Source organism: Trichosurus vulpecula, chromosome 9 (genome assembly GCF_011100635.1).
Source record: "Trichosurus vulpecula isolate mTriVul1 chromosome 9, mTriVul1.pri, whole genome shotgun sequence".
In the NCBI taxonomy this organism is placed as follows: domain Eukaryota; kingdom Metazoa; phylum Chordata; class Mammalia; order Diprotodontia; family Phalangeridae; genus Trichosurus; species Trichosurus vulpecula.
Window position 1 is genome coordinate 4,009,506 of NC_050581.1, and position 72,089 is coordinate 4,081,594.

At 38.8% G+C, this 72,089-nt stretch overlaps 1 protein-coding gene across 2 annotated transcripts; it reads right to left on the reverse strand.

Annotated features, from left to right (window-relative positions):
- Positions 1–4,961: 4,961 nt before the first annotated feature.
- Positions 4,962–42,120, reverse strand: RBBP6 (RB binding protein 6, ubiquitin ligase). 2 transcript variants are annotated; one of them, XM_036738486.1, is made up of 17 exons: positions 41,368–42,120; positions 34,151–34,250; positions 31,642–31,678; positions 27,309–27,353; positions 25,070–25,158; positions 24,814–24,910; positions 22,246–22,385; positions 18,765–18,937; positions 16,161–16,264; positions 15,705–16,045; positions 13,869–13,965; positions 13,669–13,747; positions 13,528–13,582; positions 11,913–12,275; positions 11,531–11,632; positions 8,908–10,662; positions 4,962–6,963 (listed from the first exon to the last, which is right to left on the reverse strand). In XM_036738486.1, the coding sequence occupies exons 1-17, from the start codon at positions 41,531–41,533 to the stop codon at positions 5,379–5,381; spliced, it is 5,328 nt and encodes a 1,775-aa protein (XP_036594381.1). In that variant the 5' UTR covers positions 41,534–42,120; the 3' UTR covers positions 4,962–5,378. The 2 variants fall into 2 exon arrangements, with proteins under 2 accessions (XP_036594381.1, XP_036594382.1); XM_036738487.1 differs by lacking the exon at positions 11,531–11,632.
- Between the last annotated feature and the right edge of the window lie 29,969 nt (positions 42,121–72,089).

Here is a 72,089-nt window from a genome sequence, read left to right on the forward strand (position 1 = left end):
TATCTCAGAAATCAGCAAACACTACAAATCACAGCTTGATTGTTTTGCTGATTGTCTAAACTTAAGAAAGTGAGGAAGAAAATGTTAGCAGTGCAGATTAAATTTAAAAGCATGTTGAGTACATTTTTGCCCCGAGAGCCAGTTGTTAAAAATTTACCAGCATATCACTGCTTCAATTCTTGATTTCACTCCTCTTACACTTCATTCTTATCAAACGTCCAGGACCAATTAAAGGAACAGTCATCCAAGCCAGCAAAGAAAACACTCGGCTTTTTTTTTTTTTTTTTTGGTGGATGCAGGGCCAGTCGAGAGGTTCTCCTCAAAAGCCAGCTGAGGATTTTTGGGCTTTGAGAGCTGAGTGAAAGGGCACGTGTTTTATAACTCTGGGGTTACCTGAAAGCTAGGTGTGGCTTTAAAGCCCAAACGCCTTCTAGCTCTGCCTCATTGTAAGGGAGCGGTAACTCTTCCTTGAAGAACTCGGCAGATGGGGGAGTGACTCCAGTGGCAATGAAGCAATGGGAGTCCTGATGGGAGGGGATGGCCACACCTGAGCAGGTGTTTGGAACTTTGGACCTCACTTTGCCTCATTCAAGGTAGTACTGTGAGTCTTGGGGAATGCGCAGACCCGAGGGGTAGGGTTTGAAACTAGCGAAGCCCAACTTTGCCCCCTATAGGGTACATAAGACAATGATAAAAATTACAGAGGCGGTAGAACTATTCAAGTATTACCTTGCTTCTAGTTTTTTTTTTTTCCTGCCAAGAATGATTTGAACTGGAAAGGTCAGACAAAAAATAGTCAAAGGGCAGCGAAACCCAAGATAAGTACAGAGATACAAAAGAGCAGCACCCAGATGCTTTTGATGAGTTCAACTCCCAAGGCCCAGATGAACTGCATCCCAGGGTATTGAAAGAACAGACAGATATAAGTGCTGGGCCCGTCAGTAATTTCTGGAAGAATTAAAGAAAAAGAGAGTTGACACAGAATTGACAAGGGGGCAAATGATGTCCTAATTTTCAACAAGGCTTGCAAACTACAAGCTAATGAGCTCCTTTGTTCCCTTGAAAGGTTGTAGACAATGTATTACTAAACTGGTAGTTAATGAACATCTAAAGAGGGACAGGTCGTGTTAAGCCAGGGGGGGGAACCTGCAGCCTCAAGGCCACATGTGGCCTTCTAGGTCCTCACGTGTGGCCCTTTGACTGAATCCAAACTTTACCGAACAAATCCCCTTAATAAAAGGACTTGTTCTGTAAAACTAGGCCTCAGTCAGAAGGCTGCACCCGAGGACCTAGAAGGCCACATGTGGTCTCAGGGTCACGGGTTCCCCACTCCTGTGCTAGCTTCGTTTTCTTTAACACGGTAATTAGATTGAAGAGGAGGGAAATGCTGTGTGAACAGCACATATACATACACCTAGATTTTAACAAAGCTTTTGACACAAAGGTGTCTCATGCTATTTTTGCAGTTAAGATGTGAGATAAGGGCTGGAAAACAGCACCATTAAATGGATTCAGGACTGACTGAATTCAGAACTAGTTATGGAAGGCAGCACGGTACAGGGAAGAGAATCTTCTGTTTGGAGTCGGAGGACTTGAGTTCAAATCCCTGTACCATCACTAGTAAGTACTACCCATGTAACTCTGGGCAATTCATGTAACCTCTTCGGGCTGGTTATTTCCTAACCTGCAAAACTAGGAGTCTGAACTAAGCAACCTTTATGATCCATTCTAGGTCTGAACCTATGATCCTATAAATTGCCAGATCCAAAGAGCGGTAATTATTTGTGTGTCAACTTGGAAGTTTTAGTGGAGAACACTACTGTGATCTGCGCTTGTTCTTTGCTATTTGTTGAATATTTTATAGAGGGGGTTGTCACTCAGGTACAATTTGAACTAATGAGATCTTGAGGTGTCTCACAACCCCAAGATTCCGTGGGAGACGCACGGTGGGAAGATCTTTCAGAGGCTACTGAAGCATCCTGGGTATGACTGCTTTGACCGAAGCAGTGAGGAATGGAAAAGAGGTTGTTAAGACAGAACAGGGCCTAGCAACTGATTGGTTTCATGAGAAAAGAGAGAGGGGAGTCAGAGGATTCTGAATCCAAAATGGGTGACTAAGAAAACAGTATTACTACTTAGGTCAAAAAGAGGTGCAGGTTTAAGAGGGAAAGATAAATCTTACATAATGTGCATATATATGTATATATTGACATTAAATGGGACATCCAGCTTTCAATACTAGGTAGGCAATCACTGGGTGCTGTTGACCTCAGGTTTTGGAAGGCAGCTGTGACTATCCAAATCTGAAAAGGTCTGAGTTTGAATATGGCGACAGACTCCATCTATTGTCCAAGGATTACCCTTGCTAAGTTTGGAGAGGTTTATTACCAAAAGTTTGTCCCACAAGTGAGGAAATTTGGAGCATAGCAAGGGAAGCAATCCATGAGATACATCTAAGATTTGGAAGGGCTCTGAGGAGAGAGTGCCCATGGGTCTTACGTATACTTGCAGTTTCATGACTGAGGGGAAAAATGTTAAAATATATCAGTTAAGGCATTAGTCGTATCTCTAATTGTTTAGTAAATTTACACATAACGTGTACATGAATTTAAATGTATATGTGTGTGTATATACATAAGGCTAGAAAGATATACATATACACATTTGAGTATGTAAATTTATACACACAAGCTGAAAATCGTACCTTGACACTACAGTACCTACAGGTAGAATTTGTTGAGTAGTTCCTACTCCTCTACATTGCAATTTGTATTTTCAATATTTCAAAAAGTCTGTTATTTCAATGGTGTGGGGACTCCCAGTAATGCATTGCAAACTTTCTATACCCTTGAATTTGGTTAAGTTGCTATGGCCGACCGAAATTCCTCAGATTGCAGGTAGTCTTTCGGTGGTGAATCAAAGCTAAGATGATTCTTCCTAGAATAGGCCCACAGTTCATAGTCGGGTATTTGTAGGACCTGCCAAAGCTTGTGCTCTGCACACATAGCCTTGGAAAACTCGGGCTCAACTCCATACTACAAGGTACATACTGTAAAATTTAAAAGGGATAGGTTGTTCTGTGAAGTGTCATTTATTAAAGAACCCTCCACATCAGAAGAAATTTTTAGTGTGAGAAAGAACAATTATAGAATGGGGAGAAGGTAGTAACAGGGAAAATGGAAGAGGTCAGATGTTTTGAAACGCCACAGCATGTTCATCTTAAACACTTGTCTGACAAGTTTTCAAATTTGTTTACTGGGGGTTTTTCCCATAGCAACACAGCTCCAATTTTACATTGAAACTTAATGGGAGCAAATAAAATTCTTTATTAGTTTAACTTACTGGAATGTCTACTTTAATAACTTAAATACCTTAGTAAACCAAGATTTACAGTCCTTTATTCTCGTTTATTTCCTATTTTGATGTTCCAATACACAGAGATAACTGAGTCCCTGAAGGATACTATGCTTGTACAGTTCTAACAGGCCCTAGATTAAGCTTTAAGGTCCCTACTATAGACTAAATGTACTACTTGAGGACCAACATCGTTAAGCATAGAAAGGCACGCTATTAGTAAACTGGTTACTAGGTGACAGATTTTTGGAAACCTGTTTCCAGTACAAAGTACTTCATAAAATTGACTGAAAAAAGCTTCCATTGCAAATAGACCTAAGAGCCACCCAAAATCCCAGGACTCTTTTTAGGGAACTCATTTTCAAGCTGGCTGTTAACCATGTATAACCTCTTTGTATCTACCAGGATTCAGAGAACAAGTGGCAGCTTTGCTCCCTCCTGAACCCCTAGGATCAAGTTCAAATTTCTTAATTCCTCATCCTAATTTCACCTCTTTTCCCTTTTACTCCAAATTTACTCTGCTTATTGTACTGCTGTTCCCACCTGGAATATTTTTCCCCCAAATTCTTTTTGAATCCTGTTTGAACTTGTTAAATTTTGTTTGTTCCAGTCCACATTGTTTTCAATTTCTTTTACTGCTAATATAGCTCTTACACGCTATCATGTATCTTTTCCACCGTTCTACCACAATGAAAAGTTAACTCTGGGTTCTTAGAGGATATGCCAGAGGCATGCACTCTGGCAGGTTGGAAAGATTACAGGTCAAGTAATGACTGTTCATTATGGAGGATGAGACTAGCTAATTACAGAGGGGCTCATTGCCAGGTAATTGGTTACAGAAATTCATGAAAACTACATTAGGGCATGGAAGAGCAGCAGTCTGCTGGCAAAGGAGTGCCCACACCAAAGAAATCATGGACCTTTTGAAATACTTAAATTGTGTGCAACCAAGGAATAAGTCAAACGACTTTTAAATAGTGTTGCCATATTACTAGTATTAGACGATTAGATGGTTAAATCTCTAGGGTTTCATTTCATATGAAGATGCAATTCAATTTAAATAGAAAGTGCATTTAACCTTTATCCATGGTACCTCATTAAAACAATTTTATTTTTAATGATTATCTGGGTAAAGGTCTGATTTCTTCACATCAAACTTATTAAAAGGAAAAACTTGTGAATATGGCCAGGTCAACGATGAAACATATTACTGTATGTAGGACATATTATATATTATAGTATATATATTATTAAAAATTTTAATTGAATAAAGCAGTTAAATTATCCTTATGATATAAAGAGTTGAAAAGCTATATAGCTGAATATGGCAGATGCTCTGAACTCGAGTCAAACAGTGTACACATTTTTTGCTTCAGAACTTTATTGTTCCCCCTAAAAGATGGAATAAAGATTAGATTACTTTGTTGAGTGATAAGGTTTTTTTTTGTTTTCCCATTTGCAATTTACTACTAAAAGGAACAATATATACACACAATATCCTTGGGTAATGTTAACCTTGAAATTGATGAAAAGAATCTATATCAGAGACTCAAGAGTACTTTGGGGGATTTTTTTTTGTGCTTCAGGCAAAATATAACACAATTGAAAAGTTTACTGAAAACTTTTATTGTAATCAAAAAGTGACATAACAGGGCTGTAATGAATTCTGCAAATCATTCTGCTGATATTTTAGAACGGATACCAGCTTTTTCTGCCAGGCAATTAAAAAAATTCAAATGTGAAAATTTCACAGTACAGTAAACTCCACCCAAACTAATTAATGGTGGTTAAAAATAAGATGCCCCAGGCAAAACCTCTCATGTTACATGGTCACAACTCACAATTCTGTACAAAAAGTTCGTGTTATAAAGCTCTGATGTAAAAATCAAATAATCAAGCAGCAATATTTTAAGTGCAGCACAGGGTCTTCCATGTCATTATTTACAAAGCTTGAATCTGTTTACATTATAACAAAATTTAATACAGATGACTTAGTAATTAAGTCAATTTTTTAATCTGTCATTTTATACTGTGACAGATTTAACTTTTTGGTCATCCTTTTCCTTTTCCTTCTCCTTTTCTTTATCTTTGCTTTTCTTGGATTTTTTCTTCTTATGCTTGTGTTTTTGACTCTTTTCCAATTCTAATTCAGTGCCTGTGTGTTTCTTATGTTTCTTATGTTTTTTATGTTTCTTGTGCTTCTTTTTTTCCTTTTTCTTTTTCTTCTTCTTGCTGTCCTGACTTTCCGCTGAGCTAGCGCTGCTGCTGTGGCTTCGTGTCTGGCTTCCAGAAGGGCTATGACTGCGACTTCGGCTGACACTAGGACTACTTTGACTCTGACTTCTTACACCTGTTTGGCCAACTACTGTTGCATCCAGGCTCTCTTTAGGTTTCTCTACCACCTTATCTTTCAATTCCTTAGGATTTTTCCCCAGAGTTTCTTCCTCTTTTGCAGACACATTACTCTCACTGTCACTTTCATTATAGTCTGGCACAAAAGCGGCCTCATCAGTTTCTCTCGTTAAATCAGAAGAAAGTCGAGAAGAGTGGCTTAACTGGGGCTTAGGTTTGACAACAGTCTTATCACTCTGTCCGGTAACATGCTCTTTTTCAATCTGTGTATCTGGTGAGATATGTCTACAAAATAATTTATTTCCACTTAACTCTTTCTCTTTATTGTTCTTGGTTTCTGATACATGCTTCTCTCGCTCTTTAACAGGATTTTTGTCTATAGATTTATTGTCATCATTTGAACGTTTGGAATCATGAGCAGCTTTGTGATCATATGGTCTTCTGTCCTTTGAAGGACTAGAGTTGCTTCTTTTTGATTCTCCTACTCCCTTTTTAGGCAAATCTGTCCTTTCATCTTTCAGTTTATTTTTCTGACCCAACGAAGATTCTAATTTAGTTCGAGAAGGAGAATCTTTTCTTCTTGTTAAGTCACTCCTCTCATCTCTCCGTTTGGAGCCAGAGTGATCTCTGTTATCATGGTCTACCTTTTTGTCTCTATTAGGGGTGAAGTCTTTACTTGAGGAGCCACGCCCAGAATCGTGCTTATCTGAAGTTCTACTGTCTTTGGAGGATTGAGAAAGACTTTTAAAGTTTCCTTGTTCATTTATACGATCTACACCACTATCTTTTTCTGTCTGAATGCTGCTTTTCCTTTTTTCGGAGTTTTCCTTATCTGACACGGAATGATCCCGATCTTTGGTTTTTCCTTTTTCACTGGATGAACAAGTTTTTGAACTTTTGGCCTCGTGCTGTACACCTTCATGGCTTACTTCTTTTGTGGGCCTCTGAATTTTCTCTGATGGCTCGATTTCTTTTTCAATATGCTTAACAGGATTTGATGGCTTGGTGCTAACATTTTTAATAACACTAGCAGGCTTTCCCACAGTTGACAGGGCTTGTGTAGATTTCATGTCTTCCTCTTCAGACTCAAAGTCATCTTTGTCCCACTTGGACTGAGGAACCTGAATCATAATAATGACATCTTCAGCAGGAGCAGTGTTATCATTGTTATATTCTTCCATGGTCTTAATGACAGTTCGCTTTGTGTCTGGTTTTTCTTCAGATTTCCTTACAGGGCTGCCTCCAGTTGAACTTGTACTAAAGAAAATTGAAACATTAATTGGTACCTAAAATTTAAATGCTTTCCTAGACCAGTAAAATTTCATTTAAAGATGACCAATGAAATATTAATTTTTACTTAAAGACATTTTGAAAACGTCTCAAATATTGGCCTTTTAAGGAATATATGGATAAGGGATATATGGAAATTAAATGTTAATTGAGGATTAAATGATCCTGGTTTAATGATCAACTCCTGAAGTACAGAGAAAGAATTTTTCTTTCTCAGTAGAGTGTTGCTTCACTGCTTTCTCTTGTTCTGAGGTGGACTAGGCTATACCCGTACAGTTTTTATGACTGGTAAAGTGAATAACAATACTGCATTTGTCTTTATAGAGGGCGACTACGGGCAGACAGGCCTCAGCAATGGTACAGGATACCCAATCTTGCCCTGACCAATAAAGCTTTCACAGTAACACTGATACTCAATAAAATCCTATGATGACATTACACAATACTGTTGTGATAGTTACCTTTATAACAATCCCTAAGGAACTAAACTGCTTCAATCTAAAAGCTGATCCATCTAAAATCTTGCTTTCTTAGGTATCAAAGAATGATAGTAGGCAAAATATTTCTTTACTCCATTAAATTGAAAAACCTCGAATATTAGACGACTGGTGATTTCTATGCATGTCATCACAGAACACTGGTTTGACGGTCTACTCCAAGCTGTCTGACATAAGCTCAGTGGCAGGCACACTGCAGCACCTAAGTTCTTGATGGCTTTCTTCTACTTTTTGCATCATATAAATCCATTCTTTTATTCTGTTTTAACTGAAAATCTGGATTCTATAAAACCTTGAGTGCAAGGTAGAGGGTGGTTAAGAATGGACAACATGCAGCAAACCAAGTACTGTTAAGCAGAGCAGTGTGGCGTCACTGTTCTGAGTTATCTTACTGTTCATTTAGTTTAACTTAATTTCATCAATTAAAACTAAATGGGGAAAATCTAATCAATTAATGAATTATTATCAAAGCCTGAATTGCAGAATGTAGAAAGAAATAATTTTATTACACTAAGTAACTCAAACTGTTGCCTATAAGTAACACTTAAAGCAGTGGTTCTCAAACTTTTTGGTCTCTGGATCCATTTATAGTCTTAAAAATTATTAGACAGCCACCTCCTTCCCCCTCAAAAAAGGTTTTATGTGGGTTTAGCTATCAATATTTACCATACATTTGAAATTATAACATCTTAGTACACTAATTGTAAAAACCGTTTCGACCTTATCAATTCTTCCTGCAAGGGTTTCAGGAACTCCCAAGGTTCCCCAGATCACACTGATAACCACTGAGTAAAAGGAACTATTTCAATGAAAAGCATGATTTAACATGAATTTTAAAACTGACAAAGATAAAGATTTCTAAAAACAAATGCTTAGAAATCTCTTCGTTTCATTGGGAATGTAGCCCAACCTACCTAGCTCCTAAATTCTTAATGTCCCTGATTAATAGTCATCTGGTTTCTGGCTTAAGTACCTCCAACATTAGGGAAATAACTACTTCCTGAAATAGCTCATTCTGCTTTTGACCAGATCTGATAACAAGCTTTACACTGAAGCTGGGCTGGCCTCCCTGTAGATTTCATTCCTTGGTCTTGGTTCTGTTCTCCAGGATGAACAGAAAGATCTCTTTTCCATACATCATCACTTACATGCTATATGGAATCAAGAAGGTATTAAGGTGCTCATCAGCAAAACATTTGTATTTCCAAATGGATACGTGGACTTTATGGGAACATACCCCTCAGTTTATATTTGTCCTAAAATGTTATTTCAATTTTCTTAGCAAATCTGTTTCCCCAGAGACAGTACAAAAGTGAACCAGACCCAAATTATTACCACCAATTCTCTATTAGTAGAATTCTTATAAATGAAATTGAATTATCTTACATATTTGCAGTGAAGAAAAAAAAATTACCTGGTATAATCCACAAGAGTTGAGCTAGATCCTTCAGTAGCTGTCACTTTTCTTCTTACTTTGCCTTTAACTTTTTCTTGCTTAATTTTACTGGATGTTGGCTCCAATTTTTCAGTGAGTTCTTTTGCGTTGGGCGGATTTTCTCCACTTCCAATTTTTTTCCCCGTTTCTCTGTTGAGCTTTATCTTTTTGGCCGGAGCAGTTAATACAGCTTTGTCTTTTTCTGGGGTCCTATCTGTTTTCTCAACATCTGGCTCAATTTTGCGCTTTGGTGATGGCTTCATCATTTCAGCAACTTCTGGCTTAGAGTTTTTCAATGACAAAATTTCATGTTCTTTATCTACACCCTTTTCTTCAGCTTTTCTTTTTCTTTTTTCTGGCTTGGCATCAGCTGGCTTACTTTTCTCATTAGTCTTTTTCGACTTTTCCTCCTTGTTAGCTAGCTTTTCTTGTTTGGCATCTTTTGAATATTCCTTTTTAACTTTTTCCTCCTTGGTGGATTTAGTTTCTTGATGTTCTTTTGTCATCTTGGGATGAGCTTTTCTGGGTGTACTAATGGTCTTTTCATCTTTCTGGGAGGAGGACTTAGTACTCTCTGTCTTTGGCACCTCCTCTTTGGCTTTTTTGGATGGTGGTTCAAATCTTGGAGACTTTTCACGTTCTACATCTATTTTTTCCTGGGATGCTTTAACAGGTTTTGCAGTACTCTCTTTTTTGGAAGCAGCAGTTCCTTCATTTTTACGTTTAGTCTTGTCACCTTTTGCTTTTGGTTTGTCCTTTTCTTTCTTTTCCTTTTCTGACACAGGTTTAAAAGTGATTGACTCTGCCTCCATAGGTTCATCTCTAACAGGGGTGGCATCATCTCTACTGGGGAGAATGAACAAGGAGTCTGTTTTAATATCTTCTCCACCTACAGGTTCTCTTTGTTTTCTAGAACTCTCTAATAATTCTGTGTTAGGAAAGCCTTCGTTTTCTTCCCCCTTTCTTCTCTTTCGATGTTTCTTATGTTTGTTTCCCTTTCCATCTCCTGGTGGATTTTCACTCTCCTTCTCTTTTGACTTGGCATTATCCTTCATGGTGTGACTGTCTCTTGCTGAAAGCTTTTCTGGATAATTGCCACCTATGTTGCGACTTCGATGACCTTGTACACTAGAATAATCTTCCCTGCGACCTCGAGCAAAGGGAGAATTCTCTCTTCTGTTGCCCAATGGTCCAAATCTCTCTGGAGAAAAGTTCTCCCTATTTGCTGGAGGTCTAGGCTGTGCTCCAGCAGCATAACCTTTGTAATATTTTTCATACCATTCTCTGTAATTTCTTTCCCATTCTCTGTAACGTTCTTTTTCAAATGGGTCTCTAAAGTCAACATTCCTACCATAGTAAGCTTTTATATCATAAGGTGGTGGAACCTCTCTGTATCTGTTAAAGTATTCACGTTCTGTTTCTCCTTGAGGTATATTTCGTTTATTAGGAGACTGTCCCCTAAAAACTGGGGGAGACCTTGATCGTGAATGGTATCGCCGATATGGTGGTGACCTTGACCTTGAGCGGTGATATCCATGAGACCTGGATCTTGAACGATAATTTCGACTTTTCCCTCTGCCTCTTCTGGGATATGGAGGCGATCGTGAATAAGAACGAGAGTGTGAACGGCTAAAGGATCGAGAATAGGAACGTGAACGTGAGGAACCAGATCTTGACTTAGAATAGGTATAAGAACTTCTTGAATAAGAGGAGCCGCTATATGGGGATTTAGACCTGAAAACAAAACAAAACCCAGGACTGAGGAATGCAAATCAAATGTAGCTTTTTCAACTTCTAGGGCCTCTCTCTTTTCAGTTCCCTGCTTTTTCTATGACTGTCATATTTTAGTTTATCTAAGGAGATAGAGACCCCTACTGGCATGTGGATGATAAGCACACAAGGACAGTCCATAGAAAATCTGTTCAATCAAGGCAAATTCCAACCAAATGGAATGTAGTGCACTAAGCAGTAACATGCACATAAGACTGATCACTCTATTCAGCTTTATCTTCCATTTGTTACGTTGAACATTTGTGACAATATTTTGTCCAATAATATTGCAGAAAGAATAAAGTACCAACATATCAAACAACTAGCGCTAGCTTTTAAAAACAATCAAGTCACAATCAGTTATGAATTTTAAAGATAAAATTCCTTTAAATAAACTTTTAGGGGAATGCTAACTCTACTTTGCTATTAATAAAACAATCTGAAGTATACTGTAGCTTCATATTTACTCAGGTTAATGTTCCAGCAAAAAGCCATAACTGTATGTTGAAATACTGCTCAAAGATTCAACTTTTTCACCATATATGCTCAACTTCTAGGCAGGGAACAACTCTATGGAAGAGTAATTTACTTCCCATAATCCCTTATTCTAAAAAATATGATTTACAATGATAAATTTAAATGAATCAACAGATGACAAGAAATGTTAGTTTTCCATTTCTATCAATCTAGACTGAATTACAAAGACAAAAATACAATCTTGTATTCAGATCTTTCCTTGAATATCCAGTCCCATTATTATTTTTTAAATCTCCTATCTTGTGTCCTGCTAGATTACTTTTTATTCTATCATGAAGGCTTACAAAACACTAACCTTGAAAATGAGCGCCTACGCTCCTTTTGAATCTTTTTGTATTCCATCAATTCCTTAGCAAAATCATTTGTAAACTCATCTAGTTTGGACTTTTTCTTTTCCCTAGTAAAATAAAGTTAAAGAGTAAACGTTAACAAAAAATTGTGTAAGAACTAACAAGACAAATATAATTAGATCATGAAGCAAATGAATGAAATAGTCAAGCTTTCATTTTAAAACAGTAACTAGGAATCCCTATTAAGTTTCTTGGATGCCTTATTTTAAATCTTTATGTGGTTTACCTTTTTTCTAAAGAGCACATGGGAAATGTTTCCACAAGCACCCATTTTAATATATACTTATCACTAAAATAAAAAAATTTAACTGCAAATTAAATACTCACTCCTCTTTTAGTCGTCTTTGCTCTCTGTAGAACTCTTCCCTGGATAAGGGTGGAGCTTGTGTTGTTGGAATAGTATTTGAATGAGCTGTTTGTACTGCTGTTGATACCCAAGGTGTTGATAAATTTGCAGGTGCTGGAGGGAAACCTGGAGGAGGGACGCTGTAGCCAGCAGGTGGTGGTTGCCCAGGCGGAAACTGTGGAGGGAACTGTGGTGGAGGAACACCTGGAGGGAGAGGAAGTGTGTGGGGAGGTGGTGGATACAAAGGAGGTGGTGGTACAGGTACAAAGACAGGCGTTGCTGGTAGTGATGGGCCTTGAGTCCTCTGTGAGCGTTCGCCATGGTGTCGTCCTCGATTTATGCTTCTAAAGAAAAAAAAAACTCTTAAGTCATGATTAATTCATTCACTTTGGGAGCACAATGTAAAATTCCCTATGTTTTTAGGAATTAAAAAAAGAAACCCATTCTTTAGATTTTATTGTATACTTTAGATTCCACCCAATCAGAATTGAACAGATTTCTTTGTTATCAATTTACTCAGTAAAACCAATTTTATTAGTGCAATTAAGACCTGGAAAATATTTAGCCTACTTCGGAAAATAAATGCTTATAAAAGTATGAAAGACAGTTTGTCACATTTATTCAATCAGTAAGCATTTATAATGAAGTGATCTCTGCTCTCAAGGAACTCACAATCTCTAGAGAGAAGACAGTAAGTACACCTATAGACAAAATATACAAAGTAGGTTAAGGTTACAAGGTAGTTTGGGGAGGAAAAGGCATTGTCAGTTAGGAGGATTGGAAATGGCGTCACCTAGAAGGCAGCAAAACTAAGAATTCTAAGAGGTGGATGGGAAAAAGGAATTCTAGGCATGAGGCCAGGGAGAGGTAGTCAATGAGAAGGAACAGAGATAGGACACTGGGTTTCACGTATGAGGAATAGTAAGAAGGACAGTTTGTGCTGCCAGTGACCTTACATATTTTCTAGTCCAATCCCCTCATTTTATAAATGACGCAATTGAGGCCCAGGAAGGAGAACTGACTTGATCAAGGTCATTATACCTCATTAGCAAAAGAGCTGGGACTTGACCAGGTATTTTGGCTCCTGGTTCAATCCTCTTTCTACTGAAGATTCTTATTCAATGAAGCAGCTCTTGACAAAATCTCTTTGCCCACACATCCAATGACAATTTGAAAATAAAACTATGTCCTCATAAGTAATAAAACTATATATTTATCCAATAATTTTACTAACTTAGATGAGGTATTAATACATTCCCAATCAGTGAGGTCTAATTAAACTTAATTTTATCTAAATTAAGCTGGATAGGGGTAGCTAGGTGGCACAGTGAATAGAACACCGACCCTGGAGTCAGGAGGACCTGAGTTCAAATCCGGCTTCAAATACTTGACACATTTACTAGCTGTGTGACTTTGGGCAAGTCATTTAACCCCAACTGCCTTGCCTTCCCCCCTCAAAAAAAACCAAATTAAGCTGGATCAAACTAAACATTTATAATGAACATTCAACAAATAAGTAACTCATTAAGTTTATATGTTCAATTACCTAACTTAAATGTATTTATTTTAAGACAATTTTCTTGAAAATATACTTACGGTTCCCAACCAGGCCTACCACCGGCAGAACGAGCAGCATTTATTCTTACTGGACCTTTGAATAGATACATAACAAAGTATGTGTTAAGTGAGGATAGAAACAGATTTTCAAAAATGGTTTTAAACTGTCATATTACTTACCAGTTGTAGGTATCAACTGTCCATGCAAAAGAGACTGTCCAAGCAAAGAAGGTGTTCCAAGTACAGGCACCTGATAGCCCTTGTGGAAAATCAAGAAAGGGACAGAACAGCAAAAAACAAAATAAAAACCCCAAAATTGTCAAATATTATTGGAAAAATCCCCAAAAACTTTAAAAACTTTATTACTCAAATAAATTTACCTTTTCTTCCATTAGTGCACTAATTGCTATTGACGAAGAAGCTTTAGGATGGTCTGATACCAAGGCTGCAGCAGGTAGAATTTTATTATCGGGATCACTGGAAAACAGAAGATAAATTGTGACAACATAAAGATAATCAGCACCGGTTTAGGTAACAGCTTTCAAAATGGGCAATCTTTTATTTCGCTACATTAACCTATGTTCCTATAAGTGAGTGCACTGGGAAAGTTTCAGAGTTAACTAAATGGTGTAACATTAATTAATTACATTACAGGTGATAATTCAGGTAACTTCTTGTATACTTCCCTGATATGCTGCATACTATGCACAATATAGTTTCTGTCTTCAAAAAGCTCATGATGAACTACTATCAACTTTAAGAAAGAACCATGTTGGATGTAACATTACCGATGTTACTATGTAAAAATCAGCTACGGACTTATATTACAAAATTTTAATTGGTTTTATATGTCCCTGTAAATACTATTTGCTCAGGCAAGGATGCTTCAAATAATATTCTCCCAGAAGTTACGATGTTGAAAAATGTAAAATCAAGATAATAGTCATAAATGTTAAGATTATTTAAGAACAATACAAAATTTACTAGAAAATTAGGATACCCTTCAATCTTAAATCAGCACTTAGCGGAACAGCTACGTAGCAGATAGGGGCCTTTAAAAGAGAGTGACACAGCTATTGTAGAGGACCACCAACATGGAGGAGGAAAAAACAATGGTTTGCAAATCAGAAGACTTGAATTCTAGTCATGACTCTGCCACCAGTTACATGATTTTAGACAAGTTAATTTCTCTTGGTCTCTGTTCATTCACTACAGGTCCTTTATATTTGAAAAAAAAATCTGCTTTTTAGTAGTAGCTGACACAGACATATTTAAGTACAGTATGCTAAATAAAGCTCCTTCATTGTAAAAGCTAGAAGGAAACTTAGAAATCATCTGTGATGGTGGGAAATTAAGGTACCTAGATTGGTTCATTGAAAATTACTGATGTAAACAAAAATATCTGACCTTGGGAAGAGACAAATAGGCATATCTGAGAAATAGAGACTTGGAAATAGAAAGTAAACAATGATTAAAAAATTCATATATGGTAGATAAGTGAGGGAACAGATGACATTGCTCAACAATGGTCGAAAATCTAGACTGGGAAGACTTCCAAGGAGAGATACAAGAAGAAAAAGACTCGTTGCTTGCCCTCTAAGATCTTACTAGAAATCTAGTTAAGCATAGATGCAAATAAATGTGATGGTGAAAAATAGAGAGGGCTGCGTTTCAACTTCATATGAAAAGAGACAGAAGATATCAAGATTAGGATGGATGGAATTTACTGCATTGTGAGAGTCAAAGAGTCAAAGTGAAAGTCAAAATCTCTTAGGGACAGAATACAGACTGAGAACAGAAGAATCAGGTATAGGATACCCCACAGTTAACAGGGGAGGTAAAGAAAAAGAAAAAACCTTTAGACCCTGGAGAGTAATTACAACCCTCTGTTCTGTCTTAAACAGAGAAAAGCACTAGACTAGGAGCCAAGACGTTTTGGTGCTTCCCGATTCCATTGGCACTTAACATTAACATTAACATTATTGTAAGTTCTTTTCACATCTTGCTTTCTCAAGGCTATGCTCCTTGTGGGGCTGGACCAAGTCTCACATTTCCTTTCAAATTCAATTGGCTTTTTAATAGTACCCTTTAATAGTACATACACATACCAAAAATTAATAACAGTGACCAACGTGCAATCAAAAAGGGAAAGCAAAAACAAACGATCACATTAACATTTTTAGCTATTTTCTAATACATTTAACACAAACACTTACCGGAAAGGTCCATCTGGTTTTTCTGAATGCACAGATATAGACACTGTGGCTGTTATATCAGGAACTGGCGCTGGAGTAGAAGGCTGATTTATAGGTACAGCAGATGATAGAGAAGACTGATTGGGAGTCATGGAAGATGATATAGAAGTAGCAGCATGAGTTGATGCAGATGTCACTGGAATCATTAAAGGGTCCTGTTGTCTTGAGATTGGAGGTCTCATTAAGGGTTGCAGGTTCCGCTGAATCAGTGGTCTTGGAGGTGGAATTGGAGGTGGTGGTGGGGGTATCTGTTTTCGAAGCCTTTTAGTATAGCCAGTTTCATTTTTGAAGTTATTAACAGCCTAGGGAAACCAAACAGTTTGTGTTAAAAACACAAAATTTAATAGGCTTTCTTGACAGTCAATGGAAAGATGTCCATTCATATTGAAGAGAATATACAAAACAGGATATATTTACCTGGCGTAAAAATTTGTTGGCAATTAAAGCATCAGGGGATACATCATTCTGATGACAAGTTGGGCATGTATGTTCTTCTGATTCTAGCAATGCTGTTCTTATACCTGTATTTCAAGACAATTTGCGTTATAGAAAGGATAACTAAACTTTGGTTCATGATTATACCACTGACTTTATAAATACACTTATCAAACAACCCCTTTTATAAATTCTATGCTGATCAATTCTGCATCTAAAAACCCTATACCAGGTGGCCAATCTAAATCAGTTTCTCCTTTCAGATTCGCTGCTACAAACTCTTCATTCCAGGAGTTAGGATGCCAAATACTTTAGATGAAGTAGAGGTGATACTAACCCTTATCAAGATGTGTGAATAAACGAATGAATATAGGAAAGAAACAACAGTGCTGATTAGTTTACTGCATCACTCCAGAAGGCCGACCATGGTGATCATTTTTGTGGGGTCACATCTACTTATGGAATCATAATTTAACATGTGGATGGGGTAAAAAATCACAAAACTTCAGAAAAACCAATTCCTCATATAGCTATTAAAATGTTCACTACTGGAGAAAACAGGTCAAAGATGCTGCATAACACTACAGGATTTAGTGCTGGAAGGGACCTTAAGAGGTCCCAACTCCCACATTTTACAAATCAGGAAACTAAGGCCAAAGGAGGTTAAGTCACTTGCCCAAGCTTACACAGATAATAAATGGCAGAACTGGGATTCAAACATATCTTCTGACACCGAATACAAAATTATATTACCCTAGAAAATTACCTTACCTGTCTATATGATAAACAAAAGAAACCCTATCATGAAGAATCCCCAATTCCATACATATTTTTAAAGTAAAGAATAAAACAAGGAAACCATGGTGGTACACAGCATGACTATCAGCTACTAACTAGAAATCATGGCCAAAAAGGAACCTGGGGATCACCTTGCAGAAAGTTTCAAAAGGCCAGTAAGAAGAGGTTAAATGCACTAAAGGGAGGAAACCAGATAGACAACTGGGGGATTCCTTATAGTCACAAGAGAAATCTAGGAATTAAAAATAAGAATAACATTGCTTTCAACTTTTCTAAGGAAAACGTTAATGAGATTCCTACCTGCAAACTGTCTTCTAAAATAACTAAGTCAGAATGGGTTTTGGAACGCACAGGATATTCCAGATCTAATCTAGAAACTAGTTGTTAATTAGTAGAACTAGGTGATATTTACTCAAGACTTTCAAAACAACTCAAGGGTGAAAATGGGAATGATAGGTTAACTGTCGTTGGCTTTTTCTTTGGCCACTACACTAGAAAACTGGCAGACTGCCACGTAACTCTCAAGCTGAAGATTAGGTGAATAACAATACACCACGGAGTCTTTCTTCCATATTAGATAAGGCAAGAGAAAGTGTAATAAAGGATATAATTTCTGAATACTGTTGGGCAAACAGTCTATGGGGGAGCAAAAATCATGTCTTTATTAAGGAAATCTCACCTAATTAATCTGAGTGCTTCAAGCAAGCACACCAGCTTTCTGATTAAAAGGAAATGGTTGTATGCAATTTAGGCCATTTGAAATACTTGTAATAAGGTTCCACAAAGCCTTTTATGAAAAACAAAAACAAAAAACAAAAAAAAAACCACTGAGTCATCCTAAGATTGGGGTACTGTTTTTATTATGGACAAAAAAATTACTTAAGAGACAAGGTATAGGGAATAAAAAGGTAGCTCTGTGGATTAGTGTGAAAACTTGTTGCTGTTTCTCACCTATGATAAACTAATTCAAATCACCTCCTAGGCAGCATTGCTGGGACTAGTTCATACATGGGACTATGGTCTTTGGATAACGAAACTGTAAGAAGAGACTCAGAGAGAGAGACGGGATGAATGGCTGAACAGACAATCCATGTTGTAAACTGTAGGTAGTGGGTATTTTTTCATTATAGTGTGGGGTGAAGGTAGGAAGGAGAAAGGGGACTACTGGACATCTATTGTAACTGGAAAGAGGTATTTTTGGATTAAAAAGAAAATGCTGTTTTAAAAAAACCTAGGTAAAAGAATTACCATCTCTGAAGACTTAGTTCAACTGACAGATGAGGCTTGCCAGCTAATTAAAGGAAAACCAGCATAACATATCACCACCTATCCCCGGCTTCGGCCAATTAGTCAATTTCCTCCAGTTCTAAGAGTGGGCGGGACTAGCTGGGACAAATGATAGGCTTGACCTACGAATATGGCAAGTTATTCACACAGACCAGAATCCCCGCCTCTTGTTACAATTAAGTCACAGAAATATTACGTTCATTTTTAGGCAAAACAGTGATAATTATAACTGCTTCTATCACCACTGCAAAGATACACAAAGAAAACTCTGGAGAAAATGCAAGTCCGAACAAATGTAGTTAATACTCATGAAAGTAGATTTGACTTTGTTGAATATTCATCTACTCAACACTCTTACCTGTGATAAAAGAAAGTATTTACCATTTCCTCATTTTTATTAACATATTAAGCTGCAAAATTTGGGAAACATAAAATGGCACGGGCACGTCCCAATACGGATATTTTGAAATATACACCACTTGTAGGTTTAACTGAACTTACATTCATCACAATAACTGTTTCCACAGCAGGGTATGACGACTGCATCAGTCATTATGTCTTTGCAGATTAGACATAACAGTTCATCTGGGATAGGGTCATCCTCTTCTGATGAAGAGGATGGGTCCTCTGGTAGGAAAGGTGGCTTTTCTTTCTTCCCTATGGCATATGCCTCTCTGAAATAAAAAAATTTAGACCTTTAAAAAGACTTTTGTCAATAAGGTGTAGTGTTACCTAAATCATGCCACATACTCCATTACATAATGGAGAGCAAATGTAATACCAAGCAATGAATTACAGCCACTTGAGTCATTCAGCACAAGAGAAGTTGAGACAAACACCGTATGTTCAAAATGATCAGGGAAGAAATTTCTTTAAGTAGCTCTTTGTAAACTATGCGAAGGTGTTCTGGGGCAGTGATTAATGCTAGGTAAATCAAAATCATACATTTTTTTGGGGGGGGGTAGAACGACGACAATAACTTTAGAGAGTCTCTAATAATTTTCACAAATGAGGAAATTGAAGTCCAGAGACATTAAACTATGCCTAAGTTCATCAAATCTGTTAGTGATAAAACATGGATTAAAACTCTCTGGAAATATAGTCCCATCTATCATACTGCCTTCCTAATTTTTATTAATTTTCTTTGAATTTTTTTCTATAGCCTTTACCATGTTACTAATACCAGTCTTTATCAAGTTAACACAAATAAAATGAAAAACTACAATTAGTATTTATATCACAATACACAAAAAGAGACAGTTTTAAGGGAAATATTTATATCATCACCATGCATATCTAGTCATAGTAAGCAGCAGCAGATTTCAAGACAGGTCTATATTATGATCAGTGTTGAAAAAAATGTATTCATCTATTCATAGTCAGCATCATGGAATCTCATTGCCTTATAACTGACTAAATGATTGGGATTTCGAACATGTGCTACAAAGAGATGAAATGACACTCCACCAGACATTCCTTGACAGTCTCATCTGGGTGTACAATGTGTTTAGTAGAAATGTATTATATTTAAATGTGCTACCAAAATGGAAACCCTTCTGGTAAATTTTAAATGATTACCAAAAAGCCATTAGATTCCAAACATTGATATTCCCTCCCCTGCAACCACCCTTCTTTCCCTTGCACAAATCTAGCAAATTTGTAGAACAGGAATGTCAGGCCTTAAGTTTTTAAAGAAATGCCTTTCCATTTCATTTAAGGAACAGTGTGTAGCTCTCAATGCGGAAAATGAAAGAATCTGAGCTGTACGTATTGGTAGTAGGGTACCTTAGGTGTGTTATTTGTGTTGCAGCTGCTCCATAGACATCACCACGATTCCAGAAATAAGTATCAATTTGCTTATGCCCCATTGTTCCCAATTTGTGAAAGAGGAGTCTCCCACTGCCCAAGAGAGAGAAAAAAAAAGAAAAAAAAAGAAGAGAAGAGGAGGAGAGGATAGAAAAAAGAAAGAAACAGAAGAGTCTGAGTTGCTTACCAGCGGTGTTAGTGGAGAGGGTGAAGGTTTCATTTAAAAATATTTTGGTCTCCCATCTCTCCCCAATATATCTGTTGTGTGTTTGGCACAAAGGGGTTTTGTATTTCAGCATTCAAGAGGGGTTTCAAAAGCAGAGGTTAATTATTAGTTGGGGTTCACAGGCAATGTTAATTTTTCCACCACAACTTATATTCTTTTAACCCATTTAAGTAAAATATAACTGAATAGGTCTGCTCTTAAAATATAGTGTCTGGGCTGAAACGGCAATTTCAGCTTAAATTTGTTTGGAAATTTCTATATAATGTCTTTGAAGTAGAGACAGTTTATGCTCAAGCTGCTTTGATATGAAACCACAAAAACACAGGACAGTGATTGATATAAAGTGGATGGCATGGGTAAGTGAGGAGGGTACAAGTGGGAAGGGGGGTGAATTTGAGAAAAATAAAAAAAAAAACCCTTCATTTAAAACTCTACATAATCTAATTCCTACCTGTGAACTAAAACAAAACAACAGTATCTTCAATGTTTTCTTTGCTATTTTAGCTTTTCATTCCACTCTAAATGTGCACATCATTGTCAACATCTCTCACTGGCTCACTCACTGAACTCTCATAACATACATGTTGAATGTAATATTAAGAAGTGTTTCATTTCTGCACATTAACACTGTTTAGGGGTGCAGCTAGGTGGCACAGTGAGTAGAGCATGGGCCCTGGAGTCAGGAGGACCTGAGTTCAAATCCGGTCTCAGACACTTGACACACTTACTAGCTGTGGGACCTCGGGCAAGTCACTTAACCCCAACTGCCCTGACAAAAAACAAACAAACAAACAAACGAACAAAAACACGGTTTAGGACAAAAAAAAAAAAAAAGATCTGGAGAACAAGAACAAGAAAAGAACATTCTACATTCTATATTTCTCATATAGTATATATTTTCATACAGCCTTTCAGAGTTGTAAGAGGCACCTTACAGAGCATTAAGATGAACCTCAACTTGACCCTTAAATTCCCCCTCCAACATCCTTGACAAGGCAGGGGTGGGGTGGGGTGGGGGTCATCATCCAACCTCTGCTTCAGTGTCTCCAAAGATAGGGAAATTTGGTTAACTCTCAAAGAAGTCCATTTGGCTCAGCTCTAAGTGTTAGGCAGTGTTTCTTTATATCTAACCCAAGTCTGCCTTCCAGGGCAAAGCAGAATAAATCTAATTCATCTTCCATGTGTGACAATTCAGATGCCAAATGGAATAAAGAGAGTGATAATAATTTGTTAACCACTAGAGAAAATATTTGAGTTTACCAGATGATAAAACTAATTTTATGGCCCTTGACACTAACTGTCCTGCCTTTATCTCCTTAAGAGCACATGACATTAAACCAGAGTAATCATCAATAAACTTTTAACAACACAACCAATTTCACCTAATATTTAACCTTCCTGAAACTGAGATTTTAAACTTACAATATACTTAAACCTGTAACTAACATGAAATCTTCACACTTTAGCTGTATGTAATACTCAGCACATTTATCTTCTAACCCATAATATATAATTTTGTTCCAAACTCATTAGAACTAAAATAATTACCTCAGATTTCATGATGATTTGTAAATCCCCTCACTCTCAAAATAAACTGCCTATAACAAAAATAAATCTAGGGGGAACATGTGCAAGTATGTATGTGAATGAGGAAGAAGGCAGGGAATGCCAGGAAAAGAAAAATTAGAAGACTACAAGGGAAGGGGCACCCACATGGACAATTTTACAAAATCCCAAAACCCACTTAAAATTTGCTTAAAATGGAGCAGACTGCAGCCTCTCATCCTTAATATAGAAATGCAACTTGTGGAGACCAGAGGTCTTAGCATACAATGTTCCCTAAGGGGTCTAAATAGCAAACTCACAAGCAACCAAACAACAGCATTGCACCCTGGGACCTATAGTCTCCACAGGTCACATTTTGGCCCCACCTCTAACCCGAGTACTTACGCATCTATAGTTGGGATTGCATATTTTCCAGTGTTGGTAAGCATGGCACCTTTCATGTTAGGATCTTTGACCTCCATCATAAAACTCCTAGGAATTCCAGTACTCTTTTTAATCCTGGGAACTGATTCAAAGTTTTTATCCTAGTCAGAAAAAAACATAAATGTTTTCACTTGTTAAAACAATACAAAATACTTAACCAGCCAAACTTTGCTTTTACTAATGATGATCACTCAACATTTATAAAATGCTTTAGAGTTTACATAAAACTTACTAAAGGTAGAAGTATAAATTATCACTTATACTTAATGAGACTCAATCATTTGCCCAAACTCACAGAGCTATTAAAGCTGAAAGCCAAATCTGAGTCTTTTCGTTCGACTCTCAGAATGAAACTAGAAGAAAGATCCTACATCTAGTGAAAAATGTTTCCAATTTTAAAATGTTAAAAGCCTTATATAGTACTCTGGTTAAGAAAAAAAAAAAAAACCAAAAAAAAAAAAAACCCAAAACCAAAACCAAAAAACTGGTACCCCTCCAAGTGAAAAATAAAATAGTGCTCAAATAACAGACTAGAATATCCTTTTATGATCAATTATCTTATGGAGCTCTTGATTTACTCATTTAAGTTAAAAGTTTTTACTGGTCTTCATAGAAACTTACTTGAAAACAAACACACCCACAAATATAAATTGACTTCAGAGTACACACGTTGCCTCTGAAGGTAAGATTCTGAATGGGACAGACCATCTTGTCCTAGTCCTTAATTTTACGGATGAGGAAACTGAGACCCAGAAAGGTTAAATGACTTGCTCAAAGTCACACACATTATCTACAGAACCAGGATGCCAAATCCAGTGTTTCTGTCATTACTGACTGCCTCCTTGGCATTACAATTTCAGTAGGATTACTAGAATTAAAAAGTAATTTTGCTTCTAATTTTATGCTCTTTTAACTGAAATGTTAATGCAAATAACATAGAAAAGACTGCATATAAATTACTAGAAGCTTAAGAATGAGCAACAGAATGTAGGCAGGTCAGTACTACCTACCATTATTTGTACTTTAAGGTTCTCATATTACTAGGAAATACTAAGGAAAACATTAGACTTTAAAGAAAAACCCACAGGTCAGTAGGAAGAATTGTAGTCCGATGTGATTTAGCAGGGGCAATATAACATAGTGAAGAGAGTATAGGACTTAAACAGATGTGGGGTTCAAATCCTGCCTCTTATAGTCAGTGGCTGGGCAACTCTGTTAACTCTTTTTGAGCCTGTAAGCTTCCAACTGTAAAATGAGGTTAAATAACATCTGTAGTTAACTTCTTTACAAGGCTTTTGAAAGGACCAAGTGAAATGATGTATATAAAGCCTTTTGAAAATGAGAATGCTATCTAAAGGCCAGTTATTTTTATTTGATAAAGTATGAAAATAGTACAACCTTACTGCCTCTCACTATACACTGGTGGATCACCTTCAGCTAACCATATGCCAAGTAACTAAAACTGAGGCAAAGGAAGAAGTTCAGCATTTTCAATTTGGATTTGTAAGATGTGCAAAAGTCTCATCAGAGTTAAAATACCAAGGAATGTTCTCTGTGAAGAGGCAGCATGGTACAACAGAAAGGGTACCATCTAAGGAAACCAAAGACCTGGATTGTAGGTCCAACTTGGACCCTGTCTAGCTAGCCTGTGACCCTAGACAAGTCACTTAACCTCACTGACCCTCACACTTTCCTCATCTAGAAAATTAGGGAGTCAGATAAGAATAAAATATTATGTCATTTCATAACTCTGAATGTCACAAAAAAGAAAACATCAGCTCTGAAATTTTTTTGTTTGAAGTTTTCTGCATTTGAACATAAAGACTCAATACAAATAGCATGAGTTAGGAGGCTATGAAAAAAATTAATGAAAACTGTATCTTGGATTTAAAAATTTTAACCATCTAATGATTTTTCCCCCCACTATGGAAAATACGCAAAAAAAAGCAACTTCAATTGTACTAAGAGCTAACATTATCGCACTCATATTTGGTTATATACAGTTCCAAGAAAGTTTGCCTAATACTCAATTGAAAAAATTAATGTTTATCAAGGGGGGTGGTTTTGAAACCCAGCTTTGCCACTTAACTACTACCTAGGTGACCTTGAGAAAGTAATTTCTCTTCTCTGGGCTCATTTTCTCATTTGTAAATGGAAGAGACTAGACTGGATGAACTTAGGTCTCCTCCAACTTTAAGTCTATAATCCTATGATCTCTAAATCCAGATAAGAGATACCCTTAGACCCTTTATTTTCTTTGTTAGTGATTATGTTGTTTTTAACATATTTACCTTGGCTGTTAAAAATTCTTCTAACATTAGCCACTGAAGAATTTTTTTAATAAAGTGACTTGAATTTATAGTATCTGAAGCTGAACTTAAAAAGACTGAAATTCTCATTAGCTTCTAACTACCCCACATTGGAAACTATTTCACTCTATTATTCAAGTAGTAATTAGTTTTCATACTACGGTAACATACAAGATTGTATGTGTATAAAATAAATATTTGCATGATTCACAGAACTTACCCCATTTGTTGGGCAATTCTTTATGTAATGACCAGGTTTACCACACCGGAAACAGGTATAAGATGGTGGAGGGGGACCCAGAGGTTTCTTCATGTAACTGAAAGTTAAAAATAAGATATATAGACACACAGATGTATGTTCACACACAAACACACACACGCACATATACACAAGCTCAACTACATTTCCCCCCCTTTAAATACAAAGAAAATCCCCACCCATTTTACTATTCCAAAGGATCAACTTATGAACTTACTTGATTGGATCATATTCGTGGCCAGACTGTGACATCATTGCTTTAATTTTATCTTCTTCAGAAGCATTGGCTTCAGCCAGATTGGCAGTCTGTTTAACAGGTAATTATTTGACACACACATTAGAAACACATTTAAGTCCACACAGCCAAAGACAACACCACTCATCCGATCCTGTAAAGAGCAGCATCTAACTAAAGTTGCATCAAAAAAACTACTTATATATACTCCTGAAGATGCTCTGGGGAGTTCCTTAAGCCATTACATGATGTTTGGGTGTCTGTTTACTTGAGAAATATTTCTTGGGGGCACTCAAACCCTTAGGCCCTGTTTGTACTTTATAACAAGACTTGTGTATCTTCTCTAAACTTTGACTGATGTTAGGTGCAGAAAGAAAACAAAAAACCCACTCATTTGGATGTTCTTTCCTTAGATGAAGTCTCAAATTCCATGTTATGACTATAATAATTGGATTATAGCTTCAGTATAGAAATCTGAGTATGCTGTAGAAGGAACTAGAAATTAATATTTAGATTTTGATTTTACATGGCTACAAGTTATGATAGGTGATTATTCATAATTTTAAGTCTAAAACTTATGTCAAGCTAACTTCCAAATATTAAAGATGCTTAATTTAGAAAAGATTTACCATGTTAATAATTCATTATACACTAGTCCAGATACAAGCAGGGTCTAAGGGAGTGAATCCTAATTACTTGAATCTTCAAGCATCTACTAGCATTCAGATCAGCCATTCATTGGGTTTTACCTTTTTACATTCATTCACAAAACAAGCAACCAGTTTCAATGTTTTATTGTCAATTTCATATACAATACTTTTCTTAACATTAACATAGCTTAGAATGACAGTAACATTTACAGAAAATTTGATTACAGATGTTTAACAACTAATTTGTTTGAACCCAAACATTAGTTTACAAACAATTAAAAAAAAAAGAAAAATGAAAAAACAAAAACCCTCCCAAATCTCCCCCTGCAAAACATTAGTAGGAATAAACCAAAACTCAAATATGGCATTTATAATACATAAGAATAAAACAGTAAACTGTTAAAGACATTGCCTCTATGCTAAACCACACTGCATTAAGAGGTTAAAGTGAGTAACAGTTTTAACCTGCTTTATGTTATGAGGTTATCTGAATATTTATTTTTCAAAAACAGTAACTTAAAAGATGTTCACTGTTAGGACAGTTTTCACATTTTTTGGAAAAAAAATGGACACAAGCTAAAACAAAACCAAGGACAGGATAGGGACAGCACTAATGGAAAATTCATCTTTGCAGCTTACTTTCATGTTATTTTTGGTTTGTCAAAAGCATCTAGGATTGTGAAAATTCTTGATAGTTGGTGGGGGGTGGCGGTAAAGGGAAAGAAAGGGAAGGGGGGGAAGCTATAATCTGGAAAACTCCTAACTTTATCTTCAAAGAACATCTGTCTACTCTGAAATGAGTTTTACTTATCGAAAAGTTGACAATTCTATTTGTCCAGTGTAGTGAAGTCACTAGTGCTTTCCCAAACAAAATGTACACATTATTGAGCAGAATATATATGCAAGCAATCTTATAGCAAAACATGGCATATACAACAATTTCAAGAGGTGACATTTTGCCCATATGCCAAACATATACATTGGTATATTCCTATAAACAGTTATATACACTTACACAATTTACATAGTCTGTGTTCAAACAAATTAGGTTGTTTAACTTGTCTACTGCAGACAGACTACAAGTCTATAATTTAAAAAAACTCAAAAAACAAAGAAACCAAGCAACTGAAACATTCAAAATATTGGCCATCAGGTCAATTCAGAAATCCAAGAAATAATCATGTGATTGTCCATGTATTAAGGAAATGCTTCTATTTTGGCTGTTTAATAAGTCCACATAATATACAGCCAAACAGGAAATTCCTCCAGAACTTTGTTAGTTTCCAATGTAAAATTAAGCAAAAATGCATGAGGAAAAAACTGCTAAATGTAGCTTCATGTGCTTCTTCTTTCTGTCTTGAAGATGTGCAATACTCCAACATTATGTTGAGGCTGATAAGGTACTCCCCTATCTTCCCAAAATTGGAACTACTCTTTACAGGATAGTAAAAAATAAATGTACATTTTTTTCCAAATAAAATTAAGAATTCCCCCCTTTGAAAAATCTGCACCAGATACAAAATTATTCATAAGAAAATACAAGTGGTTCAAGAATATATATGTATATATACCTTTGTAAGCTGGGCCAGAGAAATAGACGCAGAAGAGTCATCAATCTGTTCATAAAAGATTAAACACACGTTCAAGTTCCACACTGAAAACATCTGTACGTGATAATTAAGCCCCTAATGCTGTTTAAAATCAAGTGCCGGGCATTTCCTTAAAGTCTGCTAACGAGCATGTTTTCTGCTATGTGCCGTGTGAAGTTAAAAGTGTAACTGATCCTATTTCACCCCCTCATAAGTGTGTCTACATATCTATGTAGATAGATATCATGCACAAGATAGCATGGGAGGGTTTCGATTACAGTAAAGAGATTGAGGATAAGAAAAAATATCAAACAGAAAGCTTGTAATAAAAAGTACTAGAAAAATCCCACGCCTTTCAATCCTCTTATCTTTAACTGATGATGTCCATGCTTGATTGATTGCATACTGCAAGTGCATACGTTCACACTGCCAAAGCTGACAGTTTTTGCTCCCATCTAAATGTCACTGTTATTGCGAATACATGTGCCTATTCTCCTGAAAAGTCTAACAATAGCTTCTTGTTTAAAAAAAAAAAAAAAGAGAAATAAGGAAAAAAAAGAGCAAAGCTATGTTAAGGCAAAGATTCCAAATGAAATGTGGAAGGTGAGGGAGGGAAGAAAAATAAGGCATCTTGTAGAGGTGAGGAAAATAGTCACTATGAGGCATTTTCACCCTTGGAGGAAAGGCAGTCAGTAAGATTTCACCCTGTCTCTAAGAAAGCCACCATACTGGCCAAATGGAATTAAGGTGCGTAACTGCAAGGAAATAAGGGTCCTTTACCTTAATATAGTTCAACTTTTCAAAAAGAACCTTCAAGATTCAACCACCTAAAATGAGATTTTTAGTACCAGGTAGGAGGAAACTCATCCCCATGATATATGCTAAAGTGAACTTTGACATGCGCTTCCTTTAAGTGTGTGTATATTGCACCTGCTTAGGTGCAATATTTCATATAAGTTAATGGAATTTCAGCCACACAGAGTAACTGATTTAAGATATCAAAAAAAAGAACTATGTAAGTTATCTGCCTAAAGCAAACACTCCAATGAGGAAATAGGAGCAAATAGTTTTACTGTCTTGCTTATATATTTTTTCAAAATCATAAGTTTGGACCTACATTCCACCTCAATATTTAAAGTGATCAACATCTAAAAACTTGTGAATCTGACATCAGTTTTGGAGGAAATTTAAAGCATGGAACATTGTCAGCCACCGCCTATGTTCCATTTCTAATGGGAAAGTAAAAAAAAAAAATTAACAGCTTTGAAAAAATTGGCTCATATTGTCTCTGACTGGACCTAAGCTGGGAATACAAATTTTGTGGATACTAACCTGATTTCCTTGGGAGGGAGGAGGGTTGTATGGAATAGTAATTTTCTTACCTCCAGAGGTTGTAAATAAAATGAATGACTACTAATTGTAAGAATTAATTCCTTGGTGTATTTCCTACCCCCAATACATGTGATGATATGGCTATCTTCTCCCTTTTATACCATATCTCATCTTCATTCTAGTTTCCATTTTAGCCTCCCATTGACACTACTATGCATATCAAACTGTCTTCTCAATGAATTAGATAGGGCCTGGTTTATATGAAAAGAACCCAAATTATTAAGCAGTGATTTATCTTTATGGAGGTGTTGTGACACCTAAGTAGGCTGTAATCCACAAAAGCCAAATTTATCATAAATTAAGTACTTGGAACTTTAAAAAACCCAATTTATTTTTTCCACATACTTTAAAGGCTTTAAGAGTGGAAAATGCCAGTGTTAAAAAAAAAAAAAGTTAGGGATTCACAAGTATTAGGCAATAAACAACCAAGTAGCTACTATCAAAATATTTGAGTTAATGAAGACTACAGCTTAAAGTCCCCCCAAAAGTGACAATGATTCATGTTATAGACTCATTCTTGCTTTATATGTAAACTTCCACTGAAATGAAAAGATCCCAACCTTTTTGCATCTAGTGAGTGGTCTTGGTTCTGTGAGCAATGGTTTAAATCAGAGTATACACACCATTTTACTGGCTTGAGGAGACATTTGCTCTCAATTTTCAAGTACTATAAAACTCATTTTTCACTGTTTAGTATCAGCATATAGACAGCTAGTTTTCATATCATTAACATGGAAGGATGACTAAACGAAATAAAGGCAATCTAGAAAATTATCTCTTAACTAGAGAATTGGTTTTAAAGCATAAAGATGATATATTTGTTTTCAACAACCAGATAGATGAATCCAGTCTATGGTACTTATGCCTTAAATTTTGTGTATGACTTCCATCCATGTAATTCTTAGTCTTATAAAGTTAGGCAGTAACTTTTAAGTTATGCCCAATGAATACATACTTACATACTCTCCCTACCTATGGTCCAAGCTAGTTAAGCTTTAATGTCAGAAAGTATACCCCAAGTATATGCTGGGGATTAAAAAGTTAGCTAATGACTCCATTTTAGGTCACTGTTACCTACTGTTAAATGACTATTCCTTAAAGAATGCTTCTTTTTTTTATAAAACAAATGAAAACCTAAAAAATTGCTCAAAATAAACTACTACTTAAAAGTGTAATACAGACATGCCAGGGAACACACGAGGCTAAAAGAATGTTAACTTTATTTATGAACATGTGATTTTGTGTTTATACACATGCTAGTAAACAAAAAAAGGAAAAGAATTCTGTTTTCAAGAAATAAAAGTTTCATCTGAATTAGTTCATTTACTGTAAATGTGGTTTATACAAATGCATTACATTAACTACTACAGTCATGGGAGAATTAGGCTAATTTGTGCTAGCATTTGGATACACACTGATGCATTAAAAATCAATTTTAACCAATCACCAGCAAAAACAGAAATCTGGACAATTTTACAGATTTATGCTTCAAAATAAAAACCAAAAAGAAAAAAAAAAGGAAAAAGTAAAGAACCCTGAATGTAGGAATTATGAGCTTAGAATAAGTATGTTTAGTTCCATGAGAACTAAAGGCTATATTCTTTATAGAATAGAAGCCCAAAGCTCATAAACCTTTAAGTTAAAATATATTTGAGAATACAATGATAAAAGGTTAGTGTAATGACTCATATACCATTCTAGATGAAGTTCAGTAGTCTTTAAAATGGATAAATAAAATAGCAAGGAACCTGGATTCTGTACAACGAGTATGAGAAGTACAACATCTAGAGAACCAATTACTACAGCCTTTGTGTTTTGTTTGAATCAGATCAAGTTACTTTTCAAAACTAAGAGAATATTTATTGCTGCCTTTTTTTACCCAAGCTGTGGTCAAACTGGTGGTATACTAAGTAAAGTTTTAACCTGTGATAGAGCTGACCTAAAAAATATTAACCAGGTTAAGAAAAACCACTGCTGACAAAATTACTACAGCTGGGGATCCCATCTACAGTTATGTAGTACCTTAATGTCTTAATACCTCCAAACCCCCTTCCCCCCATTCCCCATCAAAAAGAGTAAATGATTTTTGAAATCTGAATATTTAAGTCTACTTGCCTACTTCAGTGGGAGAGTCAAATAATTAAAACTTCAGAAAACTACTTTGCATACCCAGTAAAACCATTCACCATTTTAAGACCTCTTTGTACTAGGGGCACAATTTCAAGGTTTATTTCATAGCACAGTTTTAAACAAAGAAAAAGAGCTCAAATTTCCAAATGCAGAAGATGAATAATTTAACTGCATCAAATGCTCCTGGAGAGCTCTTTGCATGAGTGTTTAAATTCTAGGTTAGGAAGAAACATCAAACTTTTAACAATATAAAACTTCACAGAAGTTTTTATCGCATTTTTCAAGCCATTTGGCAGGCAGAAAAAAAAATCTAACAAAAACTAAGTGATACAACGTGAAAATGGCAAGGTATACACTCCAAACATTTTTTATTGCAAAAAACAAGAAGCACACAACAGCCTATACATACATACAAAATACTAACTATAGACAGACAGATGTAGAACATGGCATCATGTTCATTAGTGCAAACCTTAAACCTACATGATCTAAAAAGGATCATACATTATATCTGTACAACACAGAGTCATACAGGAAGTAAATCTATCATATTCAATATGAAATACAGTGCTTTTCCTGGCACAAGTTTATCAGTTTCTACAATAAAAGTGTGCAAGTTATGGTATAAATATAATATTCAACTAAACTGTAAGCAAATACATTGTATTTACAAGATGTACTGCAGTGGGAAAAATGAAAAGTTCTAAAACGGATTCACATTTCACTGCTACATTAAATGTTTTAAAGTTAAATGCAATGTGTAGAAAAAGTGTGAGATTGTGTTTTTACATACTGCTTTTGAGGTTCCACTCACTGGTTCAGTTCGACTTCTAAAAAACAAAACAAGCCCTGTTAGAATATCCAATGGATTTTTTCAGTGTTAAATATTTCATGAACATCTGTGCTGATAAAGTCTTAATACATATATAAACATTGCACATATGCAAAAATGAAATTCTCCTTTGATGCTATGAGTAACAACCACCTATTAATCTTTACAGTTACAAATGTACCATCTAATTTGATTAAATACCTTCAACCTTTATGAAATTAAGGTATGAATTAAATGTAAAGGGAAAAAAATCTTGCTCTGGAATTATAATACGGTTGCACCTTGCTTTTTTAAAAAAAAAGCATTACACCCAAAACGCTGTAATTCTAGTACTATTTTAAAAGCTATAATAAAAATTTGCTATAAGGAAGTCTGTGTTTGACACTTTTATACATTGAAGAATACAAGGTTAGTTTTTGGTTTTATTTTATTTTTCCTAAATAAATCTTGATTTTCACTTAAAAAAAAAAACAAACAGCAGGGCACACCTGTAGTAAAGATTTAGGTTTTGGGTCCCTGAGGAACTGCTATGCTGCACATATTCTTAAATCAGCACCAAGCATTCAGGCCCATACTTGCTTTCCTGTTTAATTTCCCAAAACAGTGACAAAGGATTAATGAAAGGTTAAAACAAATTAAGCTAAAATTCTAATCTAGAAATGAGAGCATACACAGCTGGACAAAGTATTTCAGGTAAAAAGAATGAGTAAAATGTGCTTCACTGAAAACTGGATAGAACACTGGAAGAGAGATCAAGAGTATGCATAAGCCCAAGCAGAAATTCCTTTAAAGAAGCCCACACACCAGGGGGTATACTAAACATAAACCTTACATGTTCAGTCTTACTTTTAAAAATTTAAGCTATGTTGACTATAAAGTAGTGTTAGAATTATCACCTGAAAGGAGTTTCTAGGATTGTGCGCGATTTGGAAGTCCTGTGACAAAAGAAAGTTTTCATTTTCCAATATTTGCTTAACAAAAAAATTCAGAAGCATTTTTACAGATGTTAGAATTTTTACTACAAATGAAATTATGTTCCATAAAAACTGTCTTGCATGTTATATTTAGTGAATTGACATGCAAGTTTTAGTGTTAAAGGCATGTGCTCATTTGCTATGCACCTCCTTTTAGGTTTCCCTGAGGGTTGGTGTAAACTGCATTATTTACTGACACATTGTTCACTATTCTGGGAGAAGGGAAAAAAAAAACCAAACAAGAAATCCTGCAGGTCAGTTATACCATATATTACAGTACAATCATTCGTTTCCTACTTGCAGTCTCTCAAAAATTCAAGTTTTGCCACCAAGAAGGATCAATATTGATAATGTCTGAGGCACTTGGTAAGCTTTGAATCACTAGCTATGTGTTGGCTTGTTATTAGGCGGCAGGCAACACTAGGTCCTAAACATTCCTGGACTGTGACTTGTTTGGTTGCTATAAATATAAGATAGTGTTGTCATGTCTTCTATACTAAAATGATCTCCAAATGTAAACGATCTGGACCTAACCTTTTAAGAGCAGTTTCTAAGAAATACTATTAGCTATATTAAAAGCTCCAAAAATGTTTTTATTTGCTCTGCCTTATTCTTGCTCATTGTCAGTGTCTTATTTCCAAAATTTTCAAAGTTTGACTGGTTTTGTTTCACTGAAACATTTTGGTCAATAGTTTAAAACCAAACCAAACCTATTCCCCTTTCAAAGCAGAAACCCCTATCTGGCACTCATGTTCTTATGACTCCTTTCTAGGTCATTATCATTCTGCAGCCAGTTATGCAAACAGCACCAACCGCCTAATGCTTATTCTGCTCTCTCCTCTGAATTTTCTCAATTCTAAACTCTTTTGTTCCCATTTTTGACTCCATCTAACCACAGCCCTTACTGGTATGGGGAATAAGGAATGAAACAAATGCTTGGGACTGTTAGCAAATTATATTGCTTAAATACTCTTGATACCGATACAACAATCACCAGCATAAATCTCTTGAACTTTTTCATATTATGTGGAAAATCCTACTTTTTAACTGTGAAAGCAGAAAACTCGTAGCTGTAATACACAGGGCCTATGATTTCAATGAGTCTCTTATGCCAAAGACAGTTAGGAATCAATAGTGGGGGAAAAAGGAGTTAGTAGGAACATGGGAACACAGAGCAAAATGGATGTGGGTGAAGAAAAAACAAGTTTAATTAGAGTAGGGGAAAAAAATCCTTCTTAAAATATAAATCAGTAAACTTGATAGGGTTCGAACAAGATTTCCTATAGTTATTAAATACTAGTTAGAATAAAAAAAGGCAACCTGTTTAACAAGGGGGAACCAGAAGAACTCAGTGCTAACCTATGATCTGTTTAGTAATGGGACAGTAAGAAAGAGAAACAAGCTGCAATATGAATTTAACTTTTGGTGCGCTCTCAACCCCATACCACTACCAAAATATTCTCTGGGTAAATACACAAGATTTGATAACTACTTACATAACATATGTCTTGCTCGTAGATTTAACGCCTCCAATGGGAATTCTTCTTACGATAACTGATGAATTCTTGGGAATCAGGGCATTGTCATCTGTGTATTCTGAAAATAAAACAGGAACTTTAAAAAACTCCATTTTTGGATTTTGATCATGACCCATTCAGCCAAAAAATAAAAAGAAAGCACTCTTATTATTCAAAGATTTTAAAATCTAATTAACCTACTACAGATGGAAGATGAAAATTATTCTGAAACAATGTCTTAAAATATCTCAAGGTTGAATACAGTGATGCACACTTTTAGTCCCTACTCCTAGGGTGGCTGAGACTGGTGGATCACTTGAGCTCAGGAGTTCTGGGGTACAGTAAGGCTGAATTAAGCCTACAGAGGTGGGGCCAAGTGAGCCTTTAGGTTGGCCTGAGGAGGGGAAAATGAGTTGTCAAAGCTTTTACACTGATCAGCAGGCGGAATCAACCTGTGATCTGCTGGTAGCTGCTCTAATTCCAGCCTGGTGAGAAGACCTACTTTTTTCCTCCCTCTTCAATCTTCAAAATTAAAATACTAAATTGTTTTAGGTTGTTGTCAGTTGACTTCAGTGAAATATGAATTTAGGGAATTGATGTTACTCATCTGAGTCACAACCAAGTTCTTTTGAATTTTAACTACTTTATATGCCAAGATCTGTGAAAGTATGTCTCATATATATATATTCACACACAAACACATATGAGTGTGTGTTTATGTATGTACGTATGCATTATGTCTGTCTATACTCATGCTCTATATGCTAAAGAGAGACTCCTACATTAAGGGAAATTGCCAGCTTTTGTTTCTTGACTGGCAGCTTCACATGTGTGGTAGTCAGGATCTGTGTCTGAGTTAGGTAATGTGTCCCCTCAATTTCTAATCTCAGATATTAATATTGTACATATTGGGGTTTCTGAAACATATAATTTACAAAAAGAAAATCGAGCCCATCTAACTACCATAAAGTGCTGTATGTCCCCTACAACTTTGATATGATTGATGCTTGAACAATGAAATATTTTTAATTATTTTTCTAGTTTAAAAAATTAAGACGCTATTCAATTAAGCCAATATACAGATTTTAAAATCTAAAAATTGGATACTAGGTCTCTAAACATGAAAATTATGTGCTTTTTTCATTGCCTGTCTGGTTATTCTATGTCTTATTTGTCCTACTAGATGAACAAAGGAAATCAACTCAAAATATTAATTTTGGCTACATAAACAGCTAGCTATAACATCTAAAGATTTGATGAGGAAGAAGGTATATAAAGCAATTTTTAAAACCAAATTTCAGAATACTGATTTCATACTTCCCCTTTGCTCAAAGACCAACTCAACTAACATTTCTGCGTGCCTACTTTACGGAAGAAGCTCTGTGCCAGGAGTTAAAGGGGCACAAAGATAAAAATGAAAGTCACTGTCCTCAAGGAACATAATTATGCTCTACTGATAAAAAAAAAATAGGTTGACTTAGTGTTGTGAGGTTTACTTAGAATCATCTAAATTCTATTACGTAGTCTCTGTTTAGAAGAATTAAGACAGTGAGTAAAGGCCACTTGAATTTGTTTTTACCATTTTAGTTGCCACAAATATATAGTTCTAATTTGAGAAGGCATACCATACTTCCATAATTATTAAGTATTAATAATTTGCTACTTAATGTTTTACTCAATGCTTTAAACAGAAATTTAAGAATGTTCAGGGGAAGACTAAATTTTTGCAATTAACTTAAAGAGTATGGCTAGAAATATATCATTGAGTCTCAATCCTGAGACTAGTCTAGCCACATCATAACTGTCTGTCTTTATTTCTATGATCCTGGGACTTGGCATTTATTCACAAGCCTTAAAGCCCCTGACAGAGAGAAGTTAGAGGAGTGATGGCAAAAACTGATAAAAGACTTGGCACTTTCAATAAGGGATTTCAGGCTAATAATTTCTGAGATCAAAATAGGCAGCATTTCATCAATAACTGTAGTCACTGGTCACCACAGTTAACCTTATCTCTGCCCCACCCCTCTAATTTTATTTAGGGCAGACCTAGGCTTTGGGACTACAGAGATGCTTGCAAAAATCACTGTCGCAATAACTACTGTTTTTTGGCTGGAGTGGAAAAACTCTTTCTTGAAGAGCAGTGGGTTATTATAAGACACCTAGAATTTGTGTTAAGAAAACTAAGTTTAAGTCCAGCTCTGTCACTTAGCTGTGCTACTCTGAGTGAAGAACTTCACTGGGCCTGTTTTCTAATTTCTGAAATGAGGACTGCATTAAATAATAATCTAAGGTCTCTTCTAACACTAATAATCTATGAATTTTCCAGTCTCATGCAGTTAAAATAATATTCCTAAATTCCATTATGATTTAAAACTGTTGTTTCAAGTTTGAAACCACTGTAAAGCCTGACCTGAAATCTCATTTTAAGGGTTTTTCTGGGGGATGGGGAGGGGTAGGAGAGAGGAATCTTAAAAATAGACCTTAGTATCCACACATCTGGCAGGAAGTTCCTGCATGCCTCCTTCATTGCTCAGTTGTTCTCCTAATTGAAGCCCAAGCCAAAGTGTAAATTTGAATGGCATGGTGTTATGTAATAGACTTTCCAGTTGTGTGTGTCTGTATTACTAGTTCTTCAAGGATTTGATGATACATACAAAAAACACTTCAAACACTGTATGCCCATTCTGTGCTTGTAACTAGGACGTTGGTTCCACACTTGATATTTCAGTAACAAGGAAGGATCAATTAAAAAAACTGAATCTATACTTCAAAACTAAAACTGAGTCGTTTCAGATCTAGAAAAGAACAGAAATTGACTGAAGCAGTTAGGTTTTCTTGAACAGAGCAAGAATACTAAGGATTTCATGAGTTTAGAACATATACCTATTTTTCCCGCCTCTAATGGGTGATGGTGAAGATACAGGATGGAAAGCAAAATTTTCAAATGTGCCCAAATATGTATGTTGTATATAAGTCATGCCTCACTACCCCCCCCCGCCCTGCCCCATACGTTCTCAAAATAGTTTTGTTTGGATTCTAGGTTATTTCACAGGAAGCATGATTACCTTGGTCAAGTAAGTCATCGCTCTTATGTTTGCCTCGATTTCCCAATTTGCAAAATAAGGGTTTGGGCTAAAGTGAATTTTTAAGGTCACCTATATTTTGTTTTTCTAATTATGTTACAGAAATATGGTGGCTTCCAATGTCCTGAACATACTTAGACAACACCTCCAAACAAAAAAGTACATCCCTTTCAGTGTTACTTTCTTATTAACTGAAGCAAACAGTATTTTAATCTGCACACTGTCATTCAATGGGTGGTAGGTTACATAATTCTGAGACTGCCTTGAACACATGACTGATTGATATTAGGCACAACATAATTAAAAAGACAGAAACGCTAACAGTGAATATTTTAAAAACAATTTGTATTGCTGGCTCAAAATTTCTTTTGAAGGTTTTATCATACCCACTTATTGATAAATAGTGTGAAAAAAGGAACCAAACCACAAGTTTTCTATTTTCCTGAATATCTATTCAGTCTTAAGAAGAACCCTAAGATGGGGGGGGGGGGGGGAAGGTGGCTCTTTATCCCTTGAAGAGTTTAAAATAGAAATGAAGTTGTTTCACAGGATATCCTCTCTCTCACTTGTTTCTGGTCCATCTCTTATCTTGGGAAAAGTAGCCTAGATGAAGCAGAAAACAAGCTGAACAAAGGCCACCTGAGACTCATGCTGTGTGACCAAGCATAAATCATACCTTAAGGAGTTTGTGAACTTGTTTTTCTTTTTAAATTATTTTTGATGAATGGGTTTTAATCGCATTGGTTTTCTTTGTAATACAATGTGTATCATGCATTTAAAAACACTGTTCTGAAAAGGGGTCCATGAGTCAAAAAGGTTGACAGGCCCCTCAGTTTATTTGTAAATTGGGGATAAAAAGGAAAAGCACCTTGCAAACCTTAAAGTGCTAATAAAATGCAAGTTATTAGGAACTATTTACAAAGCTAGTATTTTTTAAAAATGCTTCTGAAGACCAAGGTGTTGCTTACACAAATACCTTTTAACAAAATCTACTGGAAGCAAAGAAAAAGTTTACCTGTAGAATTAAAATTTAATTTTCTAAATCAACTTCTGAATTAATTGGACTTATCAGCATTATCTGGACTACTCATGCCCTCTGAATTATTCTGATTCTTTCAAAAGTACTCAATGTTTGAATATTTGTATATACAAAGACTTTCGTAAATCCACTGTGAAGTAGAACTTTACTTTTAGCATTCCTCCTTGGCCTTCACATATACCAGAGATGTAGATTTTACATACAACGTTCCATACATAATGTGTATGGCACACTATGGTTTTACTAAATGACAGACCATGGTACTTACTTAGCATGGTACTGCAAAACTTAAAATAAAACATAAAAAGGTAGGATGCAGTCTAGAAGATCTAACAATTTAAAGACTGACTGCCATTGCCCAATGTAATTCTCACATTATTTTGACACTGAAACTTTTACTCAGTACCTACCAATTCCAAATGTATGGGGCTCAAATATAACTTGGCCTGAAATTTATATACACACACATGCAAGACAGAAAAGAAAAAGAGTGCATGGGAAATAGTTTGAACAACTCTTTCTTAAAACAGATTAAGTACTGTAGAAAAACCTTATTAATACCCAAATATCATCACTCACTCATTTAAGTGGATTCCCAAAGGACATTTAGCAATAGTGAATTATTACTTAGAAATACATGAAAAATATTACTTAAGATTAACCAACAGCAACAATGAAACACCAGCCCTTAGAAGCATAGCAAAGATGCCAAACTAGGGAGGTCTTATTGTAATCACTGTAACTTCAAAGCAAACTTGGTGTGAATTTGGAACCAGTGATTATCCTAATGGATTCTCTACACTGAAGTCATACATTTTAGCTTTGAAACCGGTTTTGGCCGTTCCAGTTAAAAATGGAATTCCGCATTTAGCACTAAAGGTGAGATGTTATCAGTGTACTGGTTTTATAGAAAATCAGTATTTAGAACCTAGTTAGGGTCCCAAAATAAAATTGAGTGACACAATTCTCATTCATGAACTCTCTTAGCTTATAAGGCTCACAAAAACAGCCCATGTTTTTATATTAAAAGACCTTTTAGCAAGTTAACAATTATTTGGGGCATTCATCAATTAAATCTATACCCAAAGAGTTTGAATATTTGCAAACTCTACACTAGTACACTTACCAATGTAAGAATTTGTCAAATGCCTTGTATGTATCTTCCTACAAGTGAATATTGTTTTAAGCATGCTACATCCAAATGTATTATCTATCCCAATGAAAAAATACTTAGAGAAGTCTTGCTATAAAGCTTCAACGAACATAAAGAAAGTTATGAAACTTAAAGTTCTCAAGGGCTATTTGTAAAGTCTAAGATTACAAGTCACTTTCAAACTCTTCTCATTTGCTTCTTTATGAGTGTTCAAACTGATAGCTGATAAGGATTTTGGATCTGTGAGCTTTAATTATCTGTATCTAGTAACCAAAATAAAATTAATTTGATTACAGTTATATCTACAGTGCCTTGGTGACTTCTAATTTTATGAAGGAATCACAAATATTTTTACAAAAATTTTACAATAAATCCCCATACAACTTGTTTACATCAGTACAGTGATAGAAGACATAACTCCCTTTCTTTTCCTACCGAATACTCCAAATCCTGTTGAATATGGTGAATGATATTATGAATTGCAATCAATGAATCAAAAAAACTTTTTTAACCCTAAAACAAAATAGTTTTGGTTAAAACAAGCAAAAAAGTAAAACTATTTCTTCTATAGAATAAAAAGTACCTATGTTTTGCAAAGCGCCAAAATTCTCCTTTACTTAAAACCTTCGGATCATAATATTACAATATTATGCTCCTAACAAAATAGTCATTGGTGTTTTAAACCCCCCGCAACAAACAAACCCCAAAATCTCTAGCCAGTAGTGCTATGTTCTAACAAAACTCTAGGACAGCAATAGATGAATTGCAGAAATGGAACCTACATATTTTCCAATTAAGATCAACTAAAAGAGATATTTTAAAGGAATGAATCTGGCAACATTTCCCAGAATAACTATCTAAAAATTAACATTAAAAATTTACTTTCACCATCTCTATCTAGAGAATGCCACCAAAGAGAAGGTTACTTTGATGTAGTAACTTTTAGGAACTCAAAATATGAAATGTCCTAACTACACAAGGAAACAACTCCTTTTAAAAAATCTTAACCCTCACTAAATGTGATTTAAAACAAACAACTATTTGAACTCCTTTGAACTCTTTATCATTTAAGTTAATGATTACTTTAAAATTTTCAAATTGTCCACTCAAGCTAACAGCTTTCGAAAAGGAAGTTTTCTTCTCCTTTAAAATAGTCTTTATTGTGCGGAGTTACCCCTGTGGAAGCAGAGGGGTACTAGAAGATATTCGTCAATGTAACAACAAATTTATCAATAAAACTTGTTAAAGAAAAAAAAAAGGAAGCTTTCCTGAATCTGTGCCAATACGGAAACTTCTGGCTTCTTTGCAGCGGGTTCTCGGGCATTAATTTCAAAACCAGCACTCAAAGTTCTAACTAATCATCAAATTTTAAGAATTTTGTGAAACTGAGCACCCTGTGATCGCCCCTAACTAGGGACTCTAAAAACACGCAAAACCCCGAACATTTCCAATTCCAACATTTAAGAATGGGCGAAGAAGCCCCTACCAGTCGGTTAGGAAGGACAACCCTCACCTTCGCATGGCATAGAGCTATTTTGGGGATGGGGAGGGGATAAAGGCTGAGGAACCCTACCACCCTATAGTATACGGGGGAAACCGAAGCAATCGGTCATCCAAAACAAAAGCCACTAACAGACTCGCTGTGGAAGCGGTGTTCCCCGAGACTGGGGGCGGCAGGTGGCCTCCGAGCGTAGACCCCGAAAGCCACGCGTCGTACAGTAGCTAGAGGAGGGTAATCTGCCAGGGAGCAGGAAACGAGAGCTCCGGACCCGCCCGCGTCACACACCTCGTGTTCCCTACTTTCTCGCTCCGAGTTGTCCCGGGAGCTCAAACCCGCTTCCAACCACACGCACCCTCCGCAAGGCAAGATCACGGGTAAAGGCCCCCCGCACCGAGGATCGGGGCGCCCGCGGGCTCCTACCTTCTTTCGTCTGCGCGTTGGTGATCTGCAGGTCGCAGTCCGCAGCCTTGAGCTTCTCTCTCCCCATGATTTGCTTCTTCAAATCGCACAGGGAGATGTGCAGTCCATCAAAGGTAACGGTATCATAGTTGAGTTTGGAGGAAAATTTATAATGCACACAGGACATGGTGCCCAAAGCTGCCTAAGGCTCAGCGACGAGACGCGACACTCTGAATTATACGTATATTTATCAACTTAAGAGATAGGTACACACACAGAGACACTCAGAAACCGAGGGAACCGTACTGCCCCCCCGGCCAGAGCCGGGATCCGAACCGAGAACCCCCCCCAAAGAACTCAGATCACTTCATGGAGAGACGGGAGCGGGAGGGGATGGGGGAAGGGAATTTGGAGGGAGGGGCCGGGTGGGGAGGAGGGAGAGGAGAGGGATCCAACGGGTAGAAGCCGTACAATGTCACCCAGCGGGGCCCCCCTCGCTCATGCTAAGGGATTGCAGGGGACAGGCAAGCGGGCGGCGCAATCAGCAGCAGTCCAGGGAAACAGTTCGAGTCCCCCCCAGAGGGATCAGGGGTCCATCGCGCCGCCACCTCCCCTCTGTCTCTTTCCGGCAACGAGGACGACCCCAGGCCCCGGGAGGAGGGGAGGACGGGGCAGAGTCCGCCGAGGCCACGGGCCTCCCGTTTGCCTGCCTGTCTGTCTGTCTCCTCCTGGGGCGGCCGCCTGGCCGGGCTCGGCTCCCGGCGACTGCAGCTTTCTTCCCGATCGGCGTCAGCTCCCGGGCCCGGGCCCCCGCCCCGGCCCCCTTCCCCCCTCCTCCTCCTCCCCGCACACGGAGTCCCGCCGGGAGGAGACACGAGCACCCCGCAAACCTAGGGGAAGCGGGGCGGAGAGGCCTCCCCGACGGGGTCGCCGCCGCCGCCTCCTCACAGACAAAGCTGGGACTAGGCCGCACTAGGCCCGGGGCCTCGCCTCACCCCAGCCCCGAGCCGGCACAGGGACGCTGTGCGGGCCCCCGGCCGCCGCGGCCACCTTCCTCCTCTTCCTCTTCCGCTTCCGCGGGCCGGGAACGCCAGAAACCTCGGGCTCCGAAATCGGCGATGGCGACGTCTCCTTCCTCAGCCGGTTAGCCCTTCGGCAGCGACGACTCGGGCCAGTCACTATGGCGGCCGCCGCTCTACTCAGCCAGAGCGCCCCGGTGCGGGGTCTCTTAAGCAGCGGCTGCACGGGCTCCGCGCGGAAGGCGGGGACAGGGAAAGGGGGCGGAGCTTCGGCGCGTCACAAAGCTCGCGGTCCCCTGCCACGTGACCCGGCGCATTATGACAAGCGAGGGCGGAACCGGTTTGGAAAGAGGAAGAGTCCATCTGGCTCGGAGAGGAGTGGGAAAGAGGCGAAGGGGGAGCGGTCCATCGCAGGCGCAGCGGGGGGGGAGGGGTGCTCCTCGGCCAACACCAAACCGGAGGGGCTTCCGGCGGCCCCCCCGCGTTGGAAATGACCGATGCATTTACGGCTGCGCAGTCAGCCAACGAGCTTCTGTAGAAGGGCTGCTTGGGGACGGCGGTTGGCCCCTTCGTGAGCCCGTGGGCTTTTCTTGGCAAAGATCACGGGGTGGCGGCGTGTCATTTCGGCAAATAGAGGGGAAGACACGGTTATTAAGTGGGTGAGGGTCCGTTTGAGCTCGGGTCTTCCTGACTCCAGGCTTAGCCCTCTACCCACTGAGGCGCCTCCTGTTTAAGTGGCCTTCTAGTGCTGGCCTGGAGATAGAAAGAAAAAGCAGTGAAACTGTTCCCGCCTTCAAGGAGCTTACAGTCTGGGTAATAATTCCTGGAGTCGGGAAGACCCGAGTTCACAGCTGACCTCAGATGGGCGACTAGCTGTGTGTGACCCTGGGCAAGTTTCCTCGCCTGTGAAATGGGCATTATCATGGCTCCCACCTTCGGGGTCGTTCCGAAGACGAGGTGAGATCGTTTGTGTAGAGCGGCGGCGCGTTTAGGTTTGCGAAGCCCTTTACCAATAGCGCCTCGTTTTATCCCTAGAAGGCAGGTAGGTGCTATTCGTATCCCTATTTTACAAAACGAGAAACTGAGGTCGAGAGAGGTTAATCAGGCCACTCGCCTAGGGTCGCCCAGGCGGCGTGGCTTAGTCCACACGGACTCAAACAAGAAGCGGCGTCACAGTCGAAGGCGCCAGAGCCGAGTGGAGCTGTTTGGGTCTGACCCTTAGACTGGGTTTGTAGCCTTCCGTCCTCCGGTCCCTGTTCTCCCTCAGCCCGCGTGCTTCGTCATCGCTAAACCTTGACATTTCTGCCTCGACAGCGTCTCTCACATCAGTCTTCTGGGGTCATGGAGATCTTGGGCTACCAGGAAGATGGAGGCGCTTCTTACAGAAACAGGGGAGTTTAGAGAAGGAACATTTGGAACATGTTGAGGTTCGGAAGGCGGTGGACATCCCGGTGGAGATGGCCAGCGGGGAGTTCAGAACTGGAATTCAGGAGAGAGGAAGTTCTGAATGGACAGCTCTTTGGAGTCGCGTGTATAGAGATGATAACTGAACTCGTGGAAGTCGATGAGATTAGTAAAAGTGTGGAGGGGAAAAAAAGACCACAGACAGACTTAGGGGGCAAAAGATAAGTGACGATATAGCAGAGGAGACTGAGAAGGCATGGGCGGATGTGGAGGAAGAGAAACTGCCGCAGGAGACAAAATGCCCAGGAGGAGAGGCTGGTTCACTTCATCCAAGGTTACAATGGACAAAAACCCGTTGGAGTTAGCAGTGAAGAGATTAAGTTTGGAGAGAGATTTCAATCAGCAGTGGGGTTGGAAATATACTACAAGGGGTTTAAAATGAGAAAGAAGTAGGGCAGTAAAAGTAGATGGCATTCTAGCAGGTTCCCCACCCTGTCTAGGAGGAGACTGGCTGTTGGGGGCCGGGGGAACTATAATAAATAGTTTGAGGAGGTAGTAGGGTCCACATAAGAGGTTTTTTGACGTTTATTTTTTTTTAAGGCTAGAAGAGAATCAACTCTTGTAGCCAGGAGTCTATAGATAAGGAGGGATTACCGATGAGAAGAAATTATCCTGAGTATAAACTTTCAGAACACGTAAGTGAGCACTTGGCCTTAGCGAGACAGAGGGTCACCTCTTCCTCGGAGAATGTAATGGAGAAAATGGAGGTGATATACAGGAATTCTGAGATGTACAGAATAAGAGAGAGCTCACGGTAGATGGCCTTGGTTTCTTCAATAAAGCAGGAGGCAAGATTATCTGCTAAGAGGAAGTCAGGTGGGGATAGAGGAGATGATTTGGAATATCAGTGGAGGAGTGTGATAGCGAAAAAGAAAAGGATTCCCATGCCAGAGTGAGGGCCCAGTTGAGATTACATAATATTGACTTCCAGCAAGATTACACAATATAGACTTTATATTACATAATACAGACTTTTCTCCAGTTTTTCTAGCAGAACTCTAGCATGGGCTTGGGTGACTAGGGTGTTGGGTAATCCAGGCTTTTTATTTGACAAGAAATTGAACTGGTCAATTGTTGGATCAAGACGGTGAAGGGAGGAGAATGAGGCCACAGCCGGAGGGATGGAATGAGAGAAAAGGGCAACAGTGGCCCAGAGGTTACTAGGTGACCTTAACAAAGATTTGCCAGCTCTTGATCCCTGTGATTTTATTGGTGTAGGGAATTCTCACTGAGGAAACTCCTTAGTCTAAGGCTCCTTAGCAAATTATAATGCTTAGCAGAGTTGTTTGGGGCACTGAGAGGTTGGGTGACTTGTTGAGGGTGACTCAGCCTATGGGTGCCAGAAGTGAGACTTGACCGTAGGTCTTCTTGACTCTGAGGCTGGTTCTGCGTCCATTATGCCGTACACACTGATGTAGTCTTAGAACCCAGGGTCATCCATGCCACAATGAGTCACTAGAATAGGACTTTTGAGGATGTTTCTTTTGATACCAAAACTAGATAAAGTTGTGGGTCTGTGGCCCTAAAGAGGAAGAAAGTTTGCCTTTTTTTTTTTTGGAACTTTACAAAAACCATAAACATGATATATCAGAGCCAATAAACATTTGTTAAGTGCCTACTATGTGCCAGACACTGTGTTAAGCTTTGGGGATTCAATGAAAGCCATAAAGCAGTCTCTGCCCTCAAGAAGCTCACAATCTAAAAGCAGAGGACAACACAGAAAAAGAAGCTGACAGGGCTAAGTGGATGGGAGTAGGGATGGGCATGATGAAGTCCTGCAGTCAGGGCGGGAAATGATCTGAGGAACTGTGAATTAGAGTTGATTTTCTCTTGCAGGATTATGAGTTTCTGGATCTCACGAAGTCTAGGAAAATAGCCAGTTGAGAAACTGAATACAGGGTGTTCCTAAAGTCTGGACACATAGGGAAAAATGCATATTTTCAAGAAATGAAATGAATGAAATTTTCAACAACATTTTATTTAATTAGAATATTAACACATAACATCTTCAGTATGATTTCCATCATTTGTGATGCAAAGGTTGATGTGCTTTGCAAGATTCACGAGAACTTGATGCAATAACTCCACATTGCTGTCAATTTTAGCACATTCACTCTTTATGCATTCAATCAAGTGTATTGCACCGTGATTTGCATTTGAGTACACCTTCTCCTTTAGCATACCCCAGAAAAAGAAGTCAAGGAGGCTAAGATCTGTTAATATTCCAAATATTCCAAAATATGCATTTTTGCCTATGTGTCCAAACTTTAAGGAATGCCCTGTATATTCAATTTTTCCTTTTTATATTATAGCATGATATATTCTTGCACATGAAATCATAGATCTAGAATGAGAAAGGATTCCAGAGGCCATCTAATTCTGCCCCTCAATTTTATAGTTGAGAATCAGAGAAAGGGAGTTAGGTAACTTGCTGGGGTCATACAGCTCATGAATATCAGTCAGTCAATAAGCATTTATCAAGCACCTACCTTAGCACTAAGTGCTAAGGATACAATGATAGGCAGAAGATGATCCCTGCTTCAAAGGAATTCATAATTTAATGGGGAAGGCAACAAAGCAAACAAATATGTACAAATTATCTACATACAGGACAAATAGGACATAATACAGGGAAGGCACTAGAATTAAGAAGGATTGGGAAAGACTTCCTGTAGAAAATGAGATTTTAACTGGGACTTGAAGGAAGCATTAGGGAGAGTCAGGAGGCAGAGGGGAGAGGGAGGGAGGGGGAGAGACAGAGAGAGAGAGAGAGAGAGTGCGAGCGCATTCTTGGTATGGCAGATAGCCAGAGAAAATGCCAGAAATAGAGAGATCTAGGATCATGTTAGGGAAACTGCAAGGGAGCCAATGTCTTTGGATTGAAGAATATGTTGGAGGAGGGGAGGATATAAGCTATAAGAAGACTGGAAAGACAGGGGAGTAGGGGTACATTATTGTAATAGCAAGCAAAGTGGGACTTTTTGTTTTGCTCTTTTTTCTTTTGGAGTTCTAGTTCTCAACACTAAGGTAATCAAGTGCCTTTGATTGAGACTTGCCTTTGTTTGAATTAAGAGTCTTTAATTAATCAAGAGTCTTTGATGACTTAAGTCACAAGAAAGCCCAAGTCACATGAGTTCAAGTCACATGGCTGTGATGCCCTCTGTGGGCTGACCCTGAAGATGTGTATATATACTCTGAGATTAGTGTTTTGCTTTGGGGGCTCACTCATTGGAAGAGTGTTGGTGTGGAGACTCTGGGTAGCTGTCAAGGAGCCCTCCCCTTCCTCCCCCTCTTTGAAAAATGCAAATATTGGTGCTTCTCTTTTGGGTAATTATTATGTATTGCTATGGACAGACAGTTAGAAGCCCTGTCTGCTGATTTGTGTTATTTGCTCTGTTTATATAATTTCTGCTTGTAATTTCTGTCTGTATTTTCTCTGAAGTTCAGAGGGCTAACTTTTCCCCTGAACTAAGTGAATCATATATATATGTATATATGTATATATGTTTAATTAAAGTGAGATTGTAAACCCCTTAAAGTTGCTTTCCTTAGAAAAGCAGATCAAAGAACCTGTGCTAGCAGCCCTCTTGTGTGCCGGCGTTATTGGCCTTTTACCTCCACAGTAGCTGCAAGCAGTATTGTTGTTACAGTTATGAAAAGCTTTGAACACCCAAAAGGATTTTGTGTTTGATTTTTGAAGTGATGGGGAGCCCCTGGAATTTATTGCATATGGGGTGACATGGACAGACTGGTGTGTAGAATTTGAACTCAGGTCCTCTGACTAAAGCCAACTCTTGTTCCTCTATATCATGATGACCTACCTCCCTATGACGTTAAAGACATAGAGCTGGAATGGACCTCAGCACTCAACTAGTCCAACCCCTTCAATTTAGAGATGAGGAAAATGAGACTCATGAATCAATGCCCATCTTTATGGAGTTCAAAATGGTTTTAATGATGAACAGAATCATGGTTTGGAGAATATAAATTAAAAACATAATTCCCTTTGGTTCCCTAGATATACATGTTTTTCTACCTATCCTTTTCTTTTTTGAGGAAAGAGACTGCTTCTGCCTCTAATTTTAACAATGGTAATGGAACTAACTAGACATTTGGTTTCAAGCATACGTTTCGCATATGTGTTTGGCCACATTTGGGATCAGAAAGGTCATATAGTCCAACCACTTCATTTTATAGACCTTAGAGAGGAAAAATGACACATCCAAAGGAACATAGGTAATAAATGGCTGTTTCTGTTGCGCTACACTGCTTTCTAGTGATCAAGAAACAGTCTATTAAGTGAAATGACTGGCGTTGTCTGGGGTCACTATGGGAATCAATATCAGAGCCAATCCCCAAGGCCACAATCACCAGCCCAAGTTCTCCACCCACCTGCCTTCTCTCCTCAAACTTCAGTACCTGAGTCATTAGTTTAGGGAATTTGGACATTGGAATGTCCCCATCTAGCTTTGTGGAAGCATTTCTACAAACCTGGTGAGGAGCTCAGTGAGATGCTACTGGGAGGTTGTTTTTTTGGGGGGTGTGAGGGAAAGGGTAGCTTCACCATAAGTTATAGGCTATAATTATGTGATATAATTCATTACTAATTATTACTTAAATTATTTAAATGTATATGTGGCATGTAGAATGATTAGGGAGAATGGCATGTTGGCAATAGACAATTACAGTCCAAGGTGCTCTAGTCTAAGGGACCTAATGAAGCCAGAACACCTTGTTTTAGCAAACCCCATTGAAAAGTATTTAGTATGTTTTATTATCCCATCTCTACCCACCACCAGTTTCTTTTAGTGCTATTCCTTAAATGTTTTCTAAATGTTATATAGTCTGCCTTTTTTAAAAAAAATTAGTAGTCACTTTCCTAAGTGTGGTAGTTGTTTAGTCATGTCCAACTCTTTGTGACCCTGTGGACAATAGCATGCCAGGCCCTTCCATCCTCTACTATCTCTTGAAGTCTGTCCAAGTTCATGTTCATTGATTCTATGACACTATCTCTCTCTCTCATCCTGGGCCATTCCCTATTCCTTTTGCCTTCAATCTTTCCCAACATGAGGGTCTTTTCTAATGAGTCCAGTCTTCTCATTATGTGGCCAAAGAATTTAAGCTTCAGCTTCAGTATCTGACACTTCAGTGAGTGTCCTGAATTAATTTCTTTAAGTATTGACTGATTTGATCTCCTCGCTGTCCAACGGACTCTCAAAAGTCTTCTCTAGCACCACAATTCAAAAGCACAGATTCTATGGCTTTCAGCTTTCCTTACAGTCCAACTCTCATACCCATACCTTGCTACTTTTGTACTTTTCTGCTTTTTAGTATGCTATCCATATTTGTCATAGCTTTCCTTCCAAGGAGCAAGCGTGTTTTAATTTCATGGCTGCATTTGCCACCTGCAGTGATCTTTGAGGCCAAGAATATAAAGTCTGACACTGCTTCCATTTCTTCTCCTATTTGCCAGGAAGTAGTGGCACCAGTTGCCAAGATCTTAGGTTTTTTTTTCATATTAAGCTTCAAGACAGCTTTTACACTCTCCTCTTTTACCTTCGTTAAGAAGCTTCTTTATTTCCTCTTTACTTTTTACCATCAGAATGGTATCCTCTGTGTATCTGAGATTATTTCTTTCAGCAACCTTAATTCTAGCTTTTGGTTCATCCATTATTTGGTTCACATGCTATACTCTGCATATAAGTTAAATAAATAAGGTAGTACTCCTTTTCCAATCTAAAACCAATCAGTTGTTTCATATTTGGTTCTAACTGTTGCTTCTTGGCCCACGTACAGGTTCCTCAGGAGATAAGTAACATGATCTGGTACTCCCATCTCTTTGAGGACTTGCCATGTTTGTTGTGATTCAGATAGTCAAAGGCTTTGGTGCAGTCAATGAAGTGGAGGTTTTTTGGAGCTCCCTTGCTTTCTCCACAATCCAGAGAATGTTGGCAATTTGGTCTCTAGTTCCTCTGCCTCCTTGAAAACCAGCCTGCTCTTCTAGTAATTCTTGGTTCGCATATTGCTGAATCCTACCTTGCAGATTCTTAACCTTGCTGGAGTGTGGAATGAGTACAATTGTTCATTAATTTGAACATTCCTTGTCATTGCCCTTCTTTACAATTTTGTCATAAACTGATCTTTTTCAATCCAGTGGCCACTGTTGAGTTTTCCACATTTGCTGGTATATTGAGTGCAATACATACTTTCCTTTTAGGATTTTAAATAGCTCTGCTGGAATTCTGTCACCTCCATTAGCCTAGTTGTCAGCAATGGTTCTTAGTGCCCACTTGACTTCATTTTCCAGGATGTCTGGCTATAGATCAGTAACCGCACCATCGTGGTTATTGGTAATGTTAAGATATTCCTTGTATAGTTCTTTTTGTATTCTTGCCACCTCTTCTTAATCTCTTCTGCTTCTGTTAAGTCCCCTTTTTTGTCTTTTGTCTTTTTTCACACCCATTTTTCCACAAAACTTTTCCTTGATATCTCTAAATTTCTTAAAGAGATCGTTTGTCTTTCTCATTCTATTATTTTGTTCTATTTCTTTGGATTGTTCAATTAAGAAAACCTTCTTATCTCTCCTTGCTGTTCTTTGGAATTCAGCATAACCTTTACCTTTTACTTTCCTCTTTCCTCAACTATTTGTAATGCCTCATCAGACAGCCATTTTGCTAATCCCTTAAATCTATTTATCACTTCCACTTCATATTCATAAGGGATGTTATTTAGGTCACAACTATATGGTCTGATGGTGTTCTCCACTTTCTTCAATTTAAGTCTGAATTTTGCAATAAGAAGCTCATGATCTAAGCCACAGTTAGCTCCAGATCTTGTTCTAGCTGACTGTATAGAGCTTCTCCCCCTTTGGCTACAAAGTATATAATCAATCTGATTTCTACAGTGACCATGGTGAGGTCCACGTGTAGTGTTGCCTTTTGGGTTGTTGGAAAAGAATGTTTGTTATGACCAGTGAGTTATCTTGATAAAACTCTATTAGTCTCTGTCCTCATTGATTTTATATTCTAAGGCCAAACTTGCCTGTTATTCCGATTGTCTTGATTTTCTACTTTAGCATTCCAATCCCTATGATGAATTTGACACTTTTTTGAGGGGGGGTGTTATTTCTAGAAGATGTTGTAGGTCTTCATAGAACTGATCAACTTTGGGCTTTTCAGCATTAGTGGTTGCAGCACAGACTTGTATTACTGTGATGTTGAATGGTTGAAATGACTTGCTCAGGGTCACACAGCTAGTAAGTGTCTGAGGACAGATTTGAACTCAGGAAGAGAAGTCCTCTTGACTTTCTTAAATATCCCTTTCCTATCTAACTCTCCTGCAACAAAGAAAAACAGGTAAACAAAACAAAACCACCGTATCTGACACTATATACAACTTTTCACCTCTGATACCCTCCTACCTGTCTACTGACAAGAGGAAAATACCTGATAAAGATTAGCGGCTATTCTGAGAGATCTGCTTTTGCAATGAAGGAAGCAAATTTGGAGCCAGCAAAGTCATCGTAATCATAAAATTGTAACAAGATTGCTGTTTACACCTTCAAAGGACAAAACTTAGGTCATAGGATTTAGCACTTTGTCAGATGTGGAAACTGTCAGTGAGGTTAAATCACTTCTCCCAGACTCACGCTGGTAATAAATAGTAGAGCTTAGATTGAAACCCATGTTTTCTGACACCAAATCCAGGGATCCTTTAACAAGCCCCACACTGCTGACATGGTCACTGTAGTCCTTTAGTGTCAAATAAAAGTAGAAAGAATAATTATGTATCACTCTATTAAGAATAATTATGTATCACTATATTGTGAGACTACTTTCCCAAGGATTTCTCTTCCAGACTGAAATTGTGGATTTCAAACAATAAGTAGTATTTGTATAATGCCTAAACATGTGGAATGAAAGGATATCCTGGAGATGGTGTTTTTCTATTTTAGGGCGCTAAGTTTTTTTAAATAAGGGAATAGCTACATTATAGTTATAGAAGTGTCTGAAGGTGTGAAATATACACCTTTCAAAAGGGTGATCACACAGAAGCTTGATTATTTTGGGCAGCAGGAAGTACATGGCAGGGGAGAGAAGGAAGGAAATACTTCCTTTGATGGTCTGTGGATTGTTCCTGTTTCAGGAGCTTAGACCTCATAGCTCTGACATGGTGGTTGTGCCCTCTGAGAATCTACTTTATGAGGCTTCCATGACGTTATTCTTTAAACTGTGAGTCAGACAGTTGGCCCATGGACCAAACCCTAGATAGGAAGATAGATGATAGATAAATAGATAGGTAGATATTTAATAGTTAATTTGCTTTAATTTAATTGTAGATATTTAATAAGCACTTGATATGTTTCAGGTCCTGTATTAAGTGCTAGGATTACAAGTAAGAGCAAAAAAAAAATAAAGACAGTGCTTACATTCCAACATACTAACAGGGGAAGAAAAACCACAAAGAAAAGCTACAAGGTACGTGTGTGTGTGGGGGGAGGGGGGCCTGTTGGGGCAAGGAGTCTGGCAGGAAGGTGGAGAAGTCCAGAGTAGGTCAAGGAGCAGAGGATTAGCAATAATGACACCCCCTGAAGGGCCACGGAATATTTTTTTTGGAGAGGGAAAGGCAGGGCAATTGAGGTGAAGTGACTTGCTCAAGGTCACACAGCTAGTAAGTATGTCAAGTGTCTGAGGCTGGATTTGAACTCAGATCCTCCTGACTCCAGGACCAGTGCTCTACTCACTGCACCACCTAGCCGCCCCAGAAAGCAAATTCAGAAGGAAGAACAGTTTTGAAAGTAATATATGGAATTTATATGCTTGAAAAAGTATGAAATGGAGATTCATGGTTTCCTATGCAAGCTTAATTTTGTATTCTATCATGCATGTGGAAATACTAGATATTCCTTAATGCCCTTCTCCACTTTCTTCCCAGAGAATTTCTGTCTGTCAAGTAGTTTTCGGACTTATCATACTTCATCTAAGGCTTGATTAATTCTTACTTAATAAATCTATCAGGGCTGAAATGGGGTGGGTTCCTTAGGATTCCTTTTTCACGGGGTTTTCCCTATTGGCAGAGACTAATAACTCAATGCTCCGTGCCTGAATGAGCAGTTGGTGAGAATTGGTGACGGCTGGGTGTTGTTACCTCTGCACATCAGCTGCTTCTTCCCAGAGCTGCTCTTTCCCTTCAGGGACATCTTCCTGAAGAGAATCTGGACCCGAGTCTTCTCTCTTCTCCCAAGCTCTGTCAACTCTGCCCTTCAGGAGAGTCTTAAGTAAAGTAAATGTACTTTTAAGCTTTGGGTGATTTTCCTTCTCTGAATGAAACTCCTTGTAGGACCTTGAAAAAGGTCAAGCTGGGACAAACTTGAAATTAGTAACTAACGATTCAAGCTATGGCGATGTTGAAACGGAAATAAAACAAATATACATTGGCAGTACACGTAACAGACATGGCATACAAAGCATTGCCTGAGAGGGTGCCACACTGACAACATGCCTGACTATATGCAGGACACAACACATGCGCATTTCAAAAGTACATGCCTTTCTGTGATATACAGTAATTAGCCATAAGCAATAAAGCGTAGCTAACTGACAAAGCCAGCTAACTGCGACAACAGGCCTATCTATGTAAAAATGCCCTTTAAACATAAGCATTAGCATATATACGAACCAACGAATAGATATCACTATAGCATGACCATAACACAAAACAAGAGTTAACAAGAGTTAAATTTACTCAAACACGGAGTAATTCACACATGTAGCAACAAACAAATGCGATTATAAGCAAAGCACATTTCATATGGGCAATCTCTAGTATTGTAGTCTAGATACTCATGTAACTCTATCTTCAGGTTTACCTGTAACGTCTTGACTTACTCTAATGATTGGTCTGATGAATCTAGTTCTCTTGTTACTAACTCATCTCCCTTCCCCTATACCTGAGCCAGTCTTTGATATGGGATGACCATCCGGTTCATTATAGACTTACATAAATACAAAGTTTTGTTGTTGTTGTTTTTTTTTTAATAGGTGGTTTGAGAAGGAGGGCACTGGAAATTGCAGAAGGGGTTGTTTGAGCTGAGAACTAGAGGAAGGTGGGTTGGAGGTGAGGAGAGAATGCATTCAGCTGTCCATGGTGGGGGTGGGGGGGTGTGGAATAGGCAAAGGAGATGAGATGAGTGTTGTGTGAGGAACAGAGAGAAAGCTAGTTTTCTGAAGGGCTTTAGATAGACAGATAATGCCTTTATTAAGTACCTATTAAAGCTACAAAGGGGAGTTTACATGGTCAGTTAGTCAACAAGCATTTATGAAGCACTTACCGTGTACCAGGCATATGCTAAGTTAGGAACACAAATACAAGCAGAAAGAAAAAATAGTCCCTCAAGGAGTTTGCAGCCTAAAGGCAGAAGATGGCATGTAAAGTGGGGGGTGGGGTGCTCAAGAGGAATGAATATTGAGTATGGAACTGAGAGAAGCCGATTGAATGAATGAATCAAAAGCATTTATCAAGTGCTTACTAATTGCTAGTTGCTGTGGTAAGTAGTAAGGATGTAAGAACAACCAAATAAACCTGCAGGATTATGAGCTGTCAGATCCATGGCGTCCAATCACCAAGTAGGTATTTCCTGACAAAGCCTGGACCTCTTCTTCTGAACCTGCCTCTGCCTCCTGATCTTTGGTGTTTGGACAGAAAGAATAGGTCGACACTGTTTTCCATTATTACAGGATTCATAGTAGGTGGGGGGCCCAGTCAACTGGTACTTCCCCAGTTCTCTGGATAGCAAATTCCCTCCTCTCTTATGCTGGTGATTCACAGTTGCAACAGATGAGGCATAAACCTCCTGAGGCAAAAAGCTCCTCCCCTTCCTACCACTCCCAGTTTTCCCACACCTATTTATCTCAGCTCAGCCTCTCCCTCCCTGGCCACTGTCCTCTTCTAGCTTTCTTTTTCATCTTTTCCTCTGCTCGCTCCCCCTCCCCCCATTCTATCATTAACAAACTTCTTTTTATCTCAGGTCTCTTCCCTTCTTGCTCGGTTCATCTTCTTATATTCTCAGAAACTTGAAACCCCTTAGAAGATACTGAATCCTAGGCACCATCTTAGATTCTAGGACCTCCATCTTTAATGCCCTACTACACATTGGGCCACAAAGAGGAGTAGGTCTCTTACCCACAAGGCTGAGCATGGCTTACTTGAGGGGAGGGAGGAGGTTTCTGTTCAGACTGGGCATAGCTGCCATAGGGGTGGACCTCCTTGCCTGGGACCATGATTCTGACAAGGGTGAGAATACCATACCTCTTGGAGGGCCAAGGATCTGCATTCTACCTTGCATAGAAGAAAGGAGAAAGGGAGAGTGATAGCTAGGTAGGTCAGTGCCCTTCTTTCTCTCTTGTCATCTGAATCCTTTACCCTGGCAGGAGACTGCATCCCATGGAGGCAGAAGGTTCCCCTGTGCAGGCCCAGAGGCAAAAAAAAAACCCACAGACAACTTGACCTGGAGAAGAGAGAGTGTGGAAGGTAACCAGGCACTTCCATCTTCGTCTGCTTTCTCTTTTCTTCCCATCGCTTTTCTTTCTCCTTACTTTTCCTCCTCCTGTATCACTCCTACACCACTCATCTTTGATTTTGATCCTCTACCATTTGCCTTTTTTTTCTCCTCCTTCTGACTAATGGAAGGAAACTACTTTCATCGAGCATACAACAAACTTGAACACATGTTGCTAATATGCTTAAGTTGCACAACTCTCTTTAATGTTTATTTTCTTTAGCACAGTTTGAGGGGCTGAAGGGAGCTCAGAGGGCATCTAGTGCAGACTCCTGATTTTGCAGGCGAGGGAGCCGAGGTGGAGAGATAAGAAGTGACTTGACCGAGATCACATTAAGTGTTGGAGCTAGGATCTGGTTCTGGATCCTTCCTTGATCCCTCTTCATTTTAGTGCTTCCCTTCCTGTATGTAGCATGTTTGTACATAGTTGTTTGTATGTTGCCTCCTCAGTACATTGTGAGCTCGAGGAGGACAGAGATTGCCTTTTGCTTTTCTTTGTCTCTCCAGCATTTAGTGCCTGGGTCATAGTTGTTGCTTAATAAATGCTCACTGACTGATTCATTTTGACTACCCATCCAAGACTCTATGTACTGCATCATTATGTCTCCCATTAGAGGAAGGCTGGGACCTTTGACCTACATTGTTCTTCAATCCTCTGATGAAAACAGACCCAAGCCTGACTACTACTGAAACCACTTATGTCATGTCCTCTGCAAGTTAAATTCCACCTGTTGGTTAATTCTCTGGCAGGGAATACTGGTTGCTCTAGGGTTTTGTTTTGAACTGAAAGACAGCTTGGTACAGCAGATGAAGTGCCAAATTTGTCACTGGAGGATCTGGGTTTGAATCCTGGCTCTATTATTTGCTGCCTATGTGACCTTGGGCAAGTCACAACTTTTCCAAGTATTGGTTTCCTCCTCTGTGTAATGTCATAGTACATTGGGAAGCATAATCGATCTGGAGTCAGGGAACTTAGCTTTAAATTCTGCCTCTGTTGCCTGTGTAACCTTGGACAACTTGTTTAACTTTCTGGGTCACTGTTACCTTGTCTGCAAAATGATGGGGGTTGTACTAAATGACCTTGAAGTTTCTTTCTGGCTCTAAATTTAAAACCTTAATAATTGTGTGGTCTGAATGGCGTTTTTCTAGTTGATGGAGATGGATTTGAAGGCCTTGTTACAAGAAAATTGTTCTATTTTCTTCTCTATTACCCCTAGACCATTGAGACTGTTACTTTTTTCTTACTAATTTTTTTTCAGCTTGTGAGCATTTATTTTCTAATTCTCTCACTTCTCCCCTCCCACTGGGAAAAAAAAACAAAACAAGACCCTTGTAACAAATATCCTTAGTTAAACAAAATAAGTTCCTGTGTTGTCCATTTCTAAAAATGTGGATTTCATTCCATATAATGAGCCCATTACCTACCTCTCTGTCAGCAGGTAGGTAGTGTCTGTTACTTTTTCAGCAGATGTTATATTTGCCTGATAGGACTTGGCCTTTTTGAAGCTAGCTGTGGTCCAGTCTTGCTCAAGATATTTACAAATTCATTTGGTGGTTGTTTTCCCAAGACCTTTATAGATAAACATTTTACAACCAGGTCCTTGTATCTGTCATCTCTTAAAAATTCTAGCTCTTGAATATGCAAGAAAAGGGGAAGGGATGGATTGCTTATTAGGATAGTGTCCTGAGTGTCCAAATAAAGTTGATTTAAAGTTTCTTGAAGAAGAATTTTGGGGCAAAACCCACAACATTTGCTTAGTCCAGGGGTGGGGAACCTGCGGCCTTGAGGCCACATGTGGCTCTCTAGGTCCTCAAGTGTGGCCTTTTGACTGAGTCCAAGTTTTACAGAATAAATCCTTTTATTAAGGGGATTTGTTTTGTGAAGTTTGGATTCAGCCTAAGGGCCTCCCTTGAGGACCTAGAGGGGCTTGAGGCTGCATGTTCGTTCCGCCTCCTGCCTTAGACCTTTAGGTTAAGTCAACTACTAGAAACACTTCAGATTATTTCTCTTCTGTATTCCTGAAGCACTTTGTAGCTTTATGTCACCCATAATGACATTTATTACAGATACATTTTTTTTTTACCCTATGAGAGAGTAAGCTTCTTTAGGAGAGGAACTGCATCTTATCAACTTGATATGTACCCAATAGTATCTTTCAGTATCTTGAATCCTAAAACTCTAGTCTGTACTATATAATGTTCCCTCTAATCTGGGCAAGTACATGGCCATGCAGTGACTGCTGAGATACTCCTGCACACATTAATTATGGCTGGGCAGTTGAACTTTTCTTTTAAAAACATGGCTGTTTCTAAGTCACGATTTATGTGGTTCCTTTTGCTTTCTTTTCCTGATGCTCTATATATTCTAATTAGTTTATCAATGGACTGGTCCAGTGAAGTCATACCATCTTGCTGGCCTCTGGGACTGGTTAGCAAGGAAATAGGCAGCCTTCCTATTTTCAAATGGATGAGGAAGTAATGATTGGCTGGAGCCATCATTGCTTAACTAGAGTTATCTAGCTGTAGAAACCTGAAATTATGTGAGGTAGATTTAAAGCCCAGGATGCAGGTGACATCACCATCAGGAAAGGAAAGGAAAAACAACCCTGGAAATAGTAACCGATGAGATGAACATTCCAATAAAAATGTACTAAATTTTATTGTACCATTCAATTAATAAATAACATTTAAAATATGCAGATTTTCAATTTTCATTGGAAATATTCGTATAATGATTTACTACAAAAAACTTTTTAAATGCTGTGCAGTTGTTAGGTCATATAAAAAATTTTTGCTTAGAATAGTAGCAGGTTGTGTGGTAGTTAAAAAAAAGAGGGAATATTGACACTACGTCAGTAAAGATTTATGGAAACAGTCGTTCCATAAGCATTTACCGTATTTCCCCATGCATAAGATGGACCCTTTTCTGAGAAATTTGGGGTCTAAAACCTGGGTGCGTCTTACACGGCGGTTGTAGATTTTTTCACTTGCATTTCCCACTTTTCCGCGCTTCTTGTCTTTGTGCTCATCGTTTCGCATTTGTTACCGGTATATTAGGTTGCCACGTTCTGCCCAGAAATGGCTCAAAAGATTTTCATACAGTGCTGAATTCAAATTAAAAGTGATCCAGTCTGCAAAAGTGAATGCAGATTGTGCTGCTGAACATAAGATTGGCCCTCCTCCAACTGAGAAAACAATCCAAGACTGGCTACAGGAAGAAGAAACCCTACTGAAAATGCCACAACAGAAGAAAGCCATGAGAGGCAAGTCAGCAAAATGGCCTGATTTAGAGGGAATTGAAGATATGGATTGAAGAGCAAAGGGCAATTGGAATTCCTGTGTCCGTAAAGATGGTTCAGCATGAGGCAAGAAAAGCTGATGAAAAAGAAGTTACTGATTTCAAAGAAGGACACAATTGGTGCTTCAGGTTCAGGAAATGGAATGGACTAAGCATGCAGACACACACCAGACTTGCCCAAAAGATGCCTGAAACCTATGAGCAGATGAATAAAACTTGAGTTCAATAACTTTATGTAATACATTTTTTTTTCAAATTTTGGGCCCCAAAATTAAGGTGCACCTTATACGTGGGGAAATACGGTATTAAGTTCCTAGAGTGACAAGCACCATGACTAAGTGATAGGGTTACAAAGAAAGTCAAAAGACAGTCCCTGCTCCCAAAGAACTCACAATCTAATGGGGGAAGCAACAAGCAAACGAATATGTACAAACAAGCTATATATACAAGATAAATTAGAGATAAACTGCAGAAGCAACTTCTCTACCTTTCTTGGTGATTGATTAGCTCCTATAGATTTAATTTCCATCTCTATGCTGATAACTCTCAAATCTACCCAGCTCTAGCCCCTCTGCTGACCTATAGTACTGCATCTCCAACTTTGCCTTTCAGACATCTTGAATTGGATATCCAGTAGACATCTTAAAGTCAGCATGTCCAAATGAACTCCTCTTATCCTCTACCGGGGTGGGGAACCTGCGGCCTTGAGGCCACATGTGGCCTTCTAGGTCCTTGGGTGCACCCTTTTGACTACGTCCCGATTTTATAAAACAAATCCTTTTATTAAGGGGATTTGTTCTGTGAAGTTTGGATTCAGTCAAAGGGCTGCACTTGAGGATCTAGAGGGCCACACGTGACCTTGAGATTGCAGGTTCCCCACCCCTGCGTCTAAACCCTTTCCCCTTTCATACTTCCCTATTAATGTCCAGGGTACCGCCATCATCCCAGTTCCCCAGTCCGGCAACCTCCACGATTCCACATTTCTCACATCTCTGCATCCATAAGTATCATTCTCCACCACTCCACATCTCTCACTCTCCATATCCAATCTGTTGCCAAGGCCTGTTGATTTCACCTTTGTAACATCTCTTAAAAACCTTCACTAGACTTTACCTTTGACAATAGCTATAATCCTACACCAGGTCTCATGTTCTCAGCAGAACTCCTGGAGAAAGTCATAGTACCTCCACTTCTCCTTTCTCTCTCTTTTCAACCCTTAGCAATCTGGCTTTTTTTTTTTGAGGGGGGAAGGGAAGGCAATTGGGGTTAAGTGACTTGCCCAAGGTCACACAGCTAGTAAGTGTCAAGTGTCTGAGGCTGGATTTGAACTCAGGTCCTCCTGACTCCAGGGCCTGTGCTCTATTCACTGTACCACCTAGCTGCCCTCAAGCAATCTGACTTCTTACAGCATTACTTGACAAAAATTTCTCAATTGCCAAATCTAATGACATTTTCTCAGTCCTCACCCTTACTGATTGCAGCCTTTATTTGACCCTGTTGAGCACTCTTTTTTCCTAAATCCTCTTTCCTCTTTGGGTTTTCGTTCTCTTTTGTCTCCCCTACTAGCTGTTTCTTCTTTGCTTCTACTTTTTCTCCACTCACCTCCTTATTTCAAATATGCATTAACTCTGGCCTGGACCAGTGCAATGGCCTCTTAATTAGATATCCTTTCTGTAGTCTCTCTCTACTCTAATCCATCCTCCATTCAACCAAAGAGATTTTCCTGAAGCACGAGTCTGACCATGTTATCTCCCTACTCATTAAACCCCAGTGGTTCTCTGTTTCCTATAGGATCAAATAGAGACTCCTCTGTTTGGTGTTTGAAGCTCTTTACAGCCTGGCCCCTTTCCTGTATTTTGTGTTTTAAACGTTAGTCCTCTGCATAAACTATGTGTTCCAGCCATGTTGGCCTTCTTGGCATTCCACTCATGTGCTATTCTATGGCAGGGGTGCTTTGAGGCCACACGTGGCCCTCCAGATCCTCAAGTGCGGCCCTTTGACCGAATCCAAACTTCACAGAACAGTGTGGCTTTGAGGCCGCAGGTTCCCCACCCCTGTCTATGCACTGGAATAGTCTCCTTCCTTGTCTCAGCTCTGCCTCCTGGAATCCCTAGTTTCCTTCAAGATATCAGTTTAAGGGTCATCTGCTTTCAGAGGCCTTTCCTGGTCCTCCAAGTCTTCCTCTTCAGTTATGTTTTTATCAGATTTGTTTATGTCCTTTATGTGTCTGTATATATGCCTATTGTTTCCACCAAAGGAATATAAGTTTCTTGAGGTCAGGGACTGTTTTGTTCTTGTCTTTGGGTCCCCAGACCTTAGTACCATCAGTGATGAAGATGGTAATGGTGATGATAATGTTAATAATAATAACAATGAAATGAGGGAAGTGAAATGACTCCAGATGACAAGTCTAATCCTGTGGGCTATGGGATTTCTTCGTGTCCCCTGGGTCCTGTATAGAAGCACTCATTCATCTAGGGAAGCTTCTCTAGAAATTAAAATATGGGACTTCCTAGCACACCATTGAAGACAACTGCCTGATTAGGAAAGAGAACTGGCCAAGGTCTCTCCCCATTTTGATGAGATGAGGATCTTTATTCTTTAAAGGGTCTGGAAGATGTTGGACTTCCCACCTTCCCATTGGGGTCTTCAGTAGTGTCCCAGTATCAGCTGGTGGCAGTGGGGAACCAGGGATATTCTTCATCTTAGGGGATCTTCACAAACTCCAGGAATTGGAGAAAAGGAGTGTTAGCAACTGGCAATTGTCAACTACCTCTTTGACCCGTGTGCTCTCTAAGCATGAGCCCACTTTTCCCTGGATTCTATATGTACTTGCAGAAGACTGTGTCACAGACTTTTGGTGGGAGATATTTTGTACCCCCTGTTCTTTTTTTTGGAGGGGGGAAGGGAAGGCAATTGGGGTTAAGTGACTTGCCTAAGGTTACACAGCTAGTAAGTATCAGGTGTCTAAGGCCAAATTTGAACTCAGGTCTTCCTGACTCCAGGGCCAGTGCTCTATTCACTGTGCCATCTAGCTTCCCCTATCCTCTGTTCTTTTTGTACCCTTTAACCATAGCCCTTTCAAAAAGCAGTTTAAAGCTGGCTTATGATTCTCTGTTATTAGTCTTGGGGGCAGCATATTCATGCAGGGGGTGGGTCTCATGCAATGGCACTATAAAATTAATTATAGAAGTACTCTTTTTGCTCTGAGAAGGAGATGTCGACCCAGCACTAGTGGCCTGTCTCAGTGGGAGTTAAGATAAGGATACCCAAAGCTTATAGGGGATATGCACATATTTGTGATTTCACTTTCCCAGTGTCAACTTGTGAGGTAAATAGAAAAACTGTCTTTTCACAAAAAGACAATGCATTCCTATGCATTGCTGTCCTCTCTAGTTCTATATGTATGTTCTCTCATATCCTACAACATGCTGGACCAGGAAGAGGAATAGGCTTATTCCTTGCCTTTCATGACTATTTTGCAAACCTCTCTAAGCCGCCATCTAAGCTGATGGCTATCAGCCTGTCACAACAATGTTGCTTGCAGCTACTGTGTAGGTATAAGACCAACAACTCCAGCACAAGGAGGGCTGCTAGCACAGATTCTTTGATCTGCTTTTCTAAACGAAAGCAATTTTAAGGGGTTAACAATCTACTTTAATTAAATATACATATATCATTCACTTAGTTCAGGGGGAAAAGTCAGTACCCTGAGCTTCAGAGCAAATACAAACAGAAATTACAAACAGAAAAAAATAACACAAATCAACAGACAGGCTTCTAACTGTGCGACTATAGCTATACATACAGTTACCAGAGAGAGAAGCATCAGCATCTGCGTTTTCAAAGCTGAGGGGCTCCTTAATGGCTACCCAGAGTCTCAACTGGCCAAATCACAAGAACACTCTTCCAATGAGTGAGCCGCAAAGCAAAATGCTACCCCCAGAGTATATGTACTGTTTCCAATCAAGTTCTCTTGATTCAATCAAAAATTCCTGATTCAAACAAAGGTAAGACTCAATCAAAGGCACCTGATTGCCTTAGTGCCGAGAAACAGTCCAAAAGGACACCACCGTTTTTCCGGTTATGTGTTTGCAACCTGAGTCAATCACGACTCTTCATTCTTCTTCCTTTTTGGCAGTATCGTAGGGGCCAAGACTCTGAAGTCAGAAGACCTGGGTTTAAATCCTGCTTCAGACACTTACTAGCCATGTGTCTCTGGACAAGTCACTTATGTCCCTCTAGGCTTTAGTTTCCTCAATAATAAAATAAGGGTTGGATTATCAATAAACATTTATTGAGCACCTACCATGTGCGAGGCGCTGTATTGAGTACTAGGGATACAAAAATAGGTGAAAGGTAGTTCCTGTCCTCAGGGGGCAACAATCCAATGAAAAACATGACCTCATTTGACCTTCACAACAACCCTTTGAGGTGTTGTTGTTCAGTCGTGTCTGACTCTTCATGACCCCGAGGATCACAGCGTGGCAGGCCCTTCTGTCCTTCGTCATCTCTTGAAGACTGTCCAAGGTCATGTTCTTTGTTTCCATGGCACTGACTATCTATCTCATCCTTGGCCATCTCCTTTTGCTTTTGCCTTCAATCTTTCCCAACATGAGCGTCTTTTCCAATGAGTCCAGTCTTCTCGTTATGTGGCCAAAGAATTTAAGCTTCAGCTTCAGTATTTGACCTTCCAGGGAATAGCCTGAATTAATTTCTTTAAGTATTGACTGATTTGATCTTTTTGCTGCCCAAGGGACTCTTCTAGAGCACCACAATTCAGAAGCACAGACTCCGCGGCACTCAGCTTTCCTTGTAGTCCCTCTCTTATACCCATACGTCACCACTGGAAAAACCATAGCTTTGACCCTATGGTCCTTTGTCAGTGAGGTGATGTCTCTACTTTTTAGTATGCTTTGCAGATTTCCTTCCAAGGAGCAAGCATCTTTTAATTTCATAGCTGCATTCACCATCTGCAGTGATCTTTGAGCCCAAGAATATAAAATCTGACACTGCTTCCATTTCTTCTCCTTCTATGTGCCAGGAAGTGATGGGACCAGTTGCCAAGATCTTAGGGTTTTTTTTTATGTTAAGCTTCAAGCCAGTTTTTACACTCTCTTCTTTCACTCTGATCTTTATTATCTCCATTTTACAACTGAGAAAACTGAAGGGCCACACAGCTAGTATCTAAGGCTGGATGTGAATTCAGGTCTTCCTGACCACAGGCCCAGGACTCTATCCACTGTGCCACTTCATTGCTTTGGAACAAGGAGCCCAAGATTACTTGGGGTTTCTTAGGCAAGTAGGCGAACCTTACATTCTGGACTTACAGTGCATAAGGGATCTCATAATAAGGCAAGCAATCTAGGTCTGTTTAAATGCAAAAAGAAAAATATAAACATTTCTCAACTAGTCCCCAGAATTTTAGTAATGCAAAATCTGTTCTCATATTAGCCTCAAGAGGAATAAATACTTGGAGAGAATTCAGTAATGTAAAAATAAGAGTTCTTAAACATTCAATAAATCAACAAATGCAAAAATTTGTAAAAATCATCTCAAAAGGAACTGACTTATAAGAGAAGTATATGCTGGAAAAATGACTGTACAGTGATAGAGTAAAACAGAGAAGAAAAAAGTCACCAGACCGCATGCAGCCCTCAGTACAATTTATGTGGCCCACCTACAAGCGTAGAAATTTACATAAATGCTTTAGTAAACCAAGCCAAGCTACCGCAGAGCTCACACTAAAATGGCAATCGACCTATATTGTCTATTGTTTCAATAAAAACCTAAGGTTGGACAGCCCTGAACGAGGGTATTCAAAAATGAAAGTCCTTGGTGGGGGAATATCTTGAGAAGTCCCTGCAAATCTGAAGGATCCAGCTTAATCTTGGATGAGATGTAAGATGTATGCTGCCATGTAGAGCTACATATTCAGGTGGATTGTCTAAATGTGGCTTAAGGGGAGGAATGGATAGATGCCTCTGAAATGTGACTTTCACTTCTCCAAGGGACATATTGATTCCTGCCTGAAGGGGAGCAGGAGAAAAGGACCTGAGTGTGGCTGTTCTGGTCTCCTTTGAGAGGGGTACCAGAGTAGGATTATATTTATCTGCTTTACCCCCTAAATATTTCCTTCCCCTAAATATGCCCTGGGGTATTATTTTTAGATTAAAAAGCAACAAAACTGCCTGGTGGGTATATATTAAAGGGGGTGGGAGATGGGGGAGTGGGGTTGGGGTAGAGGGTACTCCAAGCTTATAGATCTGCAGGATTGACTCCTTCTCACCAAATGCCAGTTACATTAAAGATTGTCAAAAATTGTACCTATTGAGTAAACCATTTTATCCAAGCATATAGAAAACAGAATCAGATAAATTCTACAGAAAAACTTGTACTAGAAAACACATAAGAATGAATGAGCTGTAAATATAAGTGCGATAATCTCATTCAATTAAGAGAGAGGCCCTGATCTCATCTAAGGGGAAATTCCCCAAGGTCTCCATGGAGGTGACCTGGAAATCGGGACATGTTGAGGATCTGGCTTCCCCTTAAAGATCTGTAAGGGTCTTTCTCTTTCTTATCCTCGGAGTCTGTCCCCTAGAGAATCTGCAAATGTATTCTTGTTCTCGTGTGTTTCTCTGTCTCTCTCTCTGTCTCTCTCTCTCTCTCTCTGTTTGTCTGTGTCTGTCTGTCTGTCTTTCCTCTCTCTGTCTCCCTCACCACTCACCACCTCCTCTCTTGAAATATCCCTGGAACATCCCTATCAATCCAGAATCATGCCTAAGCAGCAGTATGTAGAATGCCCCCAGGCTTGAAACCCAAGTTATATACACACCTAGGAATCTCTAGCTTTCTTCAAGATTCAATCCAAGTATTACCACCTAAATGAAGCATTTCATGACCTCCCCCCACCTTCTCCCCCATATTCCAATTCCTCTGTATTTGCTTTGTATTTATTTGTCTGTGTCTGTGTTATTTGCCCTGGTAAAATAGAAGCTTCATTCAGCGGGGGGGACTGAATCATTTGTGCCCTGTTCACAGTGGGCATTTAATAAGTGCTTGTTGGGTTGAATTGAAGTCTTAACATTTCCATTTTACAGATGAAGAAACTGAGAGGTATAAGAGGTGAAATGATGTGTCCACAGTCACCTGACCAGTAATTTAGGCAACAAGACAAAGCATTTGACTCTGAACTCAGCTTTCTTTCCTCTTCATCATGCTACCTCTCTGGAACAACGAATGAAAACAATTTTAGGTTAACTAGTAGGTCGTTAAAGGGAACAGGGTATGCATATGTTGTAAATTTTGGAATGCCTTTACAAAGGGGACAGGGCATAGGACAGAACACCAGACGGTTTCCAACTTCTCTAGGCCAATGCTTTCCAACCAGGAGGCCAATATGGCCTGAATTATTATTGGTCCACAAAAGATCCTTATTTCTTAAAAACCTATATTAAAAACAAACACTCAACTCCTTCTCCTTATGTCCTATTTATCCCACCCCTAGCTCCTTTCTTTCCCCTGGCTCTTAATCCTGTCACTGCACTGAAGCTGCGGAGGGTAAAGGTTTCTGTGGTGCTCCATACTGTAAAGAATTAGATGGTTTACTGGTCCTCAGTAGAGTCCGATTTGGGAGGTGCAGCTAAGACTCTGTTCCTGGCATAATCCCTCTCTCCTCTGCAAAGTAACAAACTCTGATTTAGGGGAAAGATCCGCTTGTTCTCTGGTGAAATTTTCCCCTTCCCCCATTGCCTTTAGGTGTATGTTCTTTTCCTATGCTCGAATCAGAAATGAATGTGAAGAAACTTAGAGCCCAGGCCTGCTCCTGCATTCCTTCACAAATCTCTATTACCTCTGCTACAAGCTCCCATTTCATTAAAAGTATGAAAAACAAGAGAAGATGGGAGCCGGTGGAGGAAATAGAGGATATGAAATGAACGAGGGCACATTCGTTTTTAGTCTGGTTATCCTGGTGACCCATGTGGCTTTCCTCATTGAATATTTGAGTGTTCCTGTGGTCTCTCTGGTAATCTGGAAGCATAATTTACCAGGTAAGGGCCCATCTTGGGCCTTAACCTTCCTGACCTACTTTATGAGAATGTCCTGAGAGAATGACTAATAATAGACACTGTGAATTTATTTTGGGATCGAAGCATTCTCTGTAAACAGTCATATGCAGATACTAAACATTAATCTGGAGGACAGTGGTTAGATGAGCAAGCCTGGTGTGCAGAATCATGTGTTAGGAATGATGCAATGTACCACAAGCAGAGTTCCTTGGGGAAACACCGTAAGATTCTTCATGATCGTGACCTTGCGCAACTCCCTCCCCCTCTTTTGGGCCTCAGCTTTTTCACTTGTAAAATGTTGGGTTGGCTCGATGATCTTTGAAGCACCTCTCCTATGCACCTGTCATATCTCATTTTGTATTATAGTTACTCGCGTATGTGACATCCCTGCTTATTGGATTGTGAGCCCCATGAAGAGAAGAACTGTCCTATTTAATCTTCATAGTCTCCCATGGTGCTATGTATGTAGAAGGTGCTTAATAAATGTTTGTTGGCATCGATGCTGACTTCTCTTCTGGATTCTGAATACCTGAAAAAATGCCATAACACATCCAAATGTCAGTCTGCCAGCTGGGATCAGTAGATCACAGCTAAAAGAGATTACAGACAAGTAAGAGAGCCTGCAAGTAGATCGTAGGTAAAAATTAACATAGTTTTTCTGGCCTTTCCTTCCTCTAAATTTCTATTGTAATTATTGTCAGTATAATTCATTTAGCAATTCATGATATCTGCCTGATGACAATTCTATTGTGAGATAAGTCTAGGAAGATGTGCTGGAGCCAGAATTTGTGGAGCTTTAGCAGTTTTTATCTTCTGAGAAATAGAGAGCCATTGAAGGGCTCTGAAAAGGGAAGTGAAATGATCAGGTGTGTGCATCCAGAAAAGTAATCTGGCAGTCACGAGAGGGAGGTCTTGGAGCCGGGAGAGACTGGACTTAGGGGCACTGGTTAGGAGGTTTATTGGAGAGATGTTGGGGGAGGCAAAATATAATGAATATTGTATGCATAATTGTTAATTAATATTGAATAACTGAATTACTGAATAAAGGAAAGACAAACTTTTCTTTTATTGTTATGTAACTTTTGTTTGTTCATCTTACCTTTCCATTTAGAATTATAATCCTTAAGGACGGAGACTTTAAAAAATATTTTATTTATTTATTATTATTATTTTATTATTTTTATTGTTTTTTATTTTATTATTATTTATTATTTTATTATTATTTTAATTTTTCCAATTTCCAATTTCCTAATTTTTCCAATTAGGTAAAAAACAATTTTTAACATTCATTTTTAAAAAAAATTTGAGCTCCAAATTATCTCTTTCTTCTCACCCTTCTTGAGAACGTAAGCAATTTGTGTAAGCATGCAAAACATATTTCCCCATTAGGCCTGTTGTGAAAGAAAACACAGACCAAAAAAAAAAACAAAACGAAAAGAAAGAAAAATAAAGTGAAAAGTGTGCTTCAATCTGCATTCAGACTCCTTCAGTTTCTTTTCTCAAGGTGGGTAGCATTTTTCATCATAAGGCCTTCAGAACGGACTATTTTTTATACATCTCAGTATCTCCCTTTAGGTTCCTCTGTATCCCTCTAGATGGGGGTGGAGTACCTGCTCCTACCAGTGTAGATTATTGGTACCTTGGAAACTTGCTATTGATGGTAGAATCTGATTAGGATTTCTCACTCCCAGTACCAGTATTACTTTGTGGGTAGGAGTTTGTGTGCCCTTGCCTGAGACCATACCTAGATGACCCCTTGCAGCACACATTCTCAATCATATCAAAGCTTTGCATATCTGCTGGGCTATAAATCCCGGGCTTAATTCACACTGAATCTCTTCCTAACTTCCTATCATCTCTCTCCCCTGCCCCTGCCTACCCTGTCTGTCTTTCGGTCTCTCTATTTGCCTCTGTCTCCTCTGTGTCTCTCTCTGTACTCTCTTAGTCCATACCCCTACACAATGGCTGGGACTCTTAAGCTCCTGACACTGCCTCACACATGCCACATTGGTTCTCATTCATGTCCCTGTCCTCTCACTCCCACACTATTCTTCATTGATTCTGTTGTCCTGTTCATTCAACTCTCAGCACACTTTCAGCCCTCACTGGATCCAGGGGTTAGTGTTGAGCCTCATTAAACAAGTATCTTGAGAACACCAGTAACAGGAGTAGGTACTGAACATGATTTAGATATAAAGGCTGATCCTATAAGCAAACTAGAACAAGGAAGCATATACCTGTCAGATTTATGAAGAATGGGTGAATTTGTGATCAAGCAAGAGAAAGAGGACGTTATGCAATGCAAAATGGATAATTTTGATTAGATTAAATTGAAAAGTTTTTGCACAGACAAAGCCAATTCAACCAAGAGTAGAAGGGAAGCAGAAAGCTAGGAAACAATTTTTACAACCAGTGTCTCTGATAAAGGCCTCATTTTTAAAATATATGGAGAACTGAGTCAAATTTATAAGAATACAAGTCATTCCCTAGTTGATAAATGGTCAAAGGATATGAACAGGCCATTTTCATATGAAGAAATTAAAGCTATCTATAGACATATGAAAAAATGCTCTAAATCATGATTGATTAGAGAAATACAAATTAAAAACAACTCTGAGGTATCACATCACACCTATCAGATGACAAAACAGGAAAATGATAAATGTTGGAGAAGATGTGGGAAAATTGGAACACTAATTCATTGTTGGTGGAGTTGTGAACTGATCCAACCTTTCTAGAGAGCAATTTGGAACTATGCCCAAAGGGCTATAAAGGTCTCCATACCCTTTGACCCAGCAATACCACTTCTAGGTCTGTATCCCAAAGAGATCATAAAAATGAGGAAAGGACCCACATGTACAAAAATATTTATAGCTGCAAAGAATTGGAAATTGAGGGATGCCTATCAATTGGGGAATGGCTGAACAAGATTTGTCTTCCTGACTCCATGTCAGGCACTCTATCCAATACATCACCTAGCTGCCCTGTCTTCTCTCTCTACTAGAACAGAAGTTCCTCTCAGTGCTCCAGCTTTCTGACTTTTTCAGCTGACACCCGTGATTAAAACAACAGCAACAGAGCCACAATCATGCCACTCACTTGTTCTATTAGTATCACCTTTTCATGGTCTCTCTGCCCTCCAGAATCTACTCTTTGGATCTACTTGGAGAGACAAATGACAAATATTTCAAATATAAACAGAAAAAGGAAAAGGTAAAGAGTGTGTGTGCGTGTGTGTACATGTGCCTGTGTGTACGTGCGTGTATGTGCATGTGTGTGTGTGTGTGTGCGTGCATGCACATGTGTGTGTGTGTGTGGGGGTATGTGCACACACGTGCACGTGCATGTGATGGGTGCTTGTGCTTGGACCCTGATTCTAACATCACATTTCCCCTTAGCCTGTGCTTGGGTGCCTGTGCCTGAACTCCAGTTCTAAAATCACATCTCTCCCTAGCTTCAAAGTATTGGTCCAGGCAGCCTCTCTCCAGTTCAGGGGCAGCATGCCTTACCAAAACAACTAGTTCTCAAAATGTATTCTTTCCCAGGCAGCCTCTCTTTAGCTAAAGGGCAGTGTGATCCAAAATTATCTCTGCTTCTTCCTCAGTAAGCAGCTATGCCCAATTATAGATTGATTCAGGATGCTGGTAACTGACTATACACTGAGTCGAACATACATTCTAGACACAGTCAAATGTATACTCCCTTACATTAATCTTGACTAACAAGACACGTGATGGAGTCCACCTGGATATTCCCAGTCAGCCGTGAACTTTTGGTGACTTAGTGACATTTCACAGCAAAAACCACAACCACAGGTAGCCCCCCCCCCCCGCCCCCTCCTGCCCCCCCTCCCGCCCCAGGCTATTTCCCAGCGAACTCTGAATAAGATACCTGTGCAGTAGATACAAAAAGTGCATGTTCCTTTAAGAACTGACTACCTTAATCACGCCTAAACCACTCCCTAATCCCACCCCAAAACACCTAATTGACAGATTTCACCCCTAAATCTTGTACTTAAACTTTACCTGTGGCCCTGTATGGTTGCAGGTTCCCTAAGAACTCTTGCCTGCTTTATTTACGTAAAGAGTAATAAATCTTTGCCTTCTTGACAAGAATGCTTGGGTCTGCAAATTCATTCCAGGTGGCCTTGCCTTGGGAACTTTGGTTTGGGATTTCTACATCCCTGGGTTCATTTCTCCCTCAACACATGAACACATGCATGGTTTTAGTACAGTGAAAAAACCCACTAAATTGGCAGACAGAAGACCCAATTCTGCTATTAATAATTTACTAATTCACTTGGGCAAGTCTTTTTACGTTTTTGGACCGTGGTTTCTTCTAAAAATCTATGACCCTATAACTCTGAGGTTAGAACTTTAGTGATTGATTACTCTCTATTCTCTCCCTTCTTTGAAGTCTTACTGCAATTAAAATTTGAATCACATAGTTAATTCTCAAATTGTTTCACTTGTGATAGTCTTGTTTTCACCGCCCCTCCTGTACTATGTTGTAAACCTGCTTCTCCTGTATTCTCAAATCATTTCATTTGCAAAGCCCAAGTATCACATCACGAAGTGCCTTTTGGAAATTTCAAACTGGATATCTCATGGACATCACAAATTCAACATGTTCCAAACAGAAGTCATTATCTCTTTGCCCCCTTCCCATCTCAAAATATTAAATTTATTATTATTATTATTAAATTTTCCTATTTCTGTCAAGGGTTCCTATTACTTTCAAGTCTCTAAGGTCTGTAACATTTGTATTATCCTAAATTCTTCAATTGCCCTCACCATGCCTATCAAATTAATTCCCTTATCTCAACATTTTTAACCTGTACAACACAGCTCTTGCATGTGCTCCTTTCTTACTACTCCCAATTATCACCCTACTCCAGGGTCTCGTCCCTTCTTATCTGGTTTGTTGTAATAGCAATCTAATTGGTCTACCTTCTTCGAGTCTTTCCCCACTCCAATCCGTCCTCCATAAGACTGCCTGAGTGATTTTCCTACAAGGCAGACTATTTCCTTGCTCAAAAACTCTAGGTTCTCTCTTGTTTCTAGATAACTCCACTTTCTGCTTTCTAAATCCCTTAATAACCTGGCCCCAACCTCCCTTTCAGCCTCATTATTCAGCCTCTTCCTATACTGTGTGGTCTAGGCAAAGTAGGTTTGTTGCTGTCCCTTTCACACAACACTTGTCTCCTGTCTTTTGTGTCTTTGCACAGGGTGTCTGCTATGCTTGGAACGTTCTCCCTCTTTACCTGTGGCGTATAGAACCCCTTATTTTCTTCAAGACTTAACTCAAGCACCACTTTCTATATGAGGCCTTTC

Bases quoted from the DNA above. Each gene is read 5' to 3' on its own strand.
- RBBP6 (XM_036738486.1), bottom strand. From the start codon at position 41,533: ATGTCCTGTGTGCATTATAAATTTTCCTCCAAACTCAACTATGATACC. The intron at 31,679-34,150 runs GTAAGTAGTTAT...TTTGTTTTTTAG, and splicing joins ACGAGCAAGACATATGTTAT to AAGTCGAACTGAACCAGTGA. The intron at 10,663-11,530 runs GTTAGTGTTTTG...TTTTGTTTTCAG, and splicing joins CGTAGGCGCTCATTTTCAAG to GTCTAAATCCCCATATAGCG.